The following is a 56,820-nucleotide window of genomic DNA, read 5'->3' as shown; positions in this document are numbered from 1 at the left end:
GCGCCGAGTTCTGAGCGGAGTCAGCTCAAGAGTTGGTCCAAGATTCCCCACATGCCGTGTGCAGTGAGCCCCAGGAGCCGAGCGCGTGTGTCCCAGGAACCGAGTGGAGGCGTCCCCAAAAGTGGAGCTTCGCTTGCCTCAGAATGCGAGCTGAGCTGCCACCAGGAGTCGAGGTGACTTGGTGCAAGCAGTCAAACCGAGGCGGTTCAAAGAAGGCTGCGCTGAGGTCCCAGCAGAGTCAGCTCAGGAGTTGGTCCAAGATGCCCCACATGCTGGGCGCAGGGAGCCCCAGGAGCCGAGCGCGTGTGTCCAAGAAACAGTGGAGGCGTCCCAAAAGTCGAGCTTTGCTGGCCGCAGAATCCGAGCTGAGCTGCCACCTGGAGTCAAGGTGGGTTGGCCCAAGGAGCCAAGTTGAGGCAGTTGAAACACGGGAGGTGTGGGGACAGAAGGAGGCATGTTGAGTTGGTGCAGGGAGCTGAGTTGAGTGTGCCGTAGGATCGATGCAGAGCCAGGCCAGGAGACTTCTGGAGGTGTCCCAGGAGGCGAGCTGAGGTGTTCCCAGTAGCCGAGTCGAACACAGCCCGAATGCCGAGCTTCGCTGGATACATTCATTCAGGCGAGTCCGTCACAAGAGCCAAGCTGATGCGGCCCCAGGTGCAGAGCAGCGGTGGACCAAGGAGGCGAGCTCAGATTGTACGAGGAAGCAGGCTGAGATAGCGCAAGGAGCGGAGCTGGCCCTAGGAACCCTGCGGAGCCAGCGTAGGAGCTTCCACCCGGCATCCCTGGAGCTGCGATGTGCCGGCCAAGGAGTTGGGCAGAGCTGGCCATAGGAGCCCATCTGACTTTGCGCCAAAAGACAAGGGAAAGCTGGGCCGAGTTCTGAGCGGAGTCAGCTCAAGAGTTGGTCCAAGATTCCCCACATGCCGTGTGCAGTGAGCCCCAGGAGCCGAGCGCGTGTGTCCCAGGAACCGAGTGGAGGCGTCCCCAAAAGTGGAGCTTCGCTTGCCTCAGAATGCGAGCTGAGCTGCCACCAGGAGTCGAGGTGACTTGGTGCAAGCAGTCAAACCGAGGCGGTTCAAAGAAGGCTGCGCTGAGGTCCCAGCAGAGTCAGCTCAGGAGTTGGTCCAAGATGCCCCACATGCTGGGCACAGCGAGCCCCAGGAGCCGAGCGCGTGTGTCCCAGAAACAGAGTGGAGGCATCCCAAAAGTCGAGCTTCGCTGGCCTCAGAATGCGAGCTGAGCTGCCACCAGGAGTTGAGTTGGCCCAAGGAGCCAAGCTGAGGCGGTTGAAACACGGGAGGTGCGGGGAGAGAAGGAGGCATGTTGAGTTGGTGCAGGGAGCTGAGTTGAGTGTGCCCTAGCATCCATGCGGAACCAGGCAAGGAGACTTCTGGAGGTATCCCAGGAGGCGAGCTGAGGTGTTCCCAGTAGCCGAGTCGAAGACAGCCCGAACGCCGAGCTGCGCTGGATACAAACATTCAGAGGAGTCCGTCACAAGAGCCAAGCTGATGCGGCCCCAGGTGCAGAGCAGCGGTGGACCAAGGAGGCGAGCTGGGACCTCATGAGGAACCAGGCTGAGATTGCGCAAGGAGCAGAGCTGGCCCTAGGAACCCTGCGGAGCCAGCGTTGGAGCCTCCACCCGGCATCCCAGGAGCTGCGATGTGCCGGCCAAGGAGTTGGGCAGAGCTGGCCATAGGAGCCCATCTGACTTTGCGCCAAAAGACAAGGCAAGGCTGCGCCGAGGTCCGAACGGAGTCAGCTCAGGAGTTGGTCCAAGATGCCCCACAGGCTGGGTGCAGCAAGCCGCAGGAGCCGAGGGCGTGTGTCCCAGGAACCAAGGGGAGGCGTCCCCAAAAGTGGAGCTTCACTGGCCGCAGAATCTGAGCTGAGCTGCCACCTGGAGTCAAGGTGGATTGGCCCAAGGAGCCAAGGTGAGGCAGTTGAAACACGGGAGGTGCGGGGACAGAAGGAGGCATGTTGAGTTGGTGCAGGGAGCTGAGTTGAGTGTGCCGTAGGATCGATGCAGAGCCAGGCCAGGAGACTTCTGGAGGTGTCCCAGGAGGCAAGTTGAACACAGCCCGAACGCCGAGCTGCGCTGGATACATTCATTCAGGCGAGTCCGTCACAAGAGCCAAGCTGATGTGGCCCCAGGTGCAGAGCAGCAGTGGAACAAGGAGGCGAGCTCAGATTGTACGAGGAAGCAGGCTGAGATAGCGCAAGGAGCGGAGCTGGCCCTAGGAACCCTGCGGAGCCAGCGTAGAAGCCTCCACCCGGCACCCCAGGAGCTGCGATGAACCGGCCAAGGAGTTGGGCAGAGCTGGCCATAGGAGCCCATCTGACTTTGCGTCAAAAGACAAGGGAAAGCTGCGCCGAGTTCTGAGCGGAGTCAGCTCAAGAGTTGGTCCAAGATTCCCCACATGCCGTGTGCAGTGAGCCCCAGGAGCCGAGCGCGTGTGTCCCAGGAACCGAGTGGAGGCGTCCCCAAAAGTGGAGCTTCGCTTGCCTCAGAATGCGAGCTGAGCTGCCACCAGGAGTCGAGGTGACTTGGTGCAAGCAGTCAAACCGAGGCGGTTCAAAGAAGGCTGCGCTGAGGTCCCAGCAGAGTCAGCTCAGGAGTTGGTCCAAGATGCCCCACATGCTGGGCGCAGGGAGCCCCAGGAGCCGAGCGCGTGTGTCCAAGAAACAGTGGAGGCGTCCCAAAAGTCGAGCTTTGCTGGCCGCAGAATCCGAGCTGAGCTGCCACCTGGAGTCAAGGTGGGTTGGCCCAAGGAGCCAAGTTGAGGCAGTTGAAACACGGGAGGTGTGGGGACAGAAGGAGGCATGTTGAGTTGGTGCAGGGAGCTGAGTTGAGTGTGCCGTAGGATCGATGCAGAGCCAGGCCAGGAGACTTCTGGAGGTGTCCCAGGAGGCGAGCTGAGGTGTTCCCAGTAGCCGAGTCGAACACAGCCCAAACGCCGAGCTTCGCTGGATACATTCATTCAGGCGAGTCCGTCACAAGAGCCAAGCTGATGCGGCCCCAGGTGCAGAGCAGCGGTGGACCAAGGAGGCGAGCTCAGATTGTACGAGGAAGCAGGCTGAGATAGCGCAAGGAGCGGAGCTGGCCCTAGGAACCCTGCGGAGCCAGCGTAGGAGCTTCCACCCGGCATCCCTGGAGCTGCGATGTGCCGGCCAAGGAGTTGGGCAGAGCTGGCCATAGGAGCCCATCTGACTTTGCGCCAAAAGACAAGGGAAAGCTGGGCCGAGTTCTGAGCGGAGTCAGCTCAAGAGTTGGTCCAAGATTCCCCACATGCCGTGTGCAGTGAGCCCCAGGAGCCGAGCGCGTGTGTCCCAGGAACCGAGTGGAGGCGTCCCCAAAAGTGGAGCTTCGCTTGCCTCAGAATGCGAGCTGAGCTGCCACCAGGAGTCGAGGTGACTTGGTGCAAGCAGTCAAACCGAGGCGGTTCAAAGAAGGCTGCGCTGAGGTCCCAGCAGAGTCAGCTCAGGAGTTGGTCCAAGATGCCCCACATGCTGGGCACAGCGAGCCCCAGGAGCCGAGCGCGTGTGTCCCAGAAACAGAGTGGAGGCATCCCAAAAGTCGAGCTTCGCTGGCCTCAGAATGCGAGCTGAGCTGCCACCAGGAGTTGAGTTGGCCCAAGGAGCCAAGCTGAGGCGGTTGAAACACGGGAGGTGCGGGGAGAGAAGGAGGCATGTTGAGTTGGTGCAGGGAGCTGAGTTGAGTGTGCCCTAGCATCCATGCGGAACCAGGCAAGGAGACTTCTGGAGGTATCCCAGGAGGCGAGCTGAGGTGTTCCCAGTAGCCGAGTCGAAGACAGCCCGAACGCCGAGCTGCGCTGGATACAAACATTCAGAGGAGTCCGTCACAAGAGCCAAGCTGATGCGGCCCCAGGTGCAGAGCAGCGGTGGACCAAGGAGGCGAGCTGGGACCTCATGAGGAACCAGGCTGAGATTGCGCAAGGAGCAGAGCTGGCCCTAGGAACCCTGCGGAGCCAGCGTTGGAGCCTCCACCCGGCATCCCAGGAGCTGCGATGTGCCGGCCAAGGAGTTGGGCAGAGCTGGCCACAGGAGCCCATCTGACTTTGCGCCAAAAGACAAGGCAAGGCTACGCCGAGGTCCGAACGGAGTCAGCTCAGGAGTTGGTCCAAGATGCCCCACAGGCTGGGTGCAGCAAGCTGCAGGAGCCGAGGGCGTGTGTCCCAGGAACCAAGGGGAGGCGTCCCCAAAAGTGGAGCTTCACTGGCCGCAGAATCTGAGCTGAGCTGCCACCTGGAGTCAAGGTGGATTGGCCCAAGGAGCCAAGGTGAGGCAGTTGAAACACGGGAGGTGCGGGGAGAGAAGGAGGCATGTTGAGTTGGTGCAGGGAGCTGAGTTGAGTGTGCCGTAGGATCGATGCAGAGCCAGGCCAGGAGACTTCTGGAGGTGTCCCAGGAGGCAAGTTGAACACAGCCCGAACGCCGAGCTGCGCTGGATACATTCATTCAGGCGAGTCCGTCACAAGAGCCAAGCTGATGTGGCCCCAGGTGCAGAGCAGCAGTGGAACAAGGAGGCGAGCTCAGATTGTACGAGGAAGCAGGCTGAGATAGCGCAAGGAGCGGAGCTGGCCCTAGGAACCCTGCGGAGCCAGCGTAGAAGCCTCCACCCGGCACCCCAGGAGCTGCGATGTGCCGGCCAAGGAGTTGGGCAGAGCTGGCCATAGGAGCCCATCTGACTTTGCGTCAAAAGACAAGGGAAAGCTGCGCCGAGTTCTGAGCGGAGTCAGCTCAAGAGTTGGTCCAAGATTCCCCACATGCCGTGTGCAGTGAGCCCCAGGAGCCGAGCGCGTGTGTCCCAGGAACCGAGTGGAGGCGTCCCCAAAAGTGGAGCTTCGCTTGCCTCAGAATGCGAGCTGAGCTGCCACCAGGAGTCGAGGTGACTTGGTGCAAGCAGTCAAACCGAGGCGGTTCAAAGAAGTCTGCGCTGAGGTCCCAGCAGAGTCAGCTCAGGAGTTGGTCCAAGATAACCCACATGCTGGGCGCAGGGAGCCCCAGGAGCCGAGCGCGTGTGTCCAAGAAACAGTGGAGGCGTCCCAAAAGTCGAGCTTCGCTGGCCGCAGAATCCGAGCTGAGCTGCCACCTGGAGTCAAGGTGGGTTGGCCCAAGGAGCCAAGTTGAGGCAGTTGAAACACGGGAGGTATGGGGACAGAAGGAGGCATGTTGAGTTGGTGCAGGGAGCTGAGTTGAGTGTGCCGTAGGATCAATGCAGAGCCAGGCCAGGAGACTTCTGGAGGTGTCCCAGGAGACTTCTGGAGGTGTCCCAGGAGGCAAGTTGAACACAGCCCGAACGCCGAGCTGCGCTGGATACATTCATTCAGGCGAGTCCGTCACAAGAGCCAAGCTGATGTGGCCCCAGGTGCAGAGCAGCGGTGGACCAAGGAGGCGAGCTCAGATTGTACGAGGAAGCAGGCTGAGATAGCGCAAGGAGCGGAGCTGGCCCTAGGAACCCTGCGGAGCCAGCGTTGGAGCCTCCACCCGGCATCCCAGGAGCTGCGATGTGCCGGCCAAGGAGTTGGGCAGAGCTGGCCATAGGAGCCCATCTGACTTTGCGCCAAAAGACAAGGGAAAGCTGCGCCGAGGTCTGAGCGGAGTCAGCTCAGGAGTTGGTCCAAGATTCCCCACATGCCGTGTGCAGTGAGCCCCAGGAGCTGAGCGTGTGTGTCCCAGGAACCGAGTGGAGGCGTCCCCAAAAGTGGATCTTCGCTGGCCTCAGAATGCGAGCTGAGCTGCCTCCAGGAATCGAGGTGACTTGGTGCAAGCAGTCAAACCGAGGCGGTTCAAAGAAGTCTGCGCTGAGGTCCCAGCAGAGTCAGCTCAGGAGTTGGTCCAAGATGCCCCACATGCTGGGCACAGCGAGCCCCAGGAGCCGAGCGCGTGTGTCCCAGAAACAGAGTGGAGGCATCCCAAAAGTCGAGCTTCGCTGGCCTCAGAATGCGAGCTGAGCTGCCACCAGGAGTTGAGTTGGCCCAAGGAGCCAAGCTGAGGCGGTTGAAACACGGGAGGTATGGGGACAGAAGGAGGCATGTTGAGTTGGTGCAGGGAGCTGAGTTGAGTGTGCCCTAGCATCCATGCGGAACCAGGCAAGGAGACTTCTGGAGGTATCCCAGGAGGCGAGCTGAGGTGTTCCCAGTAGCCGAGTCGAACACAGCCCGAACGCCGAGCTGCGCTGGATAGAAACATTCAGAGGAGTCCGTCACAAGAGCCAAGCTGATGCGGCCCCAGGTGCAGAGCAGCGGTGGACCAAGGAGGCGAGCTGGGACCTCATGAGGAACCAGGCTGAGATTGCGCAAGGAGCGGAGCTGGCCCTAGGAACCCTGCGGAGCCAGCGTAGAAGCCTCCACCCGGCATCCCTGGAGCTGCGATGTGCCGGCCAAGGAGTTGGGCAGAGCTGGCCATAGGAGCCCATCTGACTTTGCGCCAAAAGACAAGGGAAAGCTGCGCCGAGTTCTGAGCGGAGTCAGCTCAAGAGTTGGTCCAAGATTCCCCACATGCCGTGTGCAGTGAGCCCCAGGAGCCGAGCGCGTGTGTCCCAGGAACCGAGTGGAGGCGTCCCCAAAAGTGGAGCTTCGCTTGCCTCAGAATGCGAGCTGAGCTGCCACCAGGAGTCGAGGTGACTTGGTGCAAGCAGTCAAACCGAGGCGGTTCAAAGAAGGCTGCGCTGAGGTCCCAGCAGAGTCAGCTCAGGAGTTGGTCCAAGATGCCCCACAGGCTGGGTGCAGCAAGCCGCAGGAGCCGAGGGCGTGTGTCCCAGGAACCAAGGGGAGGCGTCCCCAAAAGTGGAGCTTCACTGGCCGCAGAATCTGAGCTGAGCTGCCACCTAGAGTCAAGGTGGATTGGCCCAAGGAGCCAAGTTGAGGTAGTTGAAACACGGGAGATGCGGGGAGAGAAGGAGGCATGTTGAGTTGGTGCAGGGAGCTGAGTTGAGTGTGCCGTAGGATCGATGCAGAGCCAGGCCAGGAGACTGCTGGAGGTGTCCCAGGAGGCAAGTTGAACACAGCCCGAACGCCGAGCTGCGCTGGATACATTCATTCAGGCGAGTCCGTCACAAGAGCCAAGCTCATGTGGCCCCAGGTGCAGAGCAGCGGTGGAACAAGGAGGCGAGCTCAGATTGTACGAGGAAGCAGGCTGAGATAGCGCAAGGAGCGGAGCTGGCCCTAGGAACCCTGCGGAGCCAGCGTAGGAGCCTCCACCCGGCATCCCTGGAGCTGCGATGTGCCGGCCAAGGAGTTGGGCAGAGCTGGCCATAGGAGCCCATCTGACTTTGCGCCAAAAGACAAGGCAAAGCTGCGCCGAGTTCTGAGCGGAGTCAGCTCAAGAGTTGGTCCAAGATTCCCCACATGCCGTGTGCAGTGAGCCCCAGGAGCTGAGCGCGTGTGTCCCAGGAACCGAGTGGAGGCGTCCCCAAAAGTGGAGCTTCGCTTGCCTCAGAATGCGAGCTGAGCTGCCACCAGGAGTCGAGGTGACTTGGTGCAAGCAGTCAAACCGAGGCGGTTCAAAGAAGGCTGCGCTGAGGTCCCAGCAGAGTCAGCTCAGGAGTTGGTCCAAGATGCCCCACATGCTGGGCGCAGGGAGCCCCAGGAACTGAGCGCGTGTGTCCAAGAAACAGTGGAGGCGTCCCAAAAGTCGAGCTTCGCTGGCCGCAGAATCCGAGCTGAGCTGCCACCTGGAGTCAAGGTGGGTTGGCCCAAGGAGCCAAGTTGAGGCAGTTGAAACACGGGAGGTATGGGGACAGAAGGAGGCATGTTGAGTTGGTGCAGGGAGCTGAGTTGAGTGTGCCGTAGGATCGATGCAGAGCCAGGCCAGGAGACTTCTGGAGGTGTCCCAGGAGGCGAGCTGAGGTGTTCCCAGTAGCCGAGTCGAACACAGCCCGAACGCCGAGCTTCGCTGGATACATTCATTCAGGCGAGTCCGTCACAAGAGCCAAGCTGATGTGGCCCCAGGTGCAGAGCAGCGGTGGAACAAGGAGGCGAGCTCAGATTGTACGAGGAAGCAGGCTGAGATAGCGCAAGGAGCGGAGCTGGCCCTAGGAACCCTGCAGAGCCAGCGTTGGAGCCTCCACCCGGCATCCCAGGAGCTGCGATGTGCCGGCCAAGGAGTTGGGCAGAGCTGGCCACAGGAGCCCATCTGACTTTGCGCCAAAAGACAAGGGAAAGCTGCGCCGAGGTCTGAGCGGAGTCAGCTCAGGAGTTGGTCCAAGATTCCCCACATGCCGTGTGCAGTGAGCCCCAGGAGCTGAGCGTGTGTGTCCCAGGAACCGAGTGGAGGCGTCCCCAAAAGTGGATCTTCGCTGGCCGCAGAATGCGAGCTGAGCTGCCACCAGGAATCGAGGTGACTTGGTGCAAGCAGTCAAACCGAGGCGGTTCAAAGAAGGCTGCGCTGAGGTCCCAGCAGAGTCAGCTCAGGAGTTGGTCCAAGATGCCCCACATGCTGGGCACAGCGAGCCCCAGGAGCCGAGCGCGTGTGTCCAAGAAACAGAGTGGAGGCATCCCAAAAGTCGAGCTTCGCTGGCCTCAGAATGCGAGCTGAGCTGCCACCAGGAGTTGAGTTGGCCCAAGGAGCCAAGCTGAGGCGGTTGAAACACGGGAGGTGCGGGGAGAGAAGGAGGCATGTTGAGTTGGTGCAGGGAGCTGAGTTGAGTGTGCCCTAGCATCCATGCGGAACCAGGCAAGGAGACTTCTGGAGGTATCCCAGGAGGCGAGCTGAGGTGTTCCCAGTAGCCGAGTCGAAGACAGCCCGAACACCGAGCTGCGCTGGATAGAAACATTCAGAGGAGTCCGTCACAAGAGCCAAGCTGATGCGGCCCCAGGTGCAGAGCAGCGGTGGACCAAGGAGGCGAGCTGGGACCTCATGAGGAACCAGGCTGAGATTGCGCAAGGAGCAGAGCTGGCCCTAGGAACCCTGCGGAGCCAGCGTTGGAGCCTCCACCCGGCATCCCAGGAGCTGCGATGTGCCGGCCAAGGAGTTGGGCAGAGCTGGCCACAGGAGCCCATCTGACTTTGCGCCAAAAGACAAGGCAAGGCTATGCCGAGGTCCGAACAGAGTCAGCTCAGCAGTTGGTCCAAGATGCCCCACAGGCTGGGTGCAGCAAGCCGCAGGAGCCGAGGGCGTGTGTCCCAGGAACCAAGGGGAGGCGTCCCCAAAAGTGGAGCTTCACTGGCCGCAGAATCTGAGCTGAGCTGCCACCTAGAGTCAAGGTGGATTGGCCCAAGGAGCCAAGTTGAGGCAGTTGAAACACGGGAGATGCGGGGAGAGAAGGAGGCATGTTGAGTTGGTGCAGGGAGCTGAGTTGAGTGTGCCGTAGGATCGATGCAGAGCCAGGCCAGGAGACTGCTGGAGGTGTCCCAGGAGGCAAGTTGAACACAGCCCGAACGTCGCGCTGCGCTGGATACATTCATTCAGGCGAGTCCGTCACAAGAGCCAAGCTCATGTGGCCCCAGGTGCAGAGCAGCGGTGGACCAAGGAGGCGAGCTCAGATTGTACGAGGAAGCAGGCTGAGATAGCGCAAGGAGCGGAGCTGGCCCTAGGAACCCTGCGGAGCCAGCGTTGGAGCCTCCACCCGGCATCCCAGGAGCTGCGATGTGCCGGCCAAGGAGTTGGGCAGAGCTGGCCACAGGAGCCCATCTGACTTTGCGCCAAAAGACAAGGGAAAGCTGCGCCGAGTTCTGAGCGGAGTCAGCTCAAGAGTTGGTCCAAGATTCCCCACATGCCGTGTGCAGTGAGCCCCAGGAGCCGAGCGCGTGTGTCCCAGGAACCGAGTGGAGGCGTCCCCAAAAGTGGATCTTCGCTGGCCTCAGAATGCGAGCTGAGCTGCCACCAGGAATCGAGGTGACTTGGTGCAAGCAGTCAAACCGAGGCGGTTCAAAGAAGGCTGCGCTGAGGTCCCAGCAGAGTCAGCTCAGGAGTTGGTCCAAGATGCCCTACATGCTGGGCACAGCGAGCCCCAGGAGCCGAGCGCGTGTGTCCCAGAAACAGAGTGGAGGCATCCCAAAAGTCGAGCTTCGCTGGCCTCAGAATGCGAGCTGAGCTGCCACCAGGAGTTGAGTTGGCCCAAGGAGCCAAGCTGAGGCGGTTGAAACACGGGAGGTGCGGGGAGAGAAGGAGGCATGTTGAGTTGGTGCAGGGAGCTGAGTTGAGTGTGCCCTAGCATCCATGCGGAACCAGGCAAGGAGACTTCTGGAGGTATCCCAGGAGGCGAGCTGAGGTGTTCCCAGTAGCCGAGTCGAACACAGCCCGAACGCCGAGCTGCGCTGGATAGAAACATTCAGAGGAGTCCGTCACAAGAGCCAAGCTGATGCGGCCCCAGGTGCAGAGCAGCGGTGGACCAAGGAGGCGAGCTGGGACCTCATGAGGAACCAGGCTGAGATTGCGCAAGGAGCAGAGCTGGCCCTAGGAACCCTGCGGAGCCAGCGTTGGAGCCTCCACCCGGCATCCCAGGAGCTGCGATGTGCCGGCCAAGGAGTTGGGCAGAGCTGGCCACAGGAGCCCATCTGACTTTGCGCCAAAAGACAAGGCAAGGCTACGCCGAGGTCCGAACGGAGTCAGCTCAGGAGTTGGTCCAAGATGCCCCACAGGCTGGGTGCAGCAAGCCGCAGGAGCCGAGGGCGTGTGTCCCAGGAACCAAGGGGAGGCGTCCCCAAAAGTGGAGCTTCACTGGCCGCAGAATCTGAGCTGAGCTGCCACCTGGAGTCAAGGTGGATTGGCCCAAGGAGCCAAGTTGAGGCAGTTGAAACACGGGAGGTGTGGGGACAGAAGGAGGCATGTTGAGTTGGTGCAGGGAGCTGAGTTGAGTGTGCCGTAGGATCGATGCAGAGCCAGGCCAGGAGACTTCTGGAGGTGTCCCAAGAGGCAAGTTGAACACAGCCCGAACGCCGAGCTGCGCTGGATACATTCATTCAGGCGAGTCCGTCACAAGAGCCAAGCTGATGTGGCCCCAGGTGCAGAGCAGCGGTGGAACAAGGAGGCGAGCTCAGATTGTACGAGGAAGCAGGCTGAGATAGCGCAAGGAGCGGAGCTGGCCCTAGGAACCCTGCGGAGCCAGCGTTGGAGCCTCCACCCGGCATCCCTGGAGCTGCGATGTGCCGGCCAAGGAGTTGGGCAGAGCTGGCCACAGGAGCCCATCTGACTTTGCGCCAAAAGACAAGGGAAAGCTGCGCCGAGTTCTGAGCGGAGTCAGCTCAGGAGTTGGTCCAAGATTCCCCACATGCCGTGTGCAGTGAGCCCCAGGAGCCGAGCGCGTGTGTCCCAGGAACCGAGTGGAGGCGTCCCCAAAAGTGGATCTTCGCTTGCCTCAGAATGCGAGCTGAGCTGCCACCAGGAGTCGAGGTGACTTGGTGCAAGCAGTCAAACCGAGGCGGTTCAAAGAAGGCTGCGCTGAGGTCCCAGCAGAGTCAGCTCAGGAGTTGGTCCAAGATGCCCCACATGCTGGGCACAGCGAGCCCCAGGAGCCGAGCGCGTGTGTCCAAGAAACAGAGTGGAGGCATCCCGGAAGTCGAGCTTCGCTGGCCTCAGAATGCGAGCTGAGCTGCCACCAGGAGTTGAGTTGGCCCAAGGAGCCAAGCTGAGGCGGTTGAAACACGGGAGGTGCGGGGAGAGAAGGAGGCATGTTGAGTTGGTGCAGGGAGCTGAGTTGAGTGTGCCCTAGCATCCATGCGGAACCAGGCAAGGAGACTTCTGGAGGTATCCCAGGAGGCGAGCTGAGGTGTTCCCAGTAGCCGAGTCGAACACAGCCCGAACGCCGAGCTGCGCTGGATAGAAACATTCAGAGGAGTCCGTCACAAGAGCCAAGCTGATGCGGCCCCAGGTGCAGAGCAGCGGTGGACCAAGGAGGCGAGCTGGGACCTCATGAGGAACCAGGCTGAGATTGCGCAAGGAGCAGAGCTGGCCCTAGGAACCCTGCGGAGCCAGCGTTGGAGCCTCCACCCGGCATCCCAGGAGCTGCGATGTGCCGGCCAAGGAGTTGGGCAGAGCTGGCCACAGGAGCCCATCTGACTTTGCGCCAAAAGACAAGGCAAGGCTACGCCGAGGTCCGAACGGAGTCAGCTCAGGAGTTGGTCCAAGATGCCCCACAGGCTGGGTGCAGCAAGCCGCAGGAGCCGAGGGCGTGTGTCCCAGGAACCAAGGGGAGGCGTCCCCAAAAGTGGAGCTTCACTGGCCGCAGAATCTGAGCTGAGCTGCCACCTGGAGTCAAGGTGGATTGGCCCAAGGAGCCAAGTTGAGGCAGTTGAAACACGGGAGGTGTGGGGACAGAAGGAGGCATGTTGAGTTGGTGCAGGGAGCTGAGTTGAGTGTGCCGTAGGATCGATGCAGAGCCAGGCCAGGAGACTTCTGGAGGTGTCCCAAGAGGCAAGTTGAACACAGCCCGAACGCCGAGCTGCGCTGGATACATTCATTCAGGCGAGTCCGTCACAAGAGCCAAGCTGATGTGGCCCCAGGTGCAGAGCAGCGGTGGAACAAGGAGGCGAGCTCAGATTGTACGAGGAAGCAGGCTGAGATAGCGCAAGGAGCGGAGCTGGCCCTAGGAACCCTGCGGAGCCAGCGTTGGAGCCTCCACCCGGCATCCCTGGAGCTGCGATGTGCCGGCCAAGGAGTTGGGCAGAGCTGGCCACAGGAGCCCATCTGACTTTGCGCCAAAAGACAAGGGAAAGCTGCGCCGAGTTCTGAGCGGAGTCAGCTCAGGAGTTGGTCCAAGATTCCCCACATGCCGTGTGCAGTGAGCCCCAGGAGCCGAGCGCGTGTGTCCCAGGAACCGAGTGGAGGCGTCCCCAAAAGTGGATCTTCGCTTGCCTCAGAATGCGAGCTGAGCTGCCACCAGGAGTCGAGGTGACTTGGTGCAAGCAGTCAAACCGAGGCGGTTCAAAGAAGGCTGCGCTGAGGTCCCAGCAGAGTCAGCTCAGGAGTTGGTCCAAGATGCCCCACATGCTGGGCACAGCGAGCCCCAGGAGCCGAGCGCGTGTGTCCAAGAAACAGAGTGGAGGCATCCCGGAAGTCGAGCTTCGCTGGCCTCAGAATGCGAGCTGAGCTGCCACCAGGAGTTGAGTTGGCCCAAGGAGCCAAGCTGAGGCGGTTGAAACACGGGAGGTGCGGGGAGAGAAGGAGGCATGTTGAGTTGGTGCAGGGAGCTGAGTTGAGTGTGCCCTAGCATCCATGCGGAACCAGGCAAGGAGACTTCTGGAGGTATCCCAGGAGGCGAGCTGAGGTGTTCCCAGTAGCCAAGTCGAACACAGCCCGAACGCCGAGCTGCGCTGGATAGAAACATTCAGAGGAGTCCGTCACAAGAGCCAAGCTGATGCGGCCCCAGGTGCAGAGCAGCGGTGGACCAAGGAGGCGAGCTGGGACCTCATGAGGAACCAGGCTGAGATTGCGCAAGGAGCAGAGCTGGCCCTAGGAACCCTGCGGAGCCAGCGTTGGAGCCTCCACCCGGCATCCCAGGAGCTGCGATGTGCCGGCCAATGAGTTGGGCAGAGCTGGCCACAGGAGCCCATCTGACTTTGCGCCAAAAGACAAGGCAAGGCTATGCCGAGGTCCGAACGGAGTCAGCTCAGGAGTTGGTCCAAGATGCCCCACAGGCTGGGTGCAGCAAGCCGCAGGAGCCGAGGGCGTGTGTCCCAGGAACCAAGGGGAGGCGTCCCCAAAAGTGGAGCTTCACTGGCCGCAGAATCTGAGCTGAGCTGCCACCTGGAGTCAAGGTGGATTGGCCCAAGGAGCCAAGTTGAGGCAGTTGAAACACGGGAGATGCGGGGAGAGAAGGAGGCATGTTGAGTTGGTGCAGGGAGCTGAGTTGAGTGTGCTGTAGGATCGATGCAGAGCCAGGCCAGGAGACTGCTGGAGGTGTCCCAGGAGGCAAGTTGAACACAGCCTGAACGCCGAGCTGCGCTGGATACATTCATTCAGGCGAGTCCGTCACAAGAGCCAAGCTGATGTGGCCCCAGGTGCAGAGCAGCGGTGGAACAAGGAGGCGAGCTCAGATTGTACGAGGAAGCAGGCTGAGATAGTGCAAGGAGCGGAGCTGGCCCTAGGAACCCTGCGGAGCCAGCGTAGGAGCCTCCACCCGGCATCCCTGGAGCTGCGATGTGCCGGCCAAGGAGTTGGGCAGAGCTGGCCATAGGAGCCCATCTGACTTTGCGCCAAAAGACAAGGCAAAGCTGCGCCAAGTTCTGAGCGGAGTCAGCTCAAGAGTTGGTCCAAGATTCCCCACATGCCGTGTGCAGTGAGCCCCAGGAGCCAAGCGCGTGTGTCCCAGGAACCGAGTGGAGGCGTCCCCAAAAGTGGAGCTTCGCTTGCCTCAGAATGCGAGCTGAGCTGCCACCAGGAGTCGAGGTGACTTGGTGCAAGCAGTCAAACCGAGGCGGTTCAAAGAAGGCTGCGCTGAGGTCCCAGCAGAGTCAGCTCAGGAGTTGGTCCAAGATGCCCCACATGCTGGGCGCAGGGAGCCCCAGGAGCCGAGCGCGTGTGTCCAAGAAACAGTGGAGGCATCCCAAAAGTCGAGCTTCGCTGGCCGCAGAATCCGAGCTGAGCTGCCACCTGGAGTCAAGGTGGGTTGGCCCAAGGAGCGCAGCTGAGGCGGTTCAAACACGGGAGGTGCGGGGACAGAAGGAGGCATGTTGAGTTGGTGCAGGGAGCTGAGTTGAGTGTGCCGTAGGATCGATGCAGAGCCAGGCCAGGAGACTTCTGGAGGTGTCCCAGGAGGCGAGCTGAGGTGTTCCCAGTAGCCGAGTCGAACACAGCCCGAACGCCGAGCTTCGCTGGATACATTCATTCAGGTGAGTCCATCACAAGAGCCAAGCTGATGTGGCCCCAGGTGCAGAGCAGCGGTGGACCAAGGAGGCGAGCTCAGATTGTACGAGGAACCAGGCTGAGATAACGCAAGGAGCGGAGCTGGCCCTAGGAACCCTGCGGAGCCAGCGTAGGAGCCTCCACCCGGCATCCCAGGAGCTGCGATGTGCCGGCCAAGGAGTTGGGCAGAGCTGGCCACAGGAGCCCATCTGACTTTGCGCCAAAAGACAAGGGAAAGCTGCGCCGAGGTCTGAGCGGAGTCAGCTCAGGAGTTGGTCCAAGATTCCCCACATGCCGTGTGCAGTGAGCCCCAGGAGCTGAGCGTGTGTGTCCCAGGAACTGAGTGGAGGCGTCCCCAAAAGTGGAGCTTCGCTGGCCTCAGAATGCGAGCTGAGCTGCCACCAGGAATCGAGGTGACTTGGTGCAAGCAGTCAAACCGAGGCGGTTCAAAGAAGGCTGCGCTGAGGTCCCAGCAGAGTCAGCTCAGGAGTTGGTCCAAGATGCCCCACATGCTGGGCACAGCGAGCCCCAGGAGCCGAGCGCGTGTGTCCAAGAAACAGAGTGGAGGCATCCCAAAAGTCGAGCTTCGCTGGCCTCAGAATGCGAGCTGAGCTGCCACCAGGAGTTGAGTTGGCCCAAGGAGCCAAGCTGAGGCGGTTGAAACACGGGAGGTGCGGGGAGAGAAGGAGGCATATTGAGTTGGTGCAGGGAGCTGAGTTGAGTGTGCCCTAGCATCCATGCGGAACCAGGCAAGGAGACTTCTGGAGGTATCCCAGGAGGCGAGCTGAGGTGTTCCCAGTAGCCGAGTCGAAGACAGCCCGAACGCCGAGCTGCGCTGGATAGAAACATTCAGAGGAGTCCGTCACAAGAGCCAAGCTGATGCGGCCCCAGGTGCAGAGCAGCGCTGGACCAAGGAGGCGAGCTGGGACCTCATGAGGAACCAGGCTGAGATTGCGCAAGGAGCAGAGCTGGCCCTAGGAACCCTGCGGAGCCAGCGTTGGAGCCTCCACCCGGCATCCCAGGAGCTGCGATGTGCCGGCCAAGGAGTTGGGCAGAGCTGGCCACAGGAGCCCATCTGACTTTGCGCCAAAAGACAAGGCAAGGCTATGCCGAGGTCCGAACGGAGTCAGCTCAGGAGTTGGTCCAAGATGCCCCACAGGCTGGGTGCAGCAAGCCGCAGGAGCCGAGGGCGTGTGTCCCAGGAACCAAGGGGAGGCGTCCCCAAAAGTGGAGCTTCACTGGCCGCAGAATCTGAGCTGAGCTGCCACCTGGAGTCAAGGTGGGTTGGCCCAAGGAGCCAAGTTGAGGCAGTTGAAACACGGGAGGTGCGGGGAGAGAAGGAGGCATGTTGAGTTGGTGCAGGGAGCTGAGTTGAGTGTGCCGTAGGATCGATGCAGAGCCAGGCCAGGAGACTTCTGGAGGTGTCCCAGGAGGCAAGTTGAACACAGCCCGAACGCCGAGCTGCGCTGGATACATTCATTCAGGCGAGTCCGTCACAAGAGCCAAGCTGATGTGGCCCCAGGTGCAGAGCAGCGGTGGAACAAGGAGGCGAGCTCAGATTGTACGAGGAAGCAGGCTGAGATAGCGCAAGGAGCGGAGCTGGCCCTAGGAACCCTGCAGAGCCAGCGTTGGAGCCTCCACCCGGCATCCCTGGAGCTGCGATGTGCCGGCCAAGGAGTTGGGCAGAGCTGGCCATAGGAGCCCATCTGACTTTGCGCCGAAAGACAAGGGAAAGCTGCGCCGAGTTCTGAGCGGAGTCAGCTCAAGAGTTGGTCCAAGATTCCCCACATGCTGTGTGCAGTGAGCCCCAGGAGCCGAGCGCGTGTGTCCCAGGAACCGAGTGGAGGCGTCCCCAAAAGTGGAGCTTCGCTTGCCTCAGAATGCGAGCTGAGCTGCCACCAGGAGTCGAGGTGACTTGGTGCAAGCAGTCAAACCGAGGCGGTTCAAAGAAGGCTGCGCTGAGGTCCCAGCAGAGTCAGCTCAGGAGTTGGTCCAAGATGCCCCACATGCTGGGCGCAGGGAGCCCCAGGAGCCGAGCGCGTGTGTCCAAGAAACAGTGGAGGCGTCCCAAAAGTCGAGCTTTGCTGGCCGCAGAATCCGAGCTGAGCTGCCACCTGGAGTCAAGGTGGGTTGGCCCAAGGAGCCAAGTTGAGGCAGTTGAAACACGGGAGGTGTGGGGACAGAAGGAGGCATGTTGAGTTGGTGCAGGGAGCTGAGTTGAGTGTGCCCTAGGATCCATGCGGAGCCAGGCCAGGAGCTTTACGGAGGCATCCCAGGAGCGAATTTGAGGCATTCCCGGGAGCCGAGTCGAACACAGCCCGAATGACGAGCTGCGCTGGATACAAACATTCCTGTGAGTCCGTCACAAGAGCCAAGCTGATGCGGCCCCAGGTGCAGAGCAGCGCTGGACCAAGGAGGTGAGCTCAGAGCACAGAAGGAAGCAGGCTGATAGCGCGAGGAGCGGAGCTGGCCCTAGGAACCCTGAGGAGCCAACGTTGGAGCCTCCACCAGCCATCCCAGGATCCGAGATGAGCCGGCCAAGGATTTGGTTAGAGCTGGCCACAGGAGCCCATCTGACTTTGCGCTAAAAGACAAGGCAAGGCTGCGCCGAGTTTGGAGCGGAGTCAGCTCAGGAGTCGGGCCAAGATGCCCCACATGCTGAGCACAGTGAGCCCCCGGAGCTGAGCTTTGTGTGTCCCATTCGCTGGCCCCAAGAGCTTAGCTGAGCTGCTACCAGGAGCCAAGGTAACTTCGTTCAAGCTGCCTAGATTAGTCTGTCCAACATCCCAGCTGAGTTGCCTTCAGGACTGAAGTTGCAATCAGAATTGGAGCTGAGGAAGACCCGGAAGCCAAACTGAACTGGCCCTAACAGTTGAGTGTCCTTTTTTGGGACGGACGGTCCACCTAAATTAAAGAGAGATGTTCTACCCAACTCTCTGAGGAGACTTGGAAGAGAGAGAAAGAGACGAGTTTAGAAGAACTAAACTAATTTAATGGAAGTTTTAGGAAAATAATAAAAATAAAAGAATGAAAAATATACAGTTCTTTCAAAACTGCATTTAGCTCCATCACCACAGACATTACTGTCACCACAAATCACCTTTCGCCCAGCCTGTTCTCTCAGGTACTTAATTACTTTTTTCTATGCTGGTCCGTTTGCTTGGATGGCATTCAATATCATCCCTGAAGGGATATCTGCCTTTTATGTCTGATACAGTTGCCTCCAGAGACTGAGAGTGTTTGTCTTTCTCCCAGTCACTTTATTGATAGCTCCGTCTCTGGCCAGGTTTCCCAGCTGCCTAGCTTCTTTACCTTCTAAGTCTATGGTATCAGCCCCATTGTCCCAGCATCAGAGCAACCAGCAGATAAGTATCTCACCTTCATGACAACTAAAGTCCTTCCTCATATTTCACAAATCCTTCATAGAGAAGGATTTAACAATTATCTCTGCATCTGAATCCTCCTCCTGCATTGACACTGCCTGAGAAGGACCTTCTCCCTGATCTGCTTTAGAAGGAATCTTTCCTTTGTCTGTTTTAGAAGGACTCTTTCCTTTGTTTGCTTTAGAAGGACCCTCTCTTGGATCTTCATCAGAACTCCCATGCTGTCTGGCTTGTGCTGGTCTTTTTCATAAGGGGCAGGGGAATGAGCTGACCTCCTTTTCTGCTTCCTGGTCACTGGGGCAACTTGTACCAGTTCTGATGGAGTTTGAGTAGCAGTGGTACTTGTTGTTAAAGCAGCTGGAGTAGTGATGGTGCTCGTTGTTGAGGCTGGAGTAGCTTGTGGCAGTACAGGCTGCAGAGGGGCTTGTGCCAGTGCAGGCGGCAGAGTGGCTGGTGCCAGTACAGGTCAGGGAGTGGCTCGTTGTCTTTGAGTAGCAGCAGCACATGTTACACAACGCTCACTCCTGCACTGGTTTAATAAAAAACTACCCCTGCAACACATTCAGAAATACCAACAACTAAATCATGATTTTATGAAAGTAACATTCATTTTTTAAACAGCCCAAAAGGTTTCCCCTAGCTCTGATGGTGTGACTTTGGGGTAAGTATTAAAGGGCGAAGTAAACTTTCCGCAGGTAAAATTGAAAGTGTAATTAGTAATAGAATACATCACTTGATGCCCAAGATATGCAGGAAGAACTATTATCCAAGTAACCATATTATACATCTGAATTCCAAACTACAGCAAAATTGCACATTTAAACCACCGCATTCAAACCCAAAGAGCAAATAAACCATGCAACACATTCAGCAGGTTAAGCAGCGTTGCAACAACTAACTTCAAACAGAGCTGTCTAAAGGCGTGATACAACATTTTGCTTAAGAATGATATGATGTCAGCTTTCTGTTTTAATCTCTGAGCAAGCTGGAATTCAAACTATTCAGGCAATCTATCAGAGCTCTGGTCAAGCCCCACTCAAGCCCCACATTGGGCCTCTGTCACGGTTTGGGCCAGACTGGCCACCGAGATGAATGACAGATGCTCTCCCCCACCTCTGTCTCCAAGGAGAGGAGGGACAGAGAAAAAGAAACTTATGAGTTTAGGAAAAAAACTGAACTACTTTAATGAAATATTAATTATAAAATAAAAAGAAAAGAATGAAATATATAAAATATACACAAAACTGTAGTAAGCTCCCAGGATGATGATCACGTTACCAGCAGGCATTGGGAAAGTCCCAGACTGGACTCAGCAATGGATGGGAACTGGATTCTGGATCTGGATTCAGGAAGGCACAGATTGGGATCAAAGGCAGATGAACAGACAGAGTCCTCCTCGGACGCCAGCCATTGAAGAAAGAGGCTGACCCATTGATCCCTCAGCTTTTATTCTGAGCATGGGGCAGATGGGATGGAATACCCTCTTGGTTACTTTTGGGTCACCTATCCTGAACTCTCCTCACTGTGGGTGCGACCCCTTTATGCTTTCCCACTTTTGTCCCTCCAATGGGGCAAATAACAAAAGTTATCTGGCCTTGGTTGTTATAGTGGTAAGTATAAGCAAGAGCCTCTCTGCGTACCATCCCTTGGTCTTATCGCTCTGAGAATGAACAGTGTCTCCATAAGGCTTAGCTAAAAGGTAAAATTAATGAACAGAAAATTGGTTCACCTCAAACCAGGACAGTGACCTGGATCCCTCCAGATCCCTGCCTTTGGCCCTTCTGAACAACCTAGCATAACCTTTGTGTGTTCCTACAGTCCTCTTCATACATTCCCACAAACCCCATTCAATATCCCACAAGGAGTTTGCTCTTTACAGGAGACCAAGGATCATTTTATCCCTTTGTGATAGGGCCTTTCTTGAGCCTCTCCCAAGTTAAACCAAAGGAAGATCCTTCAGTGCCCATCCACCACTGACCCAAGAGCTCTGGTCTCTGTTAACTGCTGCTTGAGACTCTGGAAGCCAGGTTGCTATTGAGGGGCATCTTGAAATTTCTATGAAGCCGGATGGGATCCACCTAAGGGAGGATCCAACTGAGGGAGTTGGTGAATGTGCTCACGAAGCCACTTTCCATCATTTATCAGCAGTCCCGGCTAACCGGGGAGGTCCCAGTTGATTGGAGTTTAGCAAATGTGACGCCCATCTACAAGAAGGACTGCAAGAAGGATCCGGTGAATTACAGGCCTGTCAGTCTGACCTTGGTGGTGGGGAAGGTCATGGAGCAGATCATCTTCAGTGCCATCACGTGACGCGTACAGGACAACCAGCTGCTCAGGCGCAGTCAGCATGGGTTTACGAAAGGCAAGTCTTGCTTGACAAACCTGATCTCCTTCTATGATAAGGTGACCCACTTAGTGAATGATGGACAGGCTGTGGATGTTGTCTGCCTAGTCCTTAGTAAAGCCTTTGACACCATTTACCACAGCATTCTCCTGGAGAAACTGGCTGACCGTGGCTTGGATGTGAGTACACTTCACTGGGTGAAAAACTGGCTGGATGGCCCAGAGTTGTAGTGAACAGGGTTAAATCCAGTTGGCAGCTGGTCATAAGTGGTGTTCCCCAGGGCTCAGTATTGGGGCCGGTTCTCTTTAATATCGTTATCAACAGTCTGGACAAGGGGATTCAGTGCACCCTCAGTAAGTTTGCAGACGACACCAAGTTGGGAGGGATGTTGATCTGCTTGAGGTAGGAAGGCTCTACAGCCTTCCTGGATCGATGGACCCAGGCAATGGTATGAGGTTCAACAAGGCCAAGTGCCGGGTCCTGCACTTGGGTCACACCAACCCCATGAACGCCTCAGGCCAGGGGCAGAGTGGCTGGAGAGCTGCCCGGTGGAAAAGGACCTGCGGGTGTTGGTTGACAGTTGGATGAATATAAGCCAGCAGTGTGTCCAGGTGGCCAAGGTGGCCAATTGCATCTTGACTTGTATTAGAAATAGTGTGGCCAGCAGGACTAGGGCAGTGATGGTCCCCCTGGACTCGGCACTGGTGAGGCCGCGCCTCAAATATTGTGTGCAGTTTTGGGCGCCTCACCACAAGAAAGACATTGAGGTGCTGGAGCGTATCCAAAGAAGGGCAACGAAGCTGGTGAGGGGTCTAGAGCACAAGTCTTCTGAAAAGCATCTGAGCCAACTTGGGTTGTTCAGCCTGGAGAAAAAGAGCCTGAGGAGAGACCTTACTGCTCTCTACATCGACCTGAAAGGAGGTTGTCGCGAGGTGGGGGTTGGTCAGTAACAGGCGATAGGACAAGAGGGAACAGTCTCAAGTTGCACCAGGGGAGGTTTAGACTGGATATAAGGAAAAATGTCTTCACTGAAAGGGTTATCAAACATTGGAACAGGCTGCCCAGGGAAGTGGTTGAGTCGCCATCCCTGGAAGTATTTAAAAGACATGTAAATGTAGTGCTAAGGGACATGGTTTAGGGGTAACTTGGCAGTGCTAGGTTAGTGGTTGGACTTGATGATCTTAAAGGTCTCTTCCAACCAAAATGATTATATGATTCTATTATATGACATGCTGCAGAATGGGACTTTCAGGAGCATCCTGAAATCCAGCCAAGGCAGGGGCAGAGTCCTGCACATTGGGGTGCAGTAAACCCAAAAGCCCCGTGCAAAGCGTCAGCTAGGGGCCAAGTGATCAGAGAACAGCTTTGCAGAAGAGGCCACAGGGCTCTTGGTGAGGAAGCTGAAGAGGAGTCAGCTGTGTGTGCTGGTGGCAAAGGCTCCCATCCCAAAGGGGACTGAAGCAATCAAGATCTGTGGGAATGCAGACCCCAAGCCCACTCCTGTCCCTGGGCTCTGGAGGAAGGCTGAATCAGGGCTTTCCAGTGGAGAAATATGGCTGAGAAGGAAAGCCTGATCCTTCAAGGTGAAGAAGCTAGGATCAGGCTGTCCCTATTTCCCTACCAGAAAAGTGAAGAGAAAAGAACAAAGGTACAGCTGGAGCCAGAGGAGTACAGCTGGGGCAGGGGCTTGTTGACCCCTCAGGGAACAGAGGAGGGAATGATATGCCCTCATGCTTGTCTGGATGATACTCGGATGTTGTCCCAAATTTGGTCTTCTACTTTCTCAGTAAAGGAGAACTGTCATTTAAGAAGTTCACACAAATAAGGTCACCAAACCATTTATCATGAAGGGAAAGGCCAACCCATTGCATTTTTCACAGTCTGTCCTCTACAAGAGTATTTATTTATGAGAACTCTCCTCTTTCATCCCTGCGCTAGTTTCAAGTAGGCGCAGTGGCACACACTTCTGGAGGTGCACCCAGTATTCAGCACTTGCCCTTGTGAAAGACTTGCAAGTGGTTTGTTCCTACTGTCACCCTCGCCAGGAGTTCTGGGTGCAGGCCTTTGCTTTCCTGAGCACCTTCCAGAGGGCCTCCCTGACCTCCCTGTTCCTCAAACTGGAGATGAGGGCGTTAATCAGGGGTGTGAGGACAGTGTAGAAAAAGGAGAATACTTTGTTGAGCTGCCTCGGTGGAGTTGTCCTGGGCAGCATGTAGACAATGATGAGAGTGCCATAGAAGAGAGTGACGACAGTAAGGTGAGAGGAACAGGTGGAGAAGGCTTTTTGCCTGCCCTGATGGGACGGGATCCTCAGGATGGCAGCTATGATAAACACATAGGAGGCCAGTGTGAACAGAAAAGGGAATACTGCATCCAAGAAGACAAAGATTAAAGCGGCCCCTGTAAGCACGTTGGTGTCACTGCAGGAGAGCTCCATCAACAGAGTAAAATCACAGAAGTGGTCAATTGCCTTGGGGCTGTAGAACTTCAACTGAAATAAGAGGAAGATGAGTACCGCAAATAGCAGCAATCCCCCCAGCCAAGACGCAGCTGCCAACTGGAGACTCACCTTCCAGGTCATGTGGCTTGCATAGAGTAAGGGCTGGCAGATGGCCAAGTACCGATCATAGGGCATGGCTGCCAGCAGGTAACACTCAGTACCAGCAGAACTGGAAAAAAAGTAGAACTGAGCCATACAGCCATGAGCAGAGATGGTCTTGTCCCCAGTCAGGAAGCTGGCCAGCAGCCGGGACAAGATGGTGGAGCTGTAGCAGATCTCCAAGGAGGACAGATTGTCCAGGAAGAAGTACATGGGGGTGCGCAGATGCTGATCTGCCATCACCAGCACAACAATGAGGATGTTCCCAAAGACAGTCACAGTGTAGATGACAAGTGAAAGGATGAAGGGCAGTGTCTGGAGAGAGGGATCATCACTCATTCCCAGCAGCAGGAACTCCACTGGTGGTGTCCCATTGACCCATTGCCCTCCATCCATGCTGTGGTGTTTCTCTTTTATTTCTGCAGTTCCCAAGAAGAGGAGCACCAAGAAGGAATGTGTATTTCTGTCTTTACTTTTAAAAAGATTTTTTAAAAGAAATCTCTTCACATTGACTCTGTGGACTCTGTGCCTAGAGACAGCAGCGAAACCGTTTCTTCCAGAGACCTCCTCATACCAAGGAGTTGAGCTGCCCTGTAGAGCTGCATGTTTCTCACTACAGAACAAAACCAAAACGTGCACTTGGTCTCTCTGAGAGAGCTTTCCTTCGTGTGCCCAAATTTGCTCCCAGGAAGACCCAGTTTAGGTATCAAGGACAGAGGTCCTTCTGCTCTCAGGAGAGAGAAAGGTATTGGATATAACACACTCCTTTCACTCTGAAAGTCCTTTGTGTGAACTATGCGACACCAGAGACCCTTCTCCCTCCGAAGAAGAGGATGGACGCTGCACAAAGCAAGTGGTCCCAGCACTTCATGTAGGAGTCCCCCCAAAGCCACTTACTTCCCACACTGACCCAGAACAATCACTTCCACTGGCAAACTGAGTCTGGAATTCCTGCCTTGGAGAAACAGCAGGGTGGGGCTGTCGATGCTGTGGGACTCTCTGAGAGGATGCCTAAAATCACTTTGTGTATCAAACCATGGAGGAAAAACTGGTACAGAAGTTGAAAAACTAAACAGGAGGAAAACCATAACTGAGAGAATCGGGAAACAGGAGAGACTGTGCAGGAAGGAAGGGAAAGGGACAGGGAGGATCATTTCAGTCATGTCTTTCCCTCTTCGTTGGTGGTTCCTGAGGGCTTTGGGGCTGCCTCCCTACACATCCCAGACCAGTAGCAGGACCTCATGAGGTCATCCCAGCCATCTGTGCTCACAGGGCTCACTGCCCAGCATTGCTGAGCACTGGCAAGGGTGTCCCCAGGGTGCCTGGGGGTGAGGTGGCACAAGAGCAGGGTCGGGGGCGTGTAAAAGTGCACAGAACATGCCTGAGAGTGCAGCCAGGGGAAGTCCATGCCTGAGAAACATCCTTCTGCTCAGCACTCCCTGGAAGAGGGATCCCTTGAAATCCCATCTCCTGGTCTGGATGAATTGCTTCTGCAGGTGATGATGACAGACACCATTAGGAGAGGTTACTAGAGTCACTGCAGAGTCACTAATGTCTCCAGCCCTCCTCACAGACTAGAAGTGAGAAACATGACCACTGTAGATCAAAACCTACATGATCATCATACAATCAGACAAAAAGTAAAAAAAAAACAGAAACAAAGCAGCAATTTGTGTGGCAAAATGAAGGTCACAGGCAGTGTGACAGTCACAGGCTGAAAACACCCTGCCCAGACACGTCTTCCATCCCAGCCAAGGCAATGAGTGCCCAGGGATGGTCAAACACACCCCAGCCCAGCTGTAACCCAGCACCACCAGCTCCTCCCAAGCTTCTCTGGTCCATGGTGCCTGGACTCAGGGTCTCTGGGGGAAGGAGGGGGCTGGGGTTGGAAGACATGCAGGAAAGGACAGGACCCTGTTCTCCCCTTACAAGTTTCTTCTTTTGAAAGATCCAGCAGTTTCATCAACAACACCCAGACTTTACTTAGAATGTAAGAATCATAGAATCATAGAATGATTCCACCCTTCCACCCTCAGCATCTTCAGCACCTACCTCAGCATGAAGGGGTGAATTCTGTGCTGACAGTGGCTGGAAATGAGGACTGAGGTCAGGGTCTCACTCTCTGCTTTTTCTCCACCATGCTGTTCCTTTCCCTGGGCTCTCTGCAAACCAGAGTGTCTCAGCCCTGTCAAAACCCTGTCTCTGCCCTTGCTGTCTTCCCCCAGCAGCTCCTGCAGTGACTTTTCAGCAGCACCCAAATGCTCCTGTTCTCCAGTGTGTCCTGGGGTTTAGAGCAGTGTTCAGTCTCCCACATGTTTTTTTTCTCTGTGTCTCAGCTCTCCCTAAGGATTACTCTTAATAAACATCTCAAGAAAGGGCTGAGCTCCCCTAAAACCTCTAGGGTAGACTTGAAACCTGCTCTTTCAAAAAGGGAAAGTGAGGCAGAGCAGTGAGCATGGGCATGTCTGAACTTGGTTATCGGGAACACAAGACATGATGGGATCCCAGAAATGGTATTCAGCTCCTCTCCTCACAGATGACTGCGCTGTCATTGACTTTTAGACTAATACAGCCCTGGTGGCCTGAGCTGGTCCCTCCAGCTTGCTCCAGTGGCCAGTAGGGAGGAAGAGGCAGAGCCAGAGCCAGGAGCATTTTCTCCAGCCACAGAGACTTGCCCTGTTGGATGGGTTGAGTCCTCCTCAGGTGACAGGCTCTGTTCCCTGTTGGAAGAGGGCCTCTGAACCTCTCCCTGAGGCACAAGGGCCTGGAGCGTGATAGGATGAAGGGATGTTATGTTCTCTGAGGTGCTGACTGGAGAACAAAGATCATGTCTCGTCACCTCCAGGCCATGTTCCTCTTCATGCAGCCCTCAGTGCTGTGTGCACTCCTCGCTGCTTGAGCACACAAATGGCTAACAGCCACCTTGCTGTGCACCACAGCACCAAGGGCCTTTCCACAGAGCTGCTCCCAGTCCTGCTGATGTCAGGGCCCCAAGGGCAATAACAGGACCTGGGACCTGCCTTGTCCCTGTGGACCTGCCTGTTGAGTACTGGCCTCTCTCTGACCCTCATTACCCTCATTGAATCTAATCCTGATTTGCTCATCTGTGCTCCTGTCTTGATCTTGATCCTGCCGCATCACCACAAAGCCATCTGATGATCTGGACTCCCAGTTGACCCAGGCCACCATCTCCAGGCCTGCCCCAGTCCTCTTGCTAGGTAGATCCCTGCCCTGGTGGCTGTGCTCCTGTGCTGGGTTCACAGTTCTCCATCCCTTAGAAGCTGGACCTCTCTGCTCCCCAAACATGGCATGACATATTTTCACTTAAGGATATTTCTGGAACTGAGATTTCTTTTTTCAACCTCTCAGCACAGGGAATAACTGAACATGGGAAATGAGGTCCTCTCACCCCAAGCTGTTGGACACTTTCCATTAAGGAAGAAGCATGAAAAAAATCCCTGAAAGGGCCTCCTTTACTCAGCTGGTGCCCCATAGAGTCCAGACTGCAAAGGGCCCTGAGGCAGATGCCTTTGTCCCACCTGGGGGCAGTGGGTTGTGTGGGCCCAGGGCCAGCCCCATAGAGAGGTCCCATAGAGAGGCCAATCCACACTCAGACACTTGCTTTTCAGCTCAGGTTTTCCCCTTGCCCTTTCCCTCTTGCAGGTACGGTCCCACCTGGTCTCATTCCTCACTGACTTGGCCCTGATCCCAACCTCCTGACTTGCCTTTCACAACCCACCTCAAACCTGTCCCATTATGACTGACCTACTGAGTACTGACTGGGCTCTCAGCTGACCCCTGCAGCCATCACCACAACTGGTCTGTACTTCTTGGTCCAGTGCTGTCCATCACCAGACCTTGTCCCCTCATTTGACTCACCAGAAGGAGGACAGATGTCCAGGCATCCTACCAGTTGCCCTTCCAACCTAGAGGAAATGTCAACCTTCCAGCCTCCTGGGCATGGCTGGAGAGAGGAGCCTGAAGTGCAGGAACAGCCTTCCAGTACCTAAATGAAGCCTACAGGAAAGATGGGGAGGGACTCTTTATCCGGGAATGGAGCGATAGGACGAAGGGTAACAGTTTTAAACTGAAAGAAGGGAGACTTAGATTAGGAAGAAATTCTTTGCTGTGAGGGTGGTAAGCCCCTAGCCCAGGTTGCCCAGAGAAGCTGTGGCTGCCCCATCCCTGGAGGTGTTCAAGGCCAGGTGGGACGGGGCTCTGAGCAACCTGGTCTAGTGGGAGGCGTCCCTGCCCAGGGCAGGGGGGTGGAACTAGATGATCTTTAAGGCCCCTTCTAACCCGAACCATTCTATGATTCTGTGAACAGGAGGGATTGAGTTCACTCAACTTTATGGTCAGAGGTGTACCCGTGCTTCTGTATTCTCCAGGTAATATGAGGCTCTCACAAGACTTTTCTGGAAACTCTTGAAAACATGTCCACTTGTGGCTCCCTGTATGCTTGCTCCCTGGACTGCAAGGAGAAGATACCCTGTCTAGAGGGAAGAACAACTTTCCCTTGAATTACAGGTTCACCCTCAGTGAGCAAGAGATTTTAGTCTCTGTCCATCTTGTCTCTCTGAATGCATCACCATGACTTCCAAGGAGCCTGACGGTTCCAACAGATGAGAAGAGCAGCCCAAGAGGGCAGGATGGTGGAACAGTGGCTCTGAGCAGCCCCAGTAAGCACAGAAGGCAGCACATCCACAGTCATGGCCACCAGCCAGATTTGCAAGGAAAGCAAAAGCTTTGTGGTTTAACCCCAGCCATCATCTAAGCACTACACATCCGCTCGCTCACACGCACCTCAGTGGCATGGGGGAGAGAGTCCAAAGAGTGAAAATGAGAAAACTTATGGATTGAGATAAAGATAGCTCCATAGGTAAAACAAAAGCCACACATGCAAGCAAAGCAAACCAAGAAATTCATTCACTACTTCCCATTGGCAGGCAGGTGTTCAGCCATCTTCAAGAAAGCAGAGCTCCATCACATGCAACGGTTACTTGGGAAGACAAATGCCGTTAACTCCATACACCCCCGCTTCCTTCTCCTTACCCCAGCTTTATAGGCTGAGCATGACATCACATGGCAGGGAATATCTCTTTGATCAGTTGGGGTAGGCTGGTCAGCTGTCCCAGCTGTGTCCTGTCCTGTCTTCTTGTGCACTCCCAGGCTCCTCGCTGGCAGGGCAGTATAAGAAGCTGAAAAGGCCTTGACTCTCTGTAAGCAGTGCTCAGCTTACACATGAGTGAAAACATCCCTGTATTATCAACACCGTTTTCAGCACAAATACAAAACATGGCCCCATAATAGCTACTGTCAAGAAAATTAAGTCTATCCCAGCCAAAACCAGCCCACTAAGGCACTCGAGCATGGTTGACACCTCCATGGGGATCCTTCCACCAAAGCTGAGGAGAAGAGGTGCTTCTTCTGTAGCTATCTTTGCAAAGATGATCCTCAGCACCTCAAGTTGCTTTTCTTGGGTTCGCCCATCGTCCCATCTTGGATTTGGACTGAGGATTTGGCCTGAACGAGTGACTTCCAAACCTCCTACAATACCAAGACAAACAATGGCTCATAAATGAGTTCCCGCTGGAATGGGGCCTCTGGAGATCCTCTGTCCCAGCACACTGTTGTAAGCATGAACAGAGATTTGGTTGTCCAGGTCCCTGCCAGGCTTAGCCTTGAGCATTTCCAGCAGGAGGTGAGGATTCATTGTGATCCCAGTAACAAAGGCACCCAGACTCTGTTAGGTGTCATTCACAATCCTATTTCTCAGAGCTATCAGAAGAATAAAAGAACACAGATAATCTTACATCCCTTCAGGTGCTGGGAACCTGGAGTGGTGCAGTATCAAACATGACTCCAACTCACGTGCAGCACGCTGAGCAGACACTGTCCACAGAAGAGAGTGTCTCTCTTTGAGTCATTCAAGCTATTATAGAGCTTTCTTACAAGAAAACAACACTATTTGTCATTTCTATTGTGGTGGACTGACTGGTTTGCCCCCAGGTGCCCACCAAGCCACCCTATCGCTCTCCCTCCTCCACAGGACAGGAGGAGAAAATATGACAAAAAGCTCCTCAGTTAAGTTAAGGACAGGGAGATCACTCACCAATTACCCTCATGGGCTGAAAAAACTTGACTTGGGGAAATTAATTTAATGTATTGCTAATTAAACAGAGCAGGATAATGAGAAATAAGAAATCTAAAAACACTTTCCCCCTATCCCTCCCTTCTTCCCAGGCTCAACTTCACTCCTGACTTCTCTACCTCCTTCCCAGTGCAGGGGGATGGGGAATGGGGTTGCCATCAGTTTATGACACTTCATCTGCTGCTCCTTCCTTTATAACACAATCTCTGCTGCTCCTTCCTCCTCACACTCTTCCCCTGCTCCAGCGTGGGGTCCCACCCATGGGAGACAGTCCTTCATGACTTTCTCCAATGTGGGTCCTTCCCACAGGCTGCAGTTCTTCATGAACTGCTCCAGCGTGGGTCCCCCATGGGGTCACAAGACCTACCAGGAGCCTACTCCAGCGTGGGTTCTCCACAGACTGCAGCTTCCTTCAGGGCACATCCACCTGCTTCGATGTGGGGTCCTCCTAAATATAGGGGGTGTGAATAAAAGTAGGTGCGGGAAACAGGTTTTTGAAGTGACACTACAGTCAAAGGGGAGGTAGCCAGTGCGGATGCTGGAGACTGGCAGGAATTTGACCTCAGTGTGCGTTTCTGCTTTCACTGGAAGTCTCTGAAATACCTCCAAGGCGCAGGGGCTGGTAGATCTGCCCCAATAAAACCTGAGCCCTCCAGGAACAGAGACATGACATTCCAGAAGACACGTCTGGAAACAATCAGAGAAATGTGGCTGTTCGGCTGCCTGTAAGAACCCTTCCGCCAGAACAGGAGCCTGGCATGGCTAAGTAAGGTGGAGAAGTTTGCCATGCAGACATCTCAGGGTGAGTGAGATCTGCTTGAGAATGTCCTAGACCAAAAATTGTGCAGAGGAATCATGTTCTAGTGCAGCCAGTGGCAGCCTGTATTTGGTTGACCCTGGCCAGCTGCCAGACACTAACCTAGCTGCTCTCTCACTATCCCTCCTCAAACAGGACAAGAAAATAAGACGGAAAAGATCTTATGGGTGGAGTTAAAAGGGAGATTACTTGCCAGTTATCATCATGGGCAAAATAGAATTGACTTGGTGAAAATTAATTTAATTTGTTGCCCACAGAAATAGAGTTGGGTGGTGAGAAACAAAGAGAAAACTAAAACACCTTGTCCCCACCCCTTTCTTTTCCCAAGACACAACCTCACTCTTCATTCCAGACTCCTCTACTTCCTCCCTGCTGAGCAGCGCAGTGGGATGGGGAATGGAGGGTTTCAGTCAGTCCATAACAGTTCCTCTCCGCCGCTTCTTCCTCCACATACTTTTCCCCTGGACCAGAGTGGGCTCTTCACAAGCCACAGAGAATAAGAAGAGCAAAAGTGACAAAACTTGTTAGCCAAGACAAAGAAACAGTGAACCACACATGGTGTCTTTGAGAAATAACCACGTAAATGTAAATTATTCACTTTGAGTGACTTAGTCCAGGCCTTATAGTTAGGGAGGCTGAATCCCAAACCCTTACAAATATCTAACACCTACTGAAGGGTCTCCCCTCCCAGCTGCCCAGCCGTGGCCCCTACGTGATGAGCACCCTCTGCTCTTGGCTGTAGAAGCACGGCAGCAACATGGCTGTGGCCTGGGCTCCTGTGTATCAGTTGGCATCCTGCTCACCCCAGGATGATTTGGCTGGCTCTCTCCCTTGTGTTTTTACACCACCTGGACCTGTCGCTTCACCTTTTATGTTTAAAAAACCAAAACAAACAACTCAGAGAATAAACCTGGCAATTCTGAGAGAAATGCTGTCAGGTGTAGACATTGTTTGATACCAAACAAATAATACCAAGAGAAAAGGCATTATTCTAAAAATCCCATGCAAGAAGCTAAATATTGAAGTTACAGCATTTATTTATTTATTTATTATTTTTAAGGTAAGAATGGCTGACAAGACTAAAATTAGATAACTTTGGTTATCTAATGAAGAAGATGTACATTCCACCATTACTGTTATTAGCGATAGCAGCACTAACTCTAAAACCTCCCTGAGAACTTTTTAATCTTTCCTCTGCTGCACAGGTCAGCCTGCTTAGGCCCGAAGTGGATGACCTCAACCCTTCCAATCGCCGTTGCTCCCAGCACTTTTTCCATAGGAGATAGAGGTGTAAAATAACCAATGACACTGCTGGGACGAAGTTCCTCAGCCAGGCCACAGGGAGGACAAGTCCTCTCCTGAACCCTTTGCAGGGCTGGCAGCATCTGGGAGCCCCACAGGAGAAGGGAGCATGTGGAGGAGGTTCTGGGGCCCTGTAGAGCATTGTCATACCCATAGGGGTCCTCAAACATGATCCCTGACTTCAAAGATCCAGCCCAGCTTCTTGTTGTTTGAACAGGCAAAGAGACTGCCCCGGACGCTCCTTCCAAACCCAAGCCCTTATATCAGCCATTTCCAGACCTGGCCATTGATCACAGAGCAGGTGAGGTCTGTTCTTTGAGATGTGATCAGCTTCATTCTCCTTCTGGGCTTCAGTGCCTGTATTAGGTGAATAGTCAATCCTGCCTGGTTCCTCTCCCAGTCCAGACCCTGGCAGACCCCAGAGCACGACAGAAGCAGTGCTGGCCACGGGCTGGGCACCGGGGGGAGCTCTTGTGCTCTGAAAAATGTCCTTCAAGAGCTGCCAGTGGCTGTTCACTTCCTTTGTCCCTGAGGGCAGTTTCCCAGGGGGTCCCATCTGCTGTCTTAAAATTCAGGGTCCTGACTCTACTCTTCACCAAGCCCATATCCCTCAAGACTGTGAATTCCACCAGGGTTTGATCACTGCAGTCCAGGCTGCCACCAGTCTTGACATCTCTAATTAGTTCATCTTTGTTGGTAAGCAACAGGTCCGGTAATGCTTCTGCTCTGATGGGACTGTCTGTCATCTAGATCAAGAAATTATCTTCAACTCTCTTCAAGACTGCTTATATCTTCTGTGCTGCTTTTCCAGCAGATGTCAGGATGAGTGGAGTCCCCCAGCAGGATCAGAGCCTGCAAGCGTGATGCTTCCTGTAGTTGAAGAATGCTTCATCTACAGGTTTCTCCTAGTCAGGGGACCTGTAGTAAACACCAACCACGAGGTTTCCTTTGTTATCTTGGTCCCTAGTTTTTACCCAGAAGCTCTCAACCTGTTCCTCGTTCTTTTCTCTGGCAGCTCTGGGCAGTCAATCCATTTTTTACAAAGAGGGTAATGCCCCCAACCCACCCTATCTTGACTGTCACTTCTGAATAATTTGCAATGCTCCAGTCGTGTGATTCATCCCACCATGTTTCACTGATTAGATTGTAGCTTTTTAGATGCACGGTGGCTTCCAGATTCTCCTGCTTGTTATCCGGGCTGTGTGCAGGGTGCCTACAGAGGCACTTCTGCTGGCCTATTGACGATGACACCTTTTTAGAGGAACACACCCTAATTCCTTTGAGGCATTTCACAGGTGTTTCCCTGTTGGTTCCAAATACACCAGCAGTTCCTGGCTCTTCTCTGTTGCTCAAAGCCCCAACCCCTTATCCTTCTTGATTTTTTCATTTTTCTTGACATTTTCAAAACATTTCTGTTATAGTCAGGACTGCATCATTAAAAAAAAGAGCATTTTGCTTCTTGCAGAGACCTGTGCCCTAAAAACGCTCCCGTCCCAGCAGTGTGCATTCCACAACTCACTAAAGAGTGAGTCAGCCAGCTGGGTTCTTCACAGTATCTTTTACCTGATACTGGGAAGCAGGGCGACCAACTTCAGTGAAACATCAGTTTTGTGTGGCCAGATTTGCACACTCCCGTTGGCTTAATGATATGGGACTCCATTTTTGGTGAAGAAAGGGAGGAGACAGGTCTCCTCAAACACCAGATACCTCAGTGCAGATATCCATCTCTAATCAACTAGTCTAGACTTTGCTTTAATGGAGAGAAGGAAGTTGTCTCAAATGAGGTGTTTGGAAATACTTTAACTGGTGACCAGCTAATGCTTCAGAAGAGCTCCCATAGGTGCTGGGTCAGGTTTCCAAGCAGCATACTGATACTTCAGCTACCCCAGGGCATCTTGGACGCTAACGGCTGCTGGATGTAGGCAAAGGAATCAAACAAATGGTTTTGCTCCATCAGCTTCCAAGGGGCTGAGATAAGGCTGACCAGCCTGTCATTCCACGGCTGCTCCTTCTTGCCCTTTTTGAAAATGGGTGCAATGTCTTGAACAGGGTCTTGATTTGAGAAGCACCTGCAGTAGGACGAAGAGCCAAGTATCTGTCCAAGTAGGCTACTTGGATCTGGAACCTACTGGTCTCCAACTAAGCTCCAGACCCTGTTCAAGCCCCTACTCAGCTCTCGCCCCTGCTGGGGCTCCAGCTTGTCTCTGGCCCCTGTTTAGGCATCCACAGCACTACTGCACCTGCTCTAAATACAAGAGATAGAGCAGGTAATTGTCTCTGCATCTTCCTTGGGGAGCTATTACCTCCTTAGCTCCAGTTCCTGCTTTGATGGCCATTCAGAGCTGGCATCTGTTGTGGCATCCACTTGTCTCTGGACATTTCACCAGCTTTGCTCCAGCCCCTAAACTCTGGTAACAATCTTGAATGAGTACTGTCTGAGACAGATCAAAGACCAGTGGCTGACCAAATAGGGGCTGAAGGTTGTAGCAGCCAGAGCAGAGGCTGGCACAGAGTTGGAGCCCAAGGACTACAGAGCTGAGTGCACAGCAAGGAGTGGCAGCAGCTTGTGGGAGCCCAAGGAGGGACTTCAGTTGAGTGGCATCATGAACCAGTAGAGATGTCGAAGCCCAAGAAGGGGCCAGAGCATGGGCTGGAGCTGAGTAAGAGCTTGAGCAGGGGCTGCATTTGAGTTGAAGGTTGAGCAGGGCCGATAGCCGAGTTGGTGTCTGAGCATGGGCCAGAGGAGAGTAAGAGCTTGAGGAGGGGCTGGAATTGAATTGGAGCCTGTCATACTTTAACTCTGGTAAGCAGCTAAGCACCATGCAGCCACACACTCACTCCCTCCCCAGTGGGATGGGGGAGAGAACTGGAAGGGTGAAAGAGGCTCAGCTTTGGGCTCTGCTTGGCTCCTAACAGTGCTCCACTGACCCAAAGATCAGAGCTCCTTTCTTGACCCCAGAAGCCCCCTCCCCATCCTGCCCTTGCCTTCTCCTCTCCACTCCTGGGCCCTTTTGTCCTGTCACCCTCATGCTCCCAGGCAGCCACTCACCTCGACCCCAGGCCCATGGGTAAGGGGAGGACAGACCCTTCCCTGTGGCCAAAGGGGCTCCTGGCTCCCTCTGCCACTACTCACAGATGCATGCAGAGCACCCCAACATCCAGTGATGCCCCCATGTTGGGGGCTTGCTCAGTTTTCACCCTCCTCCTTGGCGTTGAGGGCTTTATCTTCATGGTGGGTGCAGCCACGGACAATGGTGAGCGCTCCCAAAACCCTGTCCATGAGCACGGGGGTATCTCCTCTGGGTGCTGCTCCATTGGCTCTGAGGGGGGGCAGAATGAAGTGAGTCTCCAGCATGGGACCCCAGTCCCAGGATGCGGGGGCCACCCCTCCCTCAGCGCAGAGCCACCGCTGCCCTCCTGCCCACTGTGACACCACGGGGACACAGCCACCACTGCCCTCCTGCCTGCTGTGACACCACGGGGACAGAGCCACCACTGCCCTTCTGCCTGCTGTGACACCACAGGGACACAGCCACCACTGCCCACCTGCCTGCTGCGACACCACGGGGACGCAAACATTGCTGCCCTCCTGCCTGCTGTGACACCATGGAGATGCAGCCACCTCTGCCCTCCTGCCTGCTGTGACATGAACAGGACACAACCACCACTGCCTTCCTGCCTGCTGCGACACCACGGGGACACAAGCCACTGGTGCCCTCCTGCTCACTGTGACACCATGGGGACACAGGCACAACTGCCCTCCTGCTCACTGTGACATGGCCATCACAGCACCGAGGCTATAAAACAAACTCACAGCATTTAACTTATGTGTTTGATTTCTCCCCAGATCCCGGTAATCGCGCTGCAAATATTGAGCAATACTTTTACATATTGCCTGGCTGCAGGTTAAATTTGCCTGTTTGTACCCTGTTTATCTACCTATTTATCAATAACATGATGGCGAGCAAGCTCTCAATAAACATTACTGTTCTTCCTTCATCATTAAAAAGCTGTAGTTCAGCAGCTTGACTTGTCTGTTGCCTAGAAAAGAACAAAAGTCCCCAAGCCCTCAAACAGTGTAAAATCAAGTCTCTGCAGCTTCCAGGCCGTCGGGCAGGAGAGTGCTACGGAGCTGCCTGGCTGAAGCCCCTGCAGCTCCTCGCAGTGCCGATGTCGTCCCTCTGTGGAAGATGCTGAGAGTGCTCTACAAAGGGAGAAACCTTCTAACAGTTTGGTTACAAGTATATCATTGCGGGCACATTAGCAAGGGATCAGTCCCCCATCACATAATCATTGTAGACAAGTAACGAAGTAATCTCGGGAATGCTCACGGCTGGACCAGATCCTGCCAACTGTGAAACTGTTAAGGGATGTCAGGAGTGGCCGCCTCCTGCCTGGCCACTGTAGCCTGGTCGTCCCAGTGCCAAGGGACCCAGGGTCTCTGCCCAGGACAAGGGACAGGGCTGCTGCTTTCCCCTTTGCTGCTTCAACCAGCGGCGAAGCTGAGCACGTCTCCCAGAGACACACACGGACACAGGACACAGAGAGGACACAGACATGGCTGGTCACACAGCCTGACACAGCCAAGACACTGCCGCCAGCAGCACCCGCACACAGGACCCCCATCACACACCAGCACCTGCAGCCATGTCCCCTCCTCCTCCGGGGCCAGCACCAGCAGACGGTCGCTCCTGCAGGCACACGGGCACGCTCGGGACCCTGAGCACCAGCACGGTGCCTCTGCCACCCGGGACCCCTGCCCGGACCCCAGCCCTCTAACCCACCCCATGGGTCCCTGACCTACCCATGGGTCCAGCTCGGTGCTGCTGCTCCACACAGGCAGCATTCGCACCCCCGTCCCACGGGCACCCAACACCCACAGGTCCCCCCAGCTACCAGCACCGACTCCTGCCCACCTGAGACCCCAGCCCGGACCCGAGGCCCCCCTGCTCCTGAAGTTTGCTAGTGAATACACACACACACACCCAGCACATGTGGTTGGGGGGATACAGACCATTGGAACTGATTTCCCCAAACCACTTCCCTTTTTGCACTTTTTTACTCCTTCCTTGACAGAAGAGTTTTTTCTTCCTTCTTTTTCTTTATTTTCTTTTTTGTTGGTCTGAGCTTATCCAGGGTTGGCCAGATGGCTGCATACGTCTCTCAAGAAATATTTATGTGCCAGGCAAGTGACAATTGCCCTGCTAGGTCTGTGGGTTCGGGGTATTTGCCTTAACCCTTCACCCTCTGGTGTTTTGAGACCCAACCCACACTGATGACGCAGTTGAGGGCGTGCACAAGTGCTGCGGATCAGAGGTTGCAGTGGATGAAGGTGGCCGTCCATGTGCTGGAAGGGAGACATGGTAGCTCACCTGAGACAGAAGGAAGAAGAAGGTGAGGAAGCAGGAGGTTACTGACAGCTTTTCTTTCTTTTTCTCTGCCTGCTCCCTGGAAAAAGCATGAAGCTCGCTCCTCCTCAAAAGGCTGAGAGCAGATTTCAAGTCCTAGGGCAAGGGGAGAAGGAGAGGAGGCCAGTGCTCTCCTTGCTGGGGGGAAAGCTGCAGGGCCCCCTCCTGCCAATGCCACCCTTGCCCATTTTGGGGACTGCTGCCATGATTGCTCTGGGGCTCTATGTGCCCTCTTGATGAGGTGGGGTGGGTTGTGGCCCGCAGCTCAGGTAATTTGTTCTGCTCTGGGACGGAAGAATGTCCCCCTGTGGGACCTGGGGCTCCCCGGGAGGAGAGGGGGCTCCTTCCCAATGTCAAGGCAGGTTGATTTGCAGAGGACAGGGAACGTTCACAGTGCTCGTGTGGCACTACCAGTAGCAGAACTCTGCCTTATCTGCTAGGATTTTGGGCAGGCTCATGAGGGATCCGCTGCCACTGAGTGTTGTCTCTGGGACTCTGCCACACCGCTATGGTAATACTCATGTTCATTTTGCAGTTTCAGCTCCCAGTCCCGGAACATCAGCTGACGGTATGTGACATTTCAGCAGAAGCTACTATGCTACACGCAGCTATCTCAGCCAGGAGATAACGGTGCAGAGCCATCTGTGCACGCAGGGAATACAAGGGACACATCAGATCCTCCTTTTCTGTCAGAGTTTGAAGAAGAGAGGTGATTCAGTGGGTGTTCTCTAAGCAACCGACAGTATCACCCGCTTATTGCAGTGGAGGTTGGCTGGAGCTCTGCTCTCCGAGTCTGATTTGGGCCAGGGGACACACCATTAACCATGTGTCTTCCATTTGAGAAACGAAGGTGTAAGTCCTCTCCTGCTTTGGTAGAGAAGCCAGGGTGCTTTACGGAAAGAGGAGCATGCTTAGCAACTGTTTTCCAAGTAAATACTCACCAGTCTTTCCCACGAATGTGTTCTTCCTCCATTGGGTTCCTTCTGCCCTACTTGGTTAAACTTAATGGAGCCGTGTGAGGAGGAGCTGGTTCCCCCCACCTTCCCTAAATAAGAGGTAGATAGAATTGCTCAGGTGGTTACTCAGTGCAAGCCATTGTAAAGGTCTTTGGAAATCTAAAACCGTTGTGTAGAACAAGTGCTGCATACTGGGAATGTGTTGTGGGAATAATTTTGAGAGGCTAATGCGAAGTTTGCCTTTATTAGAAGGTGGTGCTCATGTTTCTCATTGGTGTAGATTACAGGCAGAAGTACAGAGACCATGCAGCAAGAGAGTTCTGCACTTCTAGAGAGGTGAACACTCGCCAGGCTGGGAACATGTCTCTAAGCAGCAGATATGCCAAGCTGATGAAGGTTGCAAAGACTCAGAACAGAACTGAACAAGAACACAAGGTCCTGTGTTCTTGACATGAGACATGAGGAGACCAGTAGGGAAGGTGCTGACCCTACCATCACTGTGGAAACTCTTTTTCAGCCTGATAAAAGAGGGCAAATACCACAGATCTTTGTGCTAGTGGGAGCTGCAGGGATTGGAAAGACGGTGACATCAAGAAAGATCATGTTAGACTGGGCAAACAGAGCCCTTTATGCGCAGTTTGACTATGCTTTCTACATAAGCTGTAGAGATCAACCTTTCCTAGCAGGAGGACATGCTGAGTCTGGGTGACTTGATGTCAGATTGCTGTCCTGATTGACAGGCACCACTTAGAGACATCCTGGCTAATCCCCAGAAGCTTCTGTTCATCGTTGATGGCTTTGATGAAATGAGGTTTTCCTTGGAACAACCAAAATGTAATTTATGCTCAAGTGCTGAGGAAAAGAAGCCCATGGAAATTATTCTGAGCAGCGTATTGGAGAAGACTCTCCTTTCAGAGTCCTCCTTACTCATCACCACAAGACCAACAGCTCTTCAAAGCCTGGAGCAGTGTTTAAAGACAGAGTGTTTTGCAGAGATACTGGGGTTTTAGGAAGCTGAGAGGGAGGAATATTTCCACAAGTTCTTCATGGATGAAGACAAAGCAAGGAAAGCCATTAGCTTTGTCAAAAGAAATGACATTCTTTTTACCATGTGCCTTGTACCCGTCGCGTGTTGGACCATCTGTGCTGTTCTTGAACAAGAACTTGATGAAGGGAAAGATCTTTCACAGGCTCCTACAACAATCACAGAGCTGTAGGTGTCCTACCTTTCCAGATTACTCAAGCGTGGGAAAGAAGATCTGAAGCAGGATCTGAAGAAGTTCCTGGGCAGACTTTGCTGCCTGGCTGCTGATTGAATCTGGAAGCAGGAGATGCTCTTTGAGGAAAAGGAGATTGAGGAACATGTCTTAAATCACCCAGTTCTCTCCTCCCTTTTTATGAATGAGAGTGTTCTGAGAAAAGATTGGGAGTGCGTGACTGTCTACAGCTTCATTCATCTGAGTTTTCAAGAGTTTTTTGCAGTGTTGTTCTATGCACTGGGGGATGATGGGGATGCAAGGGGACACTCAAGGACTCCTGAGAAGACAATAAAGGTAGTGCTTGAAAATGAGAGTGAATGTAAAACACGTTTGATAGTGGTGTGATTCCTGTTTGGCCTGTTCAACAAGGAACTAAAGAAGAAGCTGAAGGAAATAACTGGATGTGAAACTTCACCTCAAATTGAGGAAGATTTGCTGAGGTGGATTCAGATAAGCCAAGGAGTAGCTTCAGGTTCTGATAGAGTGATTTATGACTTGATTATATTTCACTGTTTGTTCGAGAGTCAAGATGAAACATTTGTGAGCCGTGCATTGGAGCCTTTCACGGGGATTGCTCTGAGAGACATCAGTCTGACCCTGATCAAAGGGTTTTCTCCTTCTGTGTCAAACACTGGAAGGGACTGGACTCCCTTCATCTTGAATGGTACTTCCTTACATGGGAAGACCATGAAAATGAGGTTATTCCAGGACCCCCAGAGAGACCTTGTTTGTAAGTATTGTATTGTTTGACCACCACAGTGACAAAGTTCCTTGAGCCACTAAGTTGGTCTTCTCTCCCTTTTTAATAACTAAAAATGGTAGAAAAATGGTAGTTTGCTTTCCCGTCAAACTAATGCTATTATAGCGAAGGGACTCTTCTCACGTTCCTATTAACAAAACTCTTCCCCCGACCCCTTCCTCATTTTATTCCGGATTGACTAAGGCTGTTGTGGAGACCATGCTGATGGAGTTGAGACCTGCTTATGTGAGCAGCTCCATAAAGGACCTGCGGAGCTGTGTAGCCATCCACTGTCTCTACAAAGCCTCTTCTAGGTCCAGGAAAGGACCAAGCCAGAGTGGTTTTTCCTCTGCAGGAAATACAGGTGCTTATCTCCACCACATTGCCCTAGTAGAGGGAGGCACTGCAAAGATATTTTTAAAAGCCTTTTCATTTGCACTTTCTGAAAATGCAAACCTGTTTTTTTTTTTCACTACCCCTTTCCCTGTAGCCCTTGGTCTGAAAGGCTGGAAGGTTTGACTTGGATTCAGAGAGGGACCTAGCAGAGAAGCAGAGCAAAAAGCTTGGACCACCCTGTTTGAGTCTGGAAGGGGTTAAGCTGCAGGCTTCTCCCTTGATGCACTTGACTCTGTTGGTGTCGTGCAGGCTGGCAGTCTGTGGTGGAGATCTGCTCACAAGAGTGCTATGCTTGATTGGGAAAAGGGCTCTGGTACCCAGCTAGGAGAGATCTGTTCACCTCTCAGCAGTATGGCAAGGCAAGTGCCCACGAGTCCTGAGTGAGCTGGAAGAGATGCTCAGCACAGCAGAAAACGAGCCCAGACTCCTGAGACGGGGCAAGAGATGTCTCATGTTGCAGAAGGCTTTTCAGGAGTTTGGTACTGGAAAAACCATAACCCCTGTAAAAGCATGTTTTTTGCCTCTATCCCCTCTCCTCTGTGGGGTGCAACCTCCTCATTGTGGTGAGGCTTTCTTGTGGCATTGGGCACTATCAAAGCGCAGTCTTCTTTCACGGCACTGTAGGTGCACTTCCAAGGTCAGCAGTGGGACTGGCGAGGAGTTTGAGGAGGTGTGGTAGTATTGGGCACTACCCTGCACCTGTTTCCCCATCAGTGTCAGGAAGAGAGATCCCAGAGTTCCCTCCCCAACACCGAGGAAGTGTGGTGAAGAATGCCTCAACAGCACAAGCAAGTCAGATGCAAGCGCAGTGCGAGAAAACAGGTCTGTTGTCCTGCTCCACGTTGCAGTGATCGTGTGTGGGGCTGGTGAATGGGTACCCCCAAACAGCATGCCCACCTGGATTCTGGGCCAGCTGGGGCTCTGAGTGTCCACAGACCTGGTCAGATACAGCCCCTCACGGGCTGTATCCCATAGCCAGCCTTCCTGAGGTAGCTTCTTGCCCTTGTACTGGGGCTATTGCTCATGGCACCAGCTGTCAATACCAGGCTGGACTCGACCCCTGTGGTTTTTCCCTGTGAGAGGTGTGTCTGTTCCAGCAGCTCTGATAACCCCCGTCCCCTCTTTGGTGCGTCTCCCTGCAGCCTGTGGCAGTGCCAGCTCACCAGCCTCGCGTGCAGGGACCTGGCTGCAGCACTGAGCACCAGCTGGAGCCTGAAGAAGCTGGACGTGCAAGACAGGCAGATGGGAGACACTGGGCTGCGGCTGCTGTGCGAGGGGCTGAAGCATCCCTCCTGCTGCCTGGAGACACTGTGGTGGGAGACCCGGAGCTCCTCAGGGTATTTCCCTGGGCAGCACTCTGTGGGGCTGGGGCTGGGCAGCTGCTTCTGCCAGCTGGGATGTGGAGATGGAAGCGGTGTCTCCCAAATGGTGCTCATCAGAGAGGTGCGCTGAGAGAGGATATAACACCTAAGAGGGAAGGCAGCTCTTCCGCGATGATGGGGTGGGTGAAAGTGCTGCTGAGCTTGAGGTCCCCACTGTTGTACTGGGACATGGGACATGGCTGAAGCTAGGGTGGTCGCATGGAGCTAATGTCGGAGGAAATGGATCCCAAAACACAGGCAGGTGGGCTGGACAACTAAAATGGTCTTGCTTGCCCTCTCTTCCATGCAGGAAAAGAACAGCTGGGCAGAAGAAGGATGTCCTGGAGAGGCCAGTGGAGGTCTTTACATCAGCCTTTGCATGGCGGGATTTTGCAACCCTGCCATGAATGAGCAAGCCCAGCAGTAAGGGTTGGGTTGGCAAAGGGGGAGTTAGTGTTGTCACGTTTTCGGTTGAAGGAGTGCATCCTTACGTGTATGTCCTGAAGGCAGGCAGGGTCTGAAGGATTGTAGGAATAGGCCTGTTTTCCAGACTCTCCACAGCTCCAGCCATTTGCAGAAGGGCAGTTAACCAGCAGGGTCTTGCCCAGATCCAGAATCATAAAGTACTTTAGGTAGGAGGGTCCTCCAGAGGTCATGTAGGACTTCTTCACATTCAAAGCTGGGCTGCCATAATGAGTTGTTCAGGGTCCTGTCCACTGGGTTAGGAATGTTTCCAAGGATGAGGATCCCACAGTCCCTCCGGGGTCTTGTTCCATTGTTTGACCACACTTATGGTGGAGGGACGGGGGACAGAGAGATCTGAAGTCTAATGAGTTTCCTGTGTTGCGACTCGTGGCTGTTGCCTCTTATCCTTCCATTAGGCAGCACTGAGAAGAGCTCTTTGTTCCCTTCTGGAAAGAAATGGGTTCAGAGGAGGCCAAGGGCTGGGCTTGGAGCAGGCGGTGGCTCCAGCGCCGAGCCCTTGGCCAAGCACTGGATCCCATGAGTGTGGGCAGGGTTTCTGGCCGTGGTGTGTGGGCATAGGCCCTTTGAGAGGCACGTGGGTGGTTACATCTCTCCGGGTGGCTGTGATGGTCTTGTGGCTCCTTTTCCTGCATCTCCCTTGCAGCCTGCGACATTGCCAGCTGACCAGCGCCGGCTGCGGGGACCTGGCTGCCATGCTCAGCACCAGCCCACGTCTGCGGGAGCTGCACCTGGGTGATAATTATTTTGGAGATGCTGGGGTGCAGCTGCCGTGAGAGGGGCTGAAGCAACCCACCTGCCGGCTGGAGATCATGGGGTGAGGGACCCAGGGCCCCCTGGGGCATTTCCCGGGCATTTCCCTTGATGGGGCCTGGGATGGCACTGGAGCTGGGACGCAGGGATGGGGAGAGGCTGCCATGGAGGTGAGCCTGCAGCGCTGGCTCCCTGCTCATCCCATGCTCCCCACCTGCCTGCACGGGGAACGAGAGGAGCGTGTGAAAGTGGTGCCCTTCCAGGTGCCTGTTTCCCCAGACCTGGTGTCTGCTGAGCCCGGGGTGTTCAGTCCCACGTGGGCAGGCACCAGAGGAGGGCAGAGGACACATCCTTGTGAGAAGTCCCTCTTCTGCCATGGGCAAGTCATCCTGGGCTGGGCCACAAGGCTCCCTCCCCGTCCTTGCCTTTACTCCCATCTCTACATTGGCTGCTGTGTTGAGCGTTGGGGCTCTTGTGCAGGCCCTGTGCCATCTCTGCCACCTCTGCCTGGGTGTTTGCGCCATTTTGGGCATCTCCTGTGGCTCTAGAGTGCTCTGCCAAGCCATGGGAATGAGCGGCACAATTACTGCTTCCCTGGTGGGATCTTAGTGGGTGCCCACTGAGAGGACTTTGTGAACAAAACAAAGTGCCCAGAAATTCTAAATTTGTTTTGTCTGTAGCCTTGGGGAGAGCCCAGTGACTGGGGAAGCTCAGGGTCGCAGACTAGTGGGACTGAACTGGGAAGGCTGGTGGGTGGGTGGGTATGGCTTGTCTCCTGGTGGCTGTGACAGTCCCACAGCTCCTGTGTCCCTCCCCTGCAGACTGCAGTGGTGCCAGATCACCAGCTTGGCTGCCGTGCTCAGCGCCAGCCCGAGTCTGTGGGAGACACTGGGGGGCAGTTGCTGTGCGAGGGGCTGAAGCATCCCTCCTGCCGGCTGGAGAGGCTGTAGTGAGGGACTCAGGGCTCCCCAGGGATTTTCACATGCTGTTAACACTCCCTCTCCCATCAGTCCTTTTTCCCCACAGCCTTCTTGGCCCTGGGGCTGCCATCACAAATTTCAGGGCTCAAGTACAGGCCTTGTATCATGATGGGCCCAAAGTAGTGGGAAGGATGGTTGGGGATAAGAACCAGCAGGAATTATTGAGAAGATGGGTCTGATGAAAGGTTGCATCCAAATTTGCAAGAAGAGAAGAGCTGGGACATTGGATACATGGGGAGTTTGGGGAGGAATAATGAGGAGAAATAACTGGACTCCAGACGATCCAATGTGAATCAACAGAAGCCGTTTATTAAGCACAGATCATCATCTTTTATACCCTGTGTTGTAGCTGTACATGCTACTTGCTTATTTCTGATTAGCTAGTTACACCGTCCACGCGCTGTCCATGAAGTTCATTCACAGATCAGATTGGTTACAAGAATTCATATAGTAAATTGCTTAGTCATTAGCACAACATGTTTCCTACCTTCTCAGTTCTCATTTTTCCCATATACTAATTCCATCTTCTACCACCTGTTTTGCTCTTAATCTAATCTCTCATAGTAGGGAGGCTGGCTCACATGGCCATTTTCTCTCAGACACATTCCTACAGAATAACCCCATGCATCATGTTAGGGGCTGACCTGCTGGAGAGCAGCTCTGTGGAAAGAGACCTGGGACTCCCAGTGGACAACAGGATGACCATGAGCCAGCAATGGGACCTTGTGGCCAAAAAGACCAATGGCATCCTGGGGTGCATCAAGAAGAGTGTGGCCAGCAGGTGGAGGGAGGTCATCCTCCCTCTCTACTCTGCCCTGGTGAGGCCGCACCTGGAGTGCTGTGTCCAGTTCTGGGCTCCCCGGTTCAAGAAGGACAGGGAACTGCTGGAGAGGGGACAGCAAAGGGCTACCAAGATGATGAAGGGACTGGAACATCTCCGTTATGAAGAAAGGCTGAGGAACTTCTGTCTTTTCAGTCTGGAAAAAAGATGGCTGAGAGGGGATCTTATCAACACTTACAAATACTTAAAGGATGGGTGTTAGGAGGATGGGGCCAGGCTCTTTTCAGTGGTGCCCAGCAACAGGACAAGAGGTAACAGGCACAAACTTGAGCATAGGAAGTTCCATCTCAACATGAGGAGGAACTTCTTTCCTGTGAGGGTGGCAGAGCCCTGGCACAGGCTGCCCAGAGAGGTGGTGGAGTGTCCGTCTCTGAAGACATTCCAAACCCGCCTGGACGCATTCCTGTGCAGCCTGCTCTGGGTGACCCTGCTCTGGCAGGGGGTTTGGACTAGACGATCTCCAGAGGTCCCTTCCACGCCCTATCATTCTGTGATTTTGTGAACAAAACTGCTGATGTTTTGATGTTCTGATGTTGGCCTGATGTTCACTCTTGGGATGTTTTGGGTTGCTTTCCTTTCGGCTTACCTTTGGGCTTGTGCTATGGACTGGAAGCCTACAGACAGCCGGAGCGCATTAGTTGTGCTCCCAGAGTAGAACTTCTGGGGCCAGCTCATCACAGAGGCACCCAGTTCCCACCCTCTGAGGCTGCTCCACAGGGTGAAACGAAGCACAACAACTGGGCCAATCCACAGGTGTATCTCAAAAACATGCCACTGACAGGAGTGAAAAGACTCATGGAAATGCTCAAAGAGAAAGTGCCCCTGCCATTTCCTTCCACTACTACCACAGTCCTCTGTCGGCTGATCTGTGTGACTCCTGGCTACCTGGGCATGGCTACAGTTATCGATCTCCAAACACATGCCTCAGTGTTTCCAGGCAGTTCCTCTTGCTGGGCTGTGCGCTCTCAGCCATGCTTCTCTGTCACAGTCACTGCTGGTGGGGACACTCTCTTGGGATACCTTTGTCCAAGGAAGCTTTAAAACCCAACCCAGAAGAAAAGGTTCTCTGAACGAGGTGCCCACCTGCCCGTCTCTGTTCCCCATAGGCTCTGCTGTGGGCAGCACAGACCCCATCGGTGCAGTTGTACCTGCGAGCCAAGGCCTGGGCTGTCAGCCACTCCTCTACTTTTGTGTCACCTCCAAACTTGCTGAGGGTGCACTCGGTCCTGGTGTCTAATGAAGATGTTGAACAGTATTAGCCCCAGTGTTGATCGCTGGGGTATCCCACTGGTGACTGGCCTCCAGGTGGACCCAGTGCCACAAACCTTGAGTCAAGCCGTTCCGCCGGTTTAAAATGTTTTAAATCCATCTCACGTCTGCTTTCCTAGCCTTTCCTAGCCACTAGTGTGTCTAAGTGGGTGTCGCAGAAGACAGTGTCAAAATCCCTTCTGAAGTTCAGATAAATGACATCCAGTACTCTCTCCTCATCCACCAAGCCACTCATTTTAGCAAAGACAGCTGTCAGGTTGGTCAGACGTGGTTTGCCCTTTGCAAATCCATGCAGTCCTTCCAGTCACCTTCCCGTCCTTCCTGTGATCAGAATTGGTTCCCGGGATTATTTGCTCCATCACCTTTCCTGGGATGGAGGTGACTGACCAGCCTAGAGTATTGTCCCAAAGTGGGGTCATTTACCTGGTGTGCGACGCCAATATATGCACAGAGTAGAGGTATGAGCTATTTATTTAATGTCTGCAGAGATGAGTGCTGGGTGGTGATCCACAAAGCTAGCACACTGGCCTACAAACTCCTCCGAATATTTATATGGTCCAAAACACAGAAATACATGCCCTTAATTATAATAATTGGTTAGTACCTTATCATAACCATTTCTATTGGTTAGTACAGTCTCTCGCTTTCATTTGGAGTAACAAGGTCCTTTCATTGCTATGTGCATGCTCCAGCACCTTGGGGTCCAATCCAGTCTCCACTTGAGTTGGTGGTCGCGATCTCCCACTGCCACATTTACCTCTCCCCCCAGTTACTGCAAATTTTTGTTGACTTTATGCCTTATCCAGCAGCTGTCTGCTTTTCAGACGGTTTCGGCATCCCCTGTGATGGGATGTTCCTTATTATCAGCCTTCTGTTCTTCTTCAAAGGTATATACATTAGGAAGGCATTTATTGTTGATACCAAGCGTCTGGTTTCACAGGGCCTTTTTACAGCTCTTTATTCTTACTTACTTAATGAGAGATTCTACCTTCTAAAATATATTTTACCTTTTTAAAAGTACATTCTACCTTCTTAAAGTACATCAGTGGTTCCCTGGATCCTCTTTCTTGTCTCTCTTGAAGACAGGGGCAATATTTGCATTCTCCAGACCTCAGGAACCTGCCCTGACCATCATGACCTTCCAGACATTATCAAGAGTCACCTCGCAGTGACACCAGTCAGCTCCCATGGCCCTCGTGGCTGCATCCCACCAGGTCCACGGACTTACCTGTGTCCCATTTGTTTAAACACCAAGGATAAGCCTGCCTTACCGTGGACTCTCCCATTGCTCTCAGGGACCTGGAATTGCTGAAGGCCAGTCTTACCAGTGAAGACTGAGGTGAAGAAGGCATTCAGTACTTTGGCCTTCTGCATGTCCTTTGTGACCAGGCCCCTGCTCCCGTTCAGCAGCAGGCCCACATCTTCTGTATTATTCATTCTGCTGGGGATGTACCTAGAGAAGCCTTTCTTGTCGCCCTTCACATCCCTCACCACATTCAACTCCAGTTGGGCTTTGGCTTTCCTAACCTGATCCCTGCCCTCGGACAGCATCTCTGTATTCTTCCCAAGACACCTTCCTGTGCTTCTACCTCCTGTATGCTTCCTTTTCGTGTTTGATGGATGGTCTGGTTGTTGAGCCTGGAGGAGGTGATCCTTGATTGTCAACTAGCTCTCCTTGACCCTTCTTCCCTGGAGGACAGTCTCTCATCAGATTCTTCCATGCAGGTCTTTGAAGAGGCCAGGGTCGGCTCCCCTGAAGTCCAGGGCTGTGATCTGCTGCTCTCTCATGTAAAGGGCAAGTCCCCCACCCTTCTTTCCCAGCATGTCTGTGGAGGAATGGCTGAGTTCGAAGGGACATGATCTGATTGCGATGAACAATCCAGCCTTTCACATGAGCCTTGAGGAGAAGCCTGTTTAACTACAAGCAGGAATGTGACCATGAACTATCCTTGAAATTCCTCAAGGAGCAGAAGTAACAAGTCGGTAAACAAGATAAGAGGAACCACATCTGTGAATAGAGAAAGAAAGTTGTGCTTCATAGCCAGGGGTGGACACAGGACGTGTACCAATGGAATAATTGCCTTAGTCACCTAAACAGAAGTTGTAACCAATCATATATCTGTTGCTATCGCTTGTTCTTATTGTCTGTCTATATATTCTCTGTGAAACTTAAATAAAGGGAGAACGATCATACTCATATTGAGATTCCATCGTTACTCCGGGTCCGTCTCCCACTCCGACATCCTCCGACATCTGGTAGCAGAGGATGGTTCAGCGCGACTGAGTTCTCCGAGACTGCGGTAAGCAGCTAGAGGAGGGGAGTGGGAAACTTCGGCTGGGAGACGTGCTGCTTGGGCGCATCAGCGGGAGCAGACAACGGCGTGAGGTCGCTCCTCACCTCCCAGGCGCAGCTATGGAAACAGAAGCTGCGGCCACGCTACTCGCTGGGATCCTCTCTAAGAGAGGGATTGAAACACCAGCGAAACTGTTGCTCAAACTGATTAAGCCGGGGCAGGAGATGGGACAAAAAGTAACAAAAGAAGAAGGGACAATATTAAGACTTCTCCTGCATATCCTTTCTAAGAGAGGGGTGAAATACGATGAGTGTATGCTCCGAAGGTTGTTAACCTGGTGCAGAGAGAACGGATTCGCACCAGAGCCCCAGACAGCTTTTAAACCAGAAATATGGGAGGCTGTTGGAAAAAACTGTGGGAAGTGATAAGTAAAGGAGACAAAGAGGCATCACCGTTAGCGACGACATGGTGGTTGGTGTTATCGACCTTACAAGATATGAACGCGGAGCGAGCCACGGCAGCCAGGGCTTTTGCAGCATTACAACCCACGGGAGGGGGATCGAACAGGCCAGGTCCGAAGGTCTGGGACAATCCCCTGCTGAGCCCCTCTGCTCCACCTGAGGCCGATGGAGGAGGCAGAATGTCAGCAGAGAAGGACAGAGCCGGAGCTGTTTGCTCCTGACATTGCCCGCCTCGCCCCCTCCCCTCCCCAGTCGTCTCCCTGAGATAAAAGTGCTGTTTTTGTATGTCTGCTGTGTAAGTGTGTGTGGGCGCCAGCTTATACTTGCTGATCAGCATGTGTGCTACTGTTTGCTTTTTGTTGTGTGCAGTGTCGTTAGGTGACTCCACTTGAGCAGGTGTTCTGCCCGGTGTGGTACTGTTCTCGTATGCATCTAGGGTTGACACTCTGTCAAGTGAAGAAGTTTGTATATACACAATGTTTAGACGTAAGGCGAGCACGCCCCAGGCAGATACACCAGGATGGGCTGTAGAACCGATGGAAGTCCTGAAATATTGGGGGAGTTTTCACGAGCCGACACGTTTAAGGTCTCGGGAATGGCTCGTCCGTGCAGAGCGTATCGCTGGTTGTTTGTTGTTTGTCTATAAGATCATGGTTGACTGGGAAAAGGAGTTGAGATAAAGTCTATAGGATGCTCTGTAGGAAAATGAGAAACTTAAGGAAAAATGAGAAACTGAGCTCTTGTTGCAAAGGCAGACTTTTATGTCAGTCCTAAGTGATGAAAAAAAAAAAGAAAAAAAAAAGAAAAAACAAAAAAGAGGAAAAAAAAAGAGGGGAACCCCCCCCCCCAAAAAAAAAAAAAAAAAACCCAAAAAGAAACCAAACAGCAACAATTAGATGGGAAATGTGCCGCATTAGCACAAAAGTATGCCATACGCATTACGAGAAAGCATCAGAAAAAGAGAAACAGGACACCTGATTCAAAGCAGTACCATAGAGATATGGTTTTGTTTTTTTCCTATATGTGTATATGTTATTGCATGCCTTAGTAGATTGCTCTGTGTTATACCCTGTGTCCTGGTTCCGGTGGGGATAGGGTTAATTTTCCCTGGTATTCCATGCCATGTGAGCCACGCCCACCCTGAGCTGCCGGGGGAGGGGGCAGGAAGTTGCTGCTTAAAAGCGGGCTGGGGCGTCCCGGGTCCGGTCCGGCCGGCGAGCGGCGGGGAGCGGCGGTTCCGTAATCGCGTTTGTATGTTCCCCTATCCGTGTTGTTGTTGTTGTTTGCCTGTTCCCTTTGCTGTCCTGTTAAACTGCCTTTGTCTCAACCCAAGAGTCTTGCCTTTTCTTACGATCCTTCCTGTATTAGGAAGACGCGAGCGAGCAGCACGTGGTTCTTTGTTGCTGTCTGAGGCTAAACCACGACAGTCCTTTTTGGCGCCCAACCTGGGGCTCGAAGGGTTGAGATAACTGGTCATCATGTTGCTTGGTTTGTTCTCATGGCTGTGTTACATAAATTCCTATATGGCTTATGTACTCCCTGCGATGCTGTTTACCATGTCTGGAAGAGGGATGAGGATTGTCATTCTGCTGTCCTGTGCGATATCTGTCTATGATATGATAACATCACTGTTCAGACGGCTATTTTGGGGTGTTTATGTGGTTTTGCTGTCCTGTCCGTACATTGGACACCATCTCTCAGAATTTGTTAATAATTTCCCCAGCCCTTTTGCCTCCCTTTTCTCCTTCGGGTCAGGTATGACAGCTTTTGAGAATTTTGAATATCCTTGGGATACGCAAACCAGCGTGTTCCTAGTGCTATGTCTCCTGAATGCGTTCCAGGTCTTGTTTAGGGTTAAGCGACTATTTAAGACTACCACCTGGAGATCTGCTCCGAGGCTGGATAGTCAGGGGTGGCATGGCATGTGGGAGAGCATGGGCAGGTACCTAGAGAACTACTTACCTCCAATGGTCTGGGACTTCACCCCTGAACAATTACAGGACCCTGATAAAGTGGTAGAATATTTGAAGGGAAAATGCTGTGGCTATTCTAGAGAGGCACAACTCACCGCGCTGTGCTGGGCCCTGGCCAGTATCTACCAGGCACTGCTCAGAATTATGCAGCACCCTCAAGGGGAAGAGATGGAAACCAGACCGGCAGCCCCTGCGGCAGCCCCTGCGGCAGCCCCTGTGGCAGCCCCAACCCCTGCGGCAGCCACTGCGGCTACTGCAATCCTTACGACAGACACTGCGGCTACTGCAACCCCTGTGGTAGACACTGCAGTTACTCCAACCCCCATAGCAGCCACTGCCACTGAACCAGGGAACCAACCCGTGCCGGTATCAGTTGCCCCCATACAGAAGAAGAAGTACACAAAGAAATCAGTTCGCTTAGTAAGAGATGATGATGAACCAGGGTCATCACGAGAGCAGGAGGAAGAGGCAGAACCAGAGATAATTACTCGATCCCTATCCTTGAGTGAGCTGCGGGATATGCGAAAAGATTTCAGCCGACTTTCAGGCGAGTACATTGTCACCTGGCTGCTCCGGTGCTGGGATAATGGGGCCAGTAGCCTGGAATTAGAGGGTAGGGAGGCCAGGCAGCTGGGATCCCTGTCTAGGGAAGGCGGCATTGACAAGGCGATTGGGAAAAAGACCCAAGCCCTCAGCCTCTGGAAACGACTCCTGTTAGGCGTGAGGGAGAGGTACCCCTTCAGTGAGGATGTTGTATGTCAGCCAAGCAAGTGGACTACCATGGAAAGAGGTATCCAGTACCTGAGAGAATTAGCCGTGCGGGAGATGATTTATTATGACTTGGACAATGCAGACTTACCCACAGACCCTGATGAGGTGCGATGCACAAGGCCCATGTGGCGGAAGTTTGTACGGAGCGCACCATCGTCATATGCCAACTCCTTGGCAGTAATGGAATGGAAAGGTGAAGAGGGACCAACGGTGGATGAGGTAGCTGGCCGGCTCCGGCGATATGAAGAAAGTCTCTCTTCCCCCCTTGTCTCAGCTGTGGAGAAACTGTCACGGAAGGTCCAGCAACTTGAAGAGAATATGTCCTACTCCCCACCTGCACGGGCCAGTGTCTCAGCTATTAGAAGCAGGCATTTCCCCACTCAAGAGAGAGAGTACAGAGGGTACACACCACGAGGCACCCTGTGGTTCTACCTGCGGGACCACGGAGAGGACATGAGGAAGTGGGATGGACAACCTACTTCGATCCTGCGGACACGGGTACAGGAGTTGCAAGGAAGGACAACCATAAAAGGGGATCCCTCCAGGAAAAGTGCCGCCCCAGTTTCCAGTGGGCCGTTCCCCAGACAAAGCAGAAGGCCTGATCTTGCTTCTGATCCTCTTGAAGGAACTTCCAAGTCATTTATGCAAGAAGTGAGTAATGGATACTATGACCAGTATTAGGGGGGCCCTGCCTCCGGCCAGGTGGAGGAAAGGGACAACCGGGTTTATTGGACGGTGTGGATTCGATGGCCTGGCACATCAGACCCACAGGAGTATAAGGCTCTAGTGGACACGGGTGCACAGTGTACTTTAATACCATCAAGCTATAGAGGGGCAGAACCCATTTGTATTTCTGGGGTGACAGGGGGATCCCAAGAGTTGACTGTACTGGAGGCAGAAGTGAGCCTAACTGGGAATGAGTGGCAAAAGCATCCCATTGTGACTGGCCCAGAGGCTCCATGCATCCTTGGTATAGATTACCTCAGGAGAGGGTATTTTAAGGACCCAAAAGGGTACCGCTGGGCCTTTGGCATAGCTGCTTTGGAGACAGAGGAAGTTAAACAGTTGTCTGCCTTGCCTGGTCTCTCGGAGGATTCTTCTGTTGTGGGGTTGTTGAGGGTCAAAGAACAACAGGTGCCGATTGCTACCACAACGGTGCATCGGCGGCAGTATCGCACTAACCGAGACTCTCTGATTCCCATCCATGAGCTGATTCGTCAACTAGAGGTTCAAGGAGTGATCAGCAAGACTCGCTCACCCTTTTAACAGTCCCATATGGCCGGTGCGAAAATCAAATGGAGAGTGGAGGCTAACTGTAGACTATCGTGGTCTGAATGAAGTCACGCCACCGCTGAGTGCTGCCGTGCCGGACATGCTAGAACTCCAGTACAAACTGGAGTCCAAGGCAGCCAAGTGGTATGCCACGATTGATATAGCGAATGCATTCTTCTCAATCCCTTTGGCAGCAGAGTGCAGGCCACAGTTTGCTTTCACTTGGAGGGGCGTCCAATACACCTGGAATCGACTGCCCCAGGGGTGGAAACACAGCCCCACCATTTGCCATGGACTGATCCAGACTGCACTGGAACAGGGTGAAGCTCCAGAACATCTGCAGTACATTGATGACATCATTGTATGGGGAAACACAGCAGAAGAAGTTTTTGAGAAAGGGAGTAAAATAGTCCAAATCCTTCTGAACGCTGGTTTTGCTATAAAGCGAAGTAAGGTCAAGGGACCTGCGCAGGAGATCCAGTTTTTAGGAATAAAATGGCAAGATGGACGCCGTCAGATTCCAATGGATGTGATCAACAAAATAGCAGCTATGTCTCCACCAACTAGTAAAAAGGAAACACAGGCTTTCTTAGGTATTGTGGGTTTTTGGAGAATGCATATCCCAGATTACAGTCAAATTGCAAGCCCTCTGTATCAAGTAACCCGGAAGAAGAATGATTTTAAATGGGGTCCTGAGCAACGACAAGCTTTTGAACAAATCAAACAGGAAACAGTCCATGCAGTGGCCCTGGGGCCAGTCCGGGCAGGACAAGATGTTAAAAATGTGCTCTACACCGCAGCCGGGGAGAACGGCCCTACCTGGAGCCTCTGGCAGAAAGCACCAGGGGAGACTCGAGGTCGACCCCTAGGGTTTTGGAGTCGTGGATACAGAGGATCCGAAGCCCGCTACACTCCAACAGAAAAAGAGATATTGGCAGCATATGAAGGGGTTCGAGCTGCTTCGGAAGTAGTTGGTACAGAAGCACAGCTCCTCTTAGCACCTCGACTGCCGGTGCTGGGTTGGATGTTCAAAGAAAGGGTCCCCACCACACATCATGCAACCGATGCTACATGGAGTAAGTGGATTGCACTGATCACGCAGCGAACTCGAATGGGAAACCCCAGTCGCCCAGGAATTCTGGAAGTGATCATGGACTGGCCAGAAGGCAAGGATTTCGGAATGTCACCAGAGGAGGAGGTGACGCGTGCAGAAGAGGCCCCACCATATAATAAACTGCCAGAAAATGAGAAGAAATATGCCCTGTTCACTGATGGGTCCTGCCATATTGTGGGAAAGCATCGAAAGTGGAAGGCTGCTGTGTGGAGTCCTACACGACGGGTTGCAGAAGCCAGTGAGGGACAGGGTGAATCGAGCCAGTTTGCAGAGGTGAAGGCTATTCAGCTGGCTTTGGACATTGCTGAGCGAGAAAAATGGCCAGTACTTTATCTCTACACTGACTCATGGATGGTGGCAGATGCTCTGTGGGCGTGGTTACAGCAGTGGAAGCAGGGCAACTGGCAGCGCAGAGGCAAACCCATCTGGGCTGCTGAACTATGGAAAGATATTGCTGCCCGGATAGAGAATCTGGTTGTGAAAGTACGCCATGTAGATGCCCACGTACCGAAGAATCGGGCCACGGAGGAACATCAGAACAACCAGCAGGTGGATCGGGCCGCTAGGATTGAAGTGGCTCAGCTGGATCTGGACTGGCAACATAAGGGTGAACTATTCATAGCTCGGTGGGCCCATGACTCCTCAGGCCATCAAGGGAGAGATGCGACATATAGATGGGCTCGTGACCGAGGGGTGGACTTGACCATGGACACTATTGCACAGGTCAACCATGAATGTGAGACATGCGCTGCGATCAAACAAGCCAAGCGTTTGAAGCCTCTTTGGTATGGAGGGCGATGGCTGAAATACTAATCTGGGGAGGCCTGGCAGATTGATTATATCACACTGCCACAAACCCGTCAAGGCAAGCGCTATGTGCTCACAATGGTGGAAGCAACCACTGGATGGCTGGAAACATATCCTGTGCCCCATGCCACTGCCCGGAACACTATCCTGGGCCTTGAAAAGCAAGTCCTGTGGCGACATGGTACCCCAGAGAGAATTGAGTCGGACAACGGGACTCATTTCCGAAACAGCCTCATAGACACCTGGGCCAAAGAGCATGGTATCGAGTGGGGGTATCACATCCCTATCACGCACCAGCCTCTGGGAAGATAGAACGATACAATGGACTGTTAAAAACTACACTGAGAGCAATGGGTGGTGGGACTTTCAAACACTGGGATACACATTTAGCAAAAGCTACCTGGCTAGTTAACACCAGGGGATCTAACAATCGGGCTGGCCCTGCCCAATCAAAAGTTCCATGTACTGTAGAAGGGGATAAAGTCCCCGTAGTGCACATGAAGAATATGCTAGGGAAGACAGTCTGGGTTAGTCCTGCCTCAGGCAAAGGCAAACCCATCCGTGGGATTGCTTTTGCCCAAGGACCTGGGTGCACTTGGTGGGTGATGCGGCAGGATGGGGAAGTCCGATGTGTACCTCATGGGGATCTGATTTTGGGCGAGAACAGCCAATGAATCAGATTGTGTGCTGTTAATTGCTAAGTAACACTGTCACTGTATGTCCTCATTGCTATAATTGCTATCAGTTGTACTACAAGTAAGGCACAGGGATGATGGGATAAGAACTGATCTCAGCAGCTGGCGCCCAGCAGTTTCCTCAAGATCTACATCTTCAGCCCACGGACTGCGTGCATGAGCCACACCAGGTGCACCAGTCACAAGCTCCGAAAAATACAGCATGCAACAGACCAGCACCACCCAGCATCTCACCTGCCCTGAGAGACTGTTCTAACAGATGGAGCCCAAAGCCGTGGATTAAAAGAACTCAACGGACACTTTGGAGGGATGGCCCATAAACTAAGGGCATTATATGTGTGTGCATATATATATATATATATATGTATATAACAGGGGAAAGTGGTGGCAATTCATTGGAACCTGCTGGGCATGGCATAGATGGTATGGAATAAGGGGTGGATAATGTCCTGGTTCCGGTGGGGATAGGGTTAATTTTCCCTGGTATTCCATGCCATGTGAGCCACGCCCACCCTGAGCTGCCGGGGGAGGGAGCAGGAAGTTGCTGCTTAAAAGCGGGCTGGGGCGTCCAGGGTCCGGTCCGGCCGGCGAGCGGCAGGGAGCGGCGGTTCCGTAATCGCGTTTGTATATTCCCCTATCCGTGTTGTTGTTGTTGTTGTTTGCCTGTTCCCTTTACTGTCCTGTTAAACTGCCTTTGTCTCAACCCAAGAGTCTTGCCTTTTCTTACGATCCTTCCTGTATTAGGAAGATGCGAGCAAGCAGCACGTGGTTCTTTGTTGCTGTCTGAGGCTAAACCACGACACCCTGCGAGACTAAAATGAACCCAGCAGAAGCGGTCTCTTGAGCAAGGGGGTGGAATATGGGAAAGCAACGGAAAATCGGTGAGGAGGACTGTAAATACACACAAGGGACTCGCACCTGGGTGCTGGAAAACACATATATCACACCAATTGTTATTCAGTCTCGGGTGCTTGCAAGAAAAACATTTGGATGACATAAGCCTGTAATGGACTCACAGACACCTTATCCAGCTGCTTGAGAATCTTGGCCTGTTGTGGAAGAAGATCAAAGCACAGTACCAGCAAGAACAGGGAGTCCGCATGCGCTCTAGCAAACAAGGACTCTTTTGCTGCCAAGGATTCGTGATAACAAGGACTCTCTTGCTGCCAAGGATAAGTTTAACAATGCTACTAGTACCGCTATTTCTGAGTTATTGCTAGATGTAGATAGTATTCGATATGCGATGTTGCAAAACAGAACTGCTACTGATTTTTTGCTTTCAGCTCACAGACATGGTTGTCAAGATTTTAAAGGACTGTATTGTTTGAATCTAAGTGACCACTCCAAATCCATCCATGCCCAGTTGCAGGAACTGCACCGACTGAACCAGCAACTTGTGGAGACCACTGGGTGAAATCTCTTTGCTGGATGGACTTGGGCGTGGGGTTGGTTGAAGCAAATTATACTCATCGCCTGTGTGGAAGGAATTTGTCTGTTATGTTTAGTATGCTGTTTGCCGTGTTTAATAAGCATTATACGATCAGCTGTAAATGCCGCTTTGCATCGTACCCTTGTACGAGTTGTAGAATAT

At 53.6% G+C, this 56,820-nt stretch overlaps 1 protein-coding gene and 1 pseudogene across 1 annotated transcript; one reads left to right on the top strand and one right to left on the bottom strand.

Annotated features, from left to right (window-relative positions):
* Positions 1 to 22,560: 22,560 nt before the first annotated feature.
* Positions 22,561 to 23,523, bottom strand: LOC141736764 (olfactory receptor 5B21-like). The gene has a single exon (XM_074571333.1). The coding sequence runs from the start codon at positions 23,521 to 23,523 to the stop codon at positions 22,561 to 22,563; it is 963 nt and encodes a 320-aa protein (XP_074427434.1).
* Positions 23,524 to 36,757: 13,234 nt separating this feature from the next.
* LOC141736763 (NACHT, LRR and PYD domains-containing protein 3-like) lies at positions 36,758 to 42,831 on the top strand (annotated as a pseudogene).
* Positions 42,832 to 56,820: the final 13,989 nt, after the last annotated feature.

Source organism: Larus michahellis, unplaced genomic scaffold (assembly GCF_964199755.1).
Source record: "Larus michahellis unplaced genomic scaffold, bLarMic1.1 SCAFFOLD_115, whole genome shotgun sequence".
NCBI lineage: Eukaryota > Metazoa > Chordata > Aves > Charadriiformes > Laridae > Larus > Larus michahellis.
This window is presented reverse-complemented; position numbering and strand designations above follow the sequence as displayed.

Coding starts and splice junctions, on each gene's coding strand:
- LOC141736764 (XM_074571333.1), bottom strand. CDS start 23,523: ATGGATGGAGGGCAATGGGTCAATGGGACACCACCAGTGGAGTTCCTG.